The sequence below is a fragment of the Anomaloglossus baeobatrachus genome, chromosome 5 (genome assembly GCF_048569485.1).
Source record: "Anomaloglossus baeobatrachus isolate aAnoBae1 chromosome 5, aAnoBae1.hap1, whole genome shotgun sequence".
Lineage (NCBI taxonomy): Eukaryota > Metazoa > Chordata > Amphibia > Anura > Aromobatidae > Anomaloglossus > Anomaloglossus baeobatrachus.
Genome location: NC_134357.1, coordinates 329,174,613 through 329,246,701, shown reverse-complemented (window position 1 = coordinate 329,246,701; position 72,089 = coordinate 329,174,613).

Here is a 72,089-nt window from a genome sequence, read left to right as displayed (position 1 = left end):
CTGTTAGAGGAACCTATCATCTGACATCATAGTTCAGTTGTATTGTACAGAATAGATCCGGGTCGGTAAGATAAGAAGCCCACTGCGCCAGTGGGTAGCTGTGCACACACCTCACAACAGTTTGGTGACAATACTTGAGATTGAGGCAGGCGCTGCAGTTTGTTTAGGTAGGCATAACTACTGCGTCAGGTTGCAATTACTGCTATGATCACCACTTGGGAGTCACCATTTCCTCTGCTATGTCACCTATCTCTTTGCCATTGAGGATTCTGTGTTAACCGCAAAGATTGTACTTACACATAGGTGTGGCCAAGGTCTGTCAAAGACTTTAGGCCATATTTGAGCTCATTCTGGAGGGAGCTTGTGAAGAACAATATAAGTACGTGCTATTTGCTCAACTTTTTATATTCTGCTTCTGGCTAAACAGCTGTTGCATATAATAATTTTTTTGGTTATTCCAGGTGAATCTGAGGAAAGACCCTCTATCAAGGTTCACAATAGTTATACTGGGACAGGGGAACATTCAGTTGGGGATTAGGGTGAATTTATTGTAAGTTTGTAAAATGTTGTGCTGTACCAAAGACAGCTCGTATTACACACTTATCGAATTGCTTCAGGTTCAAGGATATTACAAGGCAGTTGACAGTTGGATTATCCAGGCAAGTCTGTAGGTAACACATAGTGAATATACTGTAGTTGACACATATTTTAGGGTGCCACGCTGTATATCACAAAGCTCCCAGTCTCTTAGCTGAGTTTCTGTGAATTTTCCTTGAGTCTTCTCCTTTCTTCTGATACAAGTAAAATATATCTTTGTACCGTGTTAGCCAGTAGAGATAAAAAAATTGTTTAAAAGAACTGAGAGAAGTGTCTTTAGTTCCATAAAGATGCGGTACATTCTGGTATCCTCCATTTTGATACAAGTAAAATATATCTAGAAGTGTCTTTAGTTCCATAAAGATGCGGTACATTCTGGTATCCTCCATTTTGATACAAGTAAAATATATCTAGAAGTGTCTTTAGTTCCATAAAGATGCGGTACATTCTGGTATCCTCCATTTTGATACAAGTAAAATATATCTAGAAGTGTCTTTAGTTCCATAAAGATGCGGTACATTCTGGTATCCTCCATTTTGATACAAGTAAAATATATCTAGAAGTGTCTTTAGTTCCATAAAGATGCGGTACATTCTGGTATCCTCCATTTTTATACAAGTAAAATATATCTAGAAGTGTCTTTAGTTCCATAAAGATGTGGTACATTCTGGTATCCTCCATTTTGATACAAGTAAAATATATCTAGAAGTTCTTATATATCTCAGTTCTTTTAAACAATCTCCTTTCTTCTGGTTTTGTTCTTACACATATTAAAGTTAAATACATTCTTTGGTTGATCTAGTGTTGGAGCTGTTTACTTCTCATTAGTGACTTAGCTGTATCCTGGGGAACCCACTGTGGTACATGGCTTACACTACCCTGGGTTCCTTACAGATACAGTCATATGTAAACGTTTGGGCACCCCTATTAATGTTAACCTTTTTTCTTCATAACAATTTGGGTTTTTGCAACAGCTATTTCATTTTCATATATCTAATAACTGATGGACTCAGTAATATTTCTGAATTGAAATGAGGTTTATTGTACTCACAGAAAATGTGCAATCTGCATTTAAACTAAATTTGACAGGTGCATAAGTATAGGCACCCTTATCAATTTCTTGATTTGAACACTCCTAACTACTTTTTACTGACTTACTGAATCACTAAATTGGTTTTGTAACCTCATTGAGCTTTGAACTTCATAGGCAGGTGTATCCAATCATGAGAAAAGGTATTTAAGGTGGCCACTTGCAAGTAGTTCTCCTATTTGAATCTCCTATGAAGAGTGGCATCATGGCCTCTCAAAACAACTCTCAAATGATCTGAAAACAAAGATTATTCAACATAGTTGTTCAGGGGAAGGATACAAAAAGTTGTCTCAGAGATTTAAACTGTCAGTTTCCACTGTGAGGAAAATAGTAAGGAAATGGAAGAACACAGGTACAGTTCTTGTTAAGCGCAGAAGTGGCAGGCCAAGAAAAATATCAGAAAGGCAGAGAAGAAGAATGGTGAGAACAGTCAAGGACAATCCACAGACCACCTCCAAAGACCTGCAGCATCATCTTGCTGCAGATGGTGTCACTACATCGGTCAACAATACAGCGCACTTTGCACAAGGAGAAGCTGTATGGGAGAGTGATGCGAAAGAAGCCATTTCTGCAAGCACGCCACAAACAGAGTCACCTGAGGTATGCAAAAGCACATTTGGACAAGCCAGTAACATTTTGGACGAAGGTCCTGTGGACTGATGAAACAAAGATGGAAGTTGTATGGAGGCAAAAAAACACGGCATTCCAAGAAAAGCACTTGCTACCCACAGTAAAATTTGGTGGAGGTTCCATCATGCTTTGGGGCTGTGTGGCCAATGCCGGCACTGGGAATCTTGTTAAAGTTGAGGGTCGCATGGATTCAACTCAGTATCAGCAGATTCTTGACAATAATGTGCAAGAATCAGTGATGAAATTGAAGTTACGCAGGGGATGGATATTTCAGCAAGACAATGATCCAAAAAACCGCTCCAAATCTACTCAGGCATTCATGCAGAGGAACAATTACAATGTTCTGGAATGGCTATCCCAGTCCACAGACCTGAATATCATTGAACATCTCTAGGATGATTTGAAGCGGGCTGTCCATGCTCGGCGACCATCAAACTTAACTGAACTGGAATTGTTTTGTAAACAGGAATGGTCAAAAATACCTTCATCCAGGATCCAGGAACTCATTAAAAGCCACAGAAAGCGACTAGAGGATTTTTGCAAAAGGAGGATCTACAAAATATTAATGTCACTTTTATGTTGAGGTGCCCATACTTATACACCTGTCAAATTTTGTTTAAATGCGGATTGCACATTTTCTGTTAGTACAATAAACCTCATTTCAATTCAGAAATATTACTCAGTCCATCAGTTATTAGATATATGAAACTGAAATAGCTGTTGCAAAAACCCAAATTGTTATAAAGAAAAAGGTTAACATTAATAGGGGTGCCCAAACTTTTTCATATGACTGTATACAGTACAGACCACATTTTTGGACACACCTTCTCATTCAAAGAGTTTTCTTTATTTTCATGACTCTGAAAATTGTAGATTGACATTGAAGGCATCAAAACTATGAATTGACACATGTGAAATGAAATACTTAACAAAAAAGTCCGAAACAACTGAAAATATGTGTTATATACTAGGTTCTTCAAAGTAGCCACCTTTTGCTTTGTATACTTTATTAAATTTTAAGGGGTTTACAATAACAGGGGAGGTGGTAATTGAAGTATTTAAAATGCATTCTTAAAAATATTGTTGAAAGAACAAAAAAGGGAAAGAGGAAGGGAAGAAAGGGTAGGCTAAAAGTGGATGGGGAAGGGGTATTGGAGGTGGGAATGGATAGAGTTAGGAAATATAAAGGGGGAGGAGAAAGGAAGGAGGAAGACGTTGAGATAATTTGTTACGTTTCAAAGTCAAGCAAGATTATAAACTCTTATATTCATTTAGCATAGTAAATAAACACATTCGGAAATAACATACAGTTAGGTCCAGAAATATTTGGACAGTGACACAAGTTTTGTTATTTTAGCTGTTTACAAAAACATGTTCAGAAATACAATTATATATATAATATGGGCTGAAAGTGCACACTCCCAGCTGCAATATGAGAGTTTTCACATCCAAATCGGAGAAAGGGTTTAGGAATCATAGCTCTGTAATGCATAGCCTCCTCTTTTTCAAGGGACCAAAAGTAATTGGACAAGGGACTCTAAGGGCTGCAATTAACTCTGAAGGCGTCTCCCTCGTTAACCTGTAATCAATGAAGTAGTTAAAAGGTCTGGGGTTGATTACAGGTGTGTGGTTTTGCATTTGGAAGTTGTTGCTGTGACCAGACAACATGCGGTCTAAGGAACTCTCAATTGAGGTGAAGCAGAACATCCTGAGGCTGAAAAAAAAGAAAAAATCCATCAGAGAGATAGCAGACATGCTTGGAGTAGCAAAATCAACAGTCGGGTACATTCTGAGAAAAAAGGAATTGACTGGTGAGCTTGGGAACTCAAAAAGGCCTGGGCGTCCACGGATGACAACAGTGGTGGATGATCGCCGCATACTTTCTTTGGTGAAGAAGAACCCGTTCACAACATCAACTGAAGTCCAGAACACTCTCAGTGAAGTAGGTGTATCTGTCTCTAAGTCAACAGTAAAGAGAAGACTCCATGAAAGTAAATACAAAGGGTTCACATCTAGATGCAAACCATTCATCAATTCCAAAAATAGACAGGCCAGAGTTAAATTTGCTGAAAAACACCTCATGAAGCCAGCTCAGTTCTGGAAAAGTATTCTATGGACAGATGAGACAAAGATCAACCTGTACCAGAATGATGGGAAGAAAAAAGTTTGGAGAAGAAAGGGAACGGCACATGATCCAAGGCACACCACATCCTCTGTAAAACATGGTGGAGGCAATGTGATGGCATGGGCATGCATGGCTTTCAATGGCACTGGGTCACTTGTGTTTATTGATGACATAACAGCAGACAAGAGTAGCCGGATAAATTCTGAAGTGTACCGGGATATACTTTCAGCCCAGATTCAGCCAAATGCCGCAAAGTTGATCGGACGGCGCTTCATAGTACAGATGGACAATGACCCCAAGCATACAGCCAAAGCTACCCAGGAGTTCATGAGTGCAAAAAAGTGGAACATTCTGCAATGGCCAAGTCAATCACCAGATCTTAACCCAATTGAGCATGCATTTCACTTGCTCAAATCCAGACTTAAGACGGAAAGACCCACAAACAAACAAGACCTGAAGGCTGCGGCTGTAAAGGCCTGGCAAAGCATTAAGAAGGAGGAAACCCAGCGTTTGGTGATGTCCATGGGTTCCAGACTTAAGGCAGTGATTGCCTCCAAAGGATTCGCAACAAAATATTGAAAATAAAAATATTTTGTTTGGGTTTGGTTTATTTGTCCAATTACTTTTGACCTCCTAAAATGTGGAGTGTTTGTAAAGAAATGTGTACAATTCCTACAATTTCTATCAGATATTTTTGTTCAAACCTTCAAATTAAACGTTACAATCTGCACTTGAATTCTGTTGTAGAGATTTCATTTCAAATCCAATGTGGTGGCATGCAGAGCCCAACTCACGAAAATTGTGTCACTGTCCAAATATTTCTGGACCTAACTGTATTACATTTATAATAATATAGAGAATGTCAAGGAACTAGGTCAAAACAAGGTTTGGCATGTATTTCTGGGACCAAATAAACCATCTTATTTTATATCTTTGATAGTTTTTTTCTTTTAACGCAATATTATACTCATATAAATTATGAGCTGAAACCCTGTCCGTAACTTCTGAAATAGATGGTATTCTTTCTTCTCTCAAGTTGGCTGCTAAAAAATTCTCAATAACTAAGAAAATGTGACAAACAATGTATCTATATTTTTTCTCGTATTCTTCTAACCCTATGGAAAGCATAACCAATTCTGGTGTAAGAATTATATCTTTTGTAGTTAATTGCTTTAGGAGGTCTCTGACTTCCTTCCATAAGGGTTTAAGTAAAGGACATCCCCAGAAAATGTGGATAAAGGATCCATTTTTCCCGCAACCTCTCCAACATAGTGGTGAGTTTTTAGCAGAAAACTTGCACAACTTTAGAGGGGTATAGTACCATCTGGAATACACTTTATAATATGTCTCCTAAAGAGAAGCACAGGTTGCAGTGTTCCGGTGACAACTAGAGATGAGCCATCACCCTAATGTTCGAATTCGGTTCGGTTCGTCGAGCGGCAGCCAAGTTCAGTGAACGTTCGACGAATGCTCGATGAACCCCTTCGAACCCCATTGAAAACAATGGCAGGCAAACACAAACACAAACAAACACATAGAAAACATCTTCTAATGTTTCCAAAAGGTGACAAACAACTCACAAGACACCACAAAAACATAGAAAAGTGACAAGGACATATACTTATGCTTGAACAAAAGAGCTGGACGAGTAAAAAAAGGAGGAGACACAGATATAGGCATGTGATGCCCTACTAAAATCATGGAAAACACAGCAAGGGGACTCCAAGCAGAGACTCCCTTTTTCCAAAAATTGGGCCACACACACCACTTCAGTGGCATCACTTGTGCCCCAGTTACAAACTTCACATGTTGATTTGCATCAAGCACATTAAAAAATACGCCAGCCTTAACTGTCCCCAGGATGACACCGGGGTAGCAAAGTCCTTGCTGAACCATGACTTGTTCATCTTGGATCATTTTTAAAAACACAGCAAGGGGACTCCAAGCAGAGTCTCCCTTTTTTCCAAAAATTGGGCCACACACACCACTTCCGTGGCATCACTTGTGCCCCAGTTGCAAACTTCACATGTTGATTTGCATCAAGCACATTCAAAAATACGCCAGCCTTAACTGTCCCCAGGATGACAACGGGGTAGCAAAGTCCTTGCTGAACCATGACTTGTTCATCTTGGATCATATTTAGAAACACAGCAAGGGAACTCCAAGCAGTCTCCCTATTTTCCAAAAATTGGGCCACACACACCACTTCAGAGCCATCACTTGAGACCCAGTTGCAAACGTCACATGTTGACTTGCATCAAGCACATTCAAAAATACGCTAGCCTTTACTCTCCCCAGGATGACATAGGAGTAGAAAAGTCCCTACGGATCCATGACTTGTGCATCTTGATGAACGTTAGTCTGTCCACATTGTCACTGGACAGACGCGTGAGCTTATCTGTCAGCACAACCCAACAGCACTGAAGACACGTTCCGAGACAACGCTTGCTGCGGGACACGACAAGATCTCCAAGGCGTAAGTGGCGAGCTCAGGCCATTTTTAAAGATTGGAAGCCCAAAATGAGCAAGGCTCCAGTTGGACAGTCATGGCATCGATGCTCATTTGGAGATACTCCTGTATCATCCTCTCCAGCCGATGACCATGTGTCAGACTTCTTGTCTCTTGTGGCCTTGTAAAGGATGGTTTAAAAAAATTATGAAACGATTCCATAAAATTGCTGTTACCACCAGATACGGTGTTGCTGGTATGGTTTGACTGATAATGACTCCACAGTCCAATGCTTGGCAAGTTACAACTGGGTGATTCACTCTGTGCACCACTGGTGTTTGGTGGAAAAGTCGAGCTAAGATTGCGTAACTGCTTCAGCTGATACTCCTGCATACGTGCGTCCCTTTCTATGGCTGGAATTATTTCGCCAAATTTGGACTTGTAACGGGGATCTAAGAGTGTGACAACCCAGTAGTCAGCATTACTTCTAATTCGGACAATCCGAGGGTCATGTTGTTGGTAGTTCAGCAAGAAGGTGCTCATGTGTCTTGCGCATGCATGCAGACCAAGTCCTTGCTGTGTTTGTGGCAGCGAGGTGGTAACCGTGCTTCCTTCATCTGACATCTCCCCCCAACCTCGAACAACAGGAATTTGACCAGGGTCTCCCTCATCTGCTGAGTCGTCCATGCCCATCGACAGTTCGTCCTCCATTTTTTCCTGGTCTCCTGCACCTTCCGCACCAGTTTGGCTGCTACAATGCGCCCTTGTTAATCCCTCTCCCCAATGTCCCATGCCTGCCGCTTTGGTGATACTGAACGTCTGGACCTTGTAGATCTTGGTATCCCTTCCGCATATGAATCCTCCAGTAGTTCCTCCCCTTCCTCTTGTGCCACCACCTGACTCCGAATAGTGTTTAGAGTGTGCTCCAGGATGTAAATGACTGGAATTGTCATGCTGATAATGGCATTGTCAGCGCTAAACATATTCGTCGCCATGTCGAAACTGTACAGAAGGGTGCATAGGTCCTTGATCTGAGACCACTCCATCAGCGTGATCTGCCCCACCTCTGCATCTCGTTGGCCCAGGCTATACGTCATAACGTTTTGCACCAGGGCTCGGCAGTGCTGCCACAGTCACTGCAACATGTGGAGAGTCGAATTCCAGCGTGTCGCCACATCGCATTTCAGGCCGTGAACCGGTAGGCCGAAAGACTTCTGGAGCAATGCAAGTCGGTCAGCTGCGCTAGTTGAACGTCGGAAGTGAGCAGAGAACAACAAGGTTCAACACGTGAGCTATACAAGGCCCCGGCGAAGGGCTGCACCCAGGTTTGCAGCATTGTCGCACATGGCCTTCCCTGGTTGCAGGTTGAGTGGAGACAACCATTTACTAAACTCGGTCTCCAGAGCTGACTACAACTCCTCAGCTGTGTGACTCTTATTTCCCAGACATTTCAACGTTAAAACCGCCTGATGCCGGTGAGTTCTGCTGCCAGGAGGTGTGCGGGATTCCTTATGCACAGTTACAACGTGGGTGGCCTGAACACACAGGCTTTGGGCGGAGGTGGCGGACCCAGACAAGGTTTAGGAGGCAGAAGCAGTGGAGGAACTTCGACATACAGAGGACTGACGCACAACTCGTGGGGACGGCAATACTTGTACAGCAGACCCTTCTCCATCTCTCACCATAGTTACCCAGTACCCAGTCAGCGACATGTAATGCCCCTGTCCATGCTTACTGGTCCAAGTATCTGTGGTGAAATGCACCCTGTCGCACACAGAGTTTCTCAAGGAAGCGGTGATGTTGTGTGTGACATGCTGGTGTAGCGCAGGCACGCCTTTCTTGGAGAAGTAGTGGCGACTGGGCATCTGGTACTGGGGCACAGCGACAAACATAAGGACTCAGAGGTCTGGATTTTTTGGGATGTTGAAGTTGAGGTGGAGGAGAGGCCACTTCTTGGAGCACTTGAGATCCATTCAAGCATGTTCTTTTTTTGTGCATCATCATCCATTGTTACAGTTGTTCGGTTCCAAAAAAAGGGATCACATCAGATTGTCCACGGAAAGTAGTAGACATCTTACTTTTGCTGGAAGATGGCCTTTCTTCAGTAGATGTTACTGTAGCTTTACCACCTACCCCACGGGCACAAACTTTTTTCCCCTTTCCAACACACCTGTTCCCCTATCCACCAGCATCTGTCCTTTTGCCACTCATTTTGTTTGCGACCAAATTGGACACTTAAAATTTTTCAGCAAAAATGGAGAGGTGGTGTAGATTGCAGAGGAGGTCTAGCTTTATTGACAGCTGAAGAACCAACACTGACTATCCCAGACAATTTTTAATATGCCCCTAAAAGTGTCAGCGCTGTTTGCAATTAAAATTATGTAGCAAAAATGGACAGGTGTGTAGAATGCAGAGATGGTGTACTTTGCTTGGTAGCAAAGAAACCCAAAGGTAGTATCCCAGACAATTTTAGTATGCCCCTAAAAGTGTCACCACTGTTTGCAATTAAAATTGCGTAGCAAAAATGGACAGGTGTGTAGAATGCAGAGATGGTGTACCTTGCTTGGCAGCAAAGGAAAACTAAGGGCGGCTTTGCACGTTGCAACATCGCACGTGCGATGTCGGTGGGGTCAAATCGAAAGTGACGCACATCCGGCGTCACTTTCGACATCGTAGTGTGTAAATCCTAGATGATACGATGAACGAGCGCAAAAGCGTCGTTATCGTATTATCGGTGTATTCTCCGACATTTTCATAATGCCGGTGCCGCGACAGGTACGATGTAGTTCTTCGTTCCTGAGGCAGCACACATCGCTGTGTGTGAAGCCGCAGGAGCGAGGAACATCTCCTACCTGCCTCCTGCGGCTCACGCCGGCTATGCGGAAGGAAGGAGGTGGGCGGGATGTTTACATCCTGCCCATCTCCGCCCCTACGCCGCTATTGGCCGCCTGCCGTGTGACGTCGCTATGACGCCGCGCGACCCGCCCCCTTAAGAAGGAGGCAGGTCGCTGGCCAGAGCGACAGTCGCAGGGCAGGTGAGTGCATGTGAAGCTGGCATAGCGATAATGTTTGCTACGCCAGCTATCACAAGATATCGTTATATATTAAAATTGCAAAGCAAAAATGTTGAGGTGTGTAGAATGCACAGGTGCTGTAGCTAGCTGGTCATCAAAGGAAGCCTCACTTTCTATCCCTGCCAATGAAACAATGCCCCAAGGAAATACCTGAGCTGATGTAGCCAGACGCTGTTATATAAACCCCTGCACAGCGTTGGCACAGATCTGCTTAGCAACTATGGCTATGAACGGCTGTAAGGCAGCCCTGAAAAGGGCTGAAATTACAAGTAGTCCCTAATCCCTAAAGCGCTGTGCAGCAGAAGCGGGAGCGGTGACTGTCACCCACCCACAGCAGACAGATAATGGCGGAGACGGGGAAAATGGCTGGGTCTTATAAGGCAAGGACATTTGACATGCACAGCCTATGACATATGCCCTTGCTTGTCTGGCAAAAATCCACTTTGCTGTGTGTGTCTGTGATTGGCTGACAGCCTGGCCCGCCCCACTGTACGCAAGGTTAGGAAAAAAAAATGGCGATCGCCATTCTTTCAGCACTGAGCAGCAATACTGATCTAAACCCCGCTCCCCCCGCACACTATACGCTGAATTTTGATAATATCATGATTCACAATGACTCACAAAGCCAGCTAGTAACTAGTAGAGTTATGCGATGTTCGAGGTTCGAGGTTTCGCCAATTTCATGTTCGAGTGATTTTGGGGGGTGTTCGAGCTCGAACTCGAGCTTTTTGCTAAAAGCTCGACAGTTCGAGTTACGTTCGAGAACGTTTCGATCACCAAAAGCGTGGCTTTTTACAGCTACAGTGTGCAGGGAGCCATCGCTGGCAGCCTGCGGTAAGCTGGTAACCAAGGTAAATATCGGGTATCCAAGCAAAGCGCTTTGCTTAGTAACCCGATGTTTACCCTGGCTACGTGTGCAAAAATCCCCAAAAGCCACACAGAAGCACTTCCGTGTGACTTCCGTCGGATGCCGCTGCAGTCTGTGTTCCACTCCAGTCCCAGCCCCGCGGCTGCCCGCTCAGCAGTGTCTGTAGCTGCCCGCGGCTGCTGTCACTGCAGTGTCAGCATATGCCCGCACTGTATAGTGTCCGCGGCTGCTGTCACTGCAGTGTCAGCATATGCCCGCACTGAACGGTGTCCGCGGCTGCTGTCACTGCAGTGTCAGCATATGCACGCACTGTACGGTATCCGCGGCTGCTGTCACTGCAGTGTCAGCATATGCCTTCACTGTACGGTGCTCGCGGCTCCTGTCACTGCAGTGTCAGCATAAGCCCACACTGTACGGTGTCCGCGGCTGCTGTCACTGCAGTGTCAGCATATGCCCACACTCTACGATGTCCGTGGCTGCAATCACTGCAGTGTCAACAGCTGCCCGCACTGTACGGTGTCTGCACCTGTCCACACTGCAGTGAAAGCAGGCGCGGGCATGACAAGCGCTGCTGTCAGGAGGTTAGTGAAGTTCCTAACCTGCGGTGATGAAGTCCTGCCCTCCCGACGTCAGCACTGTTACTGTCCTCCATGGCCGCCGCTTGTCACATCTCCTCTCGCTGCCGAGCCGAGACTGTCACTAGCAGTGACGTCACAGGCTCCCGCGATACTTGGTTTGTGAAGGCGGCGGTCTTTGAACTCAGTGACAGCTCTGCTATCAGGAGTGCAGCAATCACCGCAGGTAATGTACCTCGCTATCCTCCTGACAGCAGCACTTGTCATGCCCTGCAGTGACAGTTTTGGTATCAGGAATGCAGCGATCACTGCAGGTAATGTACCTCGCTATCCTCCTGACAGCAGCACTTGTCATACCCTGCAGTGAGCTGGGCTGATCTATTGATGTTAGCTGAGGTCACTGCATTGCTCTCCCAGCCAATATGGAACATTCTGTTCTTCATTGACTGGAACATTGACTATGGTATGGATCGTCATGGGAACCCCTTGGATTACACCAGACCTCGATTTGTTTTTCTTTCTAATAAATTGGTGAAAGAGGGAATGTTTTGGGGAGTGTTTTTTCAAATAAAAATGTGTTTGTCGTCTATTTTTTTTTATTACTGACTGGGTTGGTGATGTCGGGTATCTGATAGATGCCTGATATCACGAACCCCAGGGCTTGATGCCAGGTGAAATTACACATCTAGTATAAACCCCAAATATTACCCCATTTGCCACTGCACTAGGGCAACGGGATGAGCTGGAGCGAAGCACTAGGATTGGTGCATCTAATAGATGCGCCACGTCTGAGTCGGCTGTGGCCTGCTATTTTTAGGCTGAAGAGAGTCCAATAACCATGGACCTCCCTAGTCTGAGAATATCAGACCCCAGCTGTCCGCTTTACCTTGGCTAGTGATCCAATTTTGGGAGGACCCCCACGTGTTTTTTTTTTTTAAATTATTTATTTAATTTAAAATAACAGCGTGGGGTGCCCTCAGTTTGTATTATCAGCCAAGGTAAAGCTGCCAGCTATGGTCTGCAGGGTGCAGCTGTCTGCTTTACCCTAGCTGGCTATCAAAAATAGGGGGAACTCCATTGCATTTTTTTTTTTAATTTTATTTTTTTGGCTAAATTCAAGGCTAAGCACCCCTTAGTGCCACATGAAAGGCACCAAAGGTTGCAAGATAACAAAATGCAGGAGAGTGGGACATTATGTGTCTTTCTGCCATTATAATGACAGAAAAGACTGATATGAAGTGCACAAGCACAGGAAAATCACCAGAGCGCTCTACGCTGTGAAAAGCAGTAGAAAATAGCACTGGAGTGAACATGTGACCGCCCCATGTAGGTTGAAGCTAGGATCCTGGGTAAATTTCTGTATTTTCCTTCCTTCAGTTTTTTTGCAGCACGCAAAAAAACGGAAGGCACAAGGATGACAAATGGATGACATACGGACCGTATACGGAACGGAAACAGATGCCACATGGATGCACCCGTGAAAAAAATGGACCGTTTTTTGCGGACCGCAAAAACGAATCGGTCGTGTGAATGTAGCCTTATTCTGATCTGCCGTTTATAAACAGCAGAAATATAAAAAAACTGACCCGCACATCCAACAAATGTGAACAGGTGCTAACTGAAAAAACATAGTAACTATAAATGCAAACAGTTGCACACTGAAAAAGCCAAAAATGTACTAGGGAAAATATGGCACTGCATTACTGCAAAAGAGAGATATTTAGTTTATGTATTGGCCAATGCATGTAAGCCCGGAAATCAAACGGCAAGGTGTATCTCTGTATTCCGGGAACCTAACTTAAATGCCACTATCTAGGTTAAAAACATCCATATCTGGGAAAAATTCCACTATTTGGACTGCAAACCTCCATGTATGGGCAGCTAGGCTCCTGCTATAATGGTTATGAACAGCCAGGTCTTAGGGCGAAGTGCCCAGTCAGAAAGAGACTCACTAGAAATATAAAAAAACTGATTTTTGATATTTCTAGTGAGTCTTTTTCTGACTTGGCACTCCGCGCTAAGACCTGGCTGTTCATAACCATTATAGCAGGAGCCTAGCTGCCCATACATGGAGGTTTGTAGTCCAAATAGTGGAATTTTTCCCAGATACAGAGGTTTTTAACCTAGATAGTGGCATTTAAGTTAGGTTCCCGGAATACAGAGATACACCTTGCCGTTTGATTTCCGGGCTTACATGCATTGGCCAATACATAAACTAAATATCTCTCTTTTGCAGTAATGCAGTGCCATATTTTCCCTAGTACATTTTTTGGCTTTTTCAGTGTGCAACTGTTTGCATTTATAGTTTATAAACAGCAGGCAGAAATAAGTGAATAGCGCCCCCCAGCGTTAGAAAATCTCCGGGGTTTCAGGGGGTAGCTGAGACCCTGGAGATAATGATTCAGGCCGGTTTTTCCGGTCCCTGCTCATGTGATCACCGGTTTACACCGTATACCGATGATCACGCTACAGTAAATGACAGCGCCGATAAAAAATTATTTATCTCCCATCTGGCATGAACAAACATGTCAGATGGGAGATAAATCTCCTCCCCAGTCCCCTCCGGTCCCCCAGTGTCACCGAACTGCCCCCCCTGACTTCCTCCCGGAAATCCAAGATGGCAGCACGCACAGCAGCGCACCGGCCGCATTCACCCTGCTCCTCTGATTTCTGTCGCATGTGCCATGACACATGCAACAGAAAACTCCTCCTCAGGCCCTGCTAGGTCACCCCCTATAACCCGGTGTTTCCCGGTGTCCCACGGTACCTGTGCAGCATTGATCCCCCGCGGCCCCCTCCTTAACAATAGACGCTGCCGCGTGCACAGAGCGGCTGTCAGTTCAGCTTCCTGTGTTCAGTCACAGTGAGTGGCGGTAACCATGCATCTGTAAGCTACTGCAATGCCCTGCTCATGAGGTAAATAACATAGTTGATAAGGAGAGCTATACTATATTTCCAAATGGAGGTATTTGCTTTTATAGTTGCCCTGTTGAACGACTACCAAACATGAGAGTCCGTTATACGCCACAAGAAAACACATCTAAATAGCGAGCTCTGTTGTTTAGTATTCATTCAGCTGGATAACTGGACTTAAAGGGGTATTCCATCTCCAAGATCCTATCCCCAATATATAGTAGGTGGAATAGCAATAATATCAGCAAATACCAATATTTGGAAATGTAGAATAGTTCTCCTGATTAGGCATGCCCTTACCTCATGAGCAGGGCATTGCAGCTTTGGTAAAAACAGTTACGACATGGACTCTGCTGCTGTGGACCTGGGGAGAGTGGGTGCAGATTTATTGCACCCACACTCCTCACATGGAGGGTCTGTACTCCTAGAAAATGGGGGATATGTTCCCTGAGTGTCTTCCCCCATATTCTAGACGGTCGAGAGTCGTCGTGGGACCCCCTTATTTTTTTTTCCTTACAATAAGTGTAAGTGGGGAGTGTTTTTTCAAATACAATTTTTTTGTCTATTTTTTTGTTAGTACTGACAGTTTGTGATGTCGGGTATCTGATAGACGCCATGACATCACAAACTGCTGGGCTTGATGTCAGGTGACCTTACAGCTAGTATCAACCCTATGTATTACCCCGTTACGCACTGCACCAGGGCACAGGATGAGCTGGGGTGAAGCGCCTAGATTGGCGCATCTAGTGGATGCGCCACTTCTGGGGCGCCTGCGGCTTGCTATTTTTAGACAGTGAAGGGCCAATACTATGGACCTTCCCAACCTGAGAATACCAGACCACAGCTGTCCACTTTACCTTGGCTGGTGATCCAATTTGGGGGGGACCCTACTTTTTTTTTGTAATTATTAATATTTATAAAATAATTATAAAAAATTAGCCTGGTTTGACCTCCACATTGGATCACCAACCTCGGTAAAGCTGCCAGCTGTGGTTTTCAGGCTACAGCCGTCTGCTTTACCCTTGCTGGCTATCAAAAATGGGGGGACCCCATGTCATTTTTTTAAAAACTATTTTTTTAAATAAAAATAATTAATGGGCTTCCCTGTATTTTGATTGCCAGCCAAGGTAACGCCAGGCAGATGGGGGTGGCAACTCGTAGCTGTCTGCTTTATCTGCGCTGAGAATCAAAATACCGCTACGTCATTTTTTTTTAATGATATATTTTTACAGTAGTGTGATATCAGGCAATCAAAATACAGGGAAGCACATTTTTTTTTTTTAGTTATTTAAATAAATAATTAAAAAAAAATATATATGGGCTCCCGCTGCATTTTTTGTATTGCTAGCTAAGGGTAATCCAAGCAGCTACTGGCTGCCAACCCCCACTTCTTGGTGTTACCTTCACTGGCAATGGAAAATCCAGGGAAGCATTTTTTATTTTTTTTGCCAAAAAACTAAAAAAAAGAAAATAACGTGGGCTTCGCCATATTTTTGTATGCTAGCCAGGTACAGCAGGCAGGTGTGGGCTGCCCCCAACCCCTAGCTGCCTATTTGTACCCGGCTGGTAACTAAAAATATAGGGAAGCCCTTTTTTTAATTATTTCATGAATTTCATGAAATAATTTAAAAAAAACAAACAAAATGGGCTTCGCCCCATTTTTGTGTCCAGCCGGGTACAACTAGGCAGCTGGGGATTGGAATCCGCATCACAGGTTAGCTCGAGCTTTTTGGGTACCTCTGCTGCGAATTGCATTCCGCAGCCACCCCAGAAAATGGCACTTTCATAGAAGCGCCATCGTCTGGCGCTGTATCCAACTCTTCCAGCAGCCCTGAAGCTGGGTGGCTTGCTGGGTAATGATGAGTTAATACTAGCTTTGTTTTACTAGCTAGTATTAAGCCAGAGATTCTTAATGTCAGGCAAGTTTGACCCGGCCATTAAGAATCTCCAATAAAGGGTTAAAAAAAAGACACCATACAGAGAAGAAATACTTTAATTGAAATAAATACACAGACACACTTAGAGACTCCATGTTTATTACTCCCTGTCAGCCCTCCACGATCCTGTTCTTCTGTCTTTTTTCTCCTTCATCCCATGCAGCTCTGCTACATCAGACAGCACTGCATGGGAAGAAGATGCTTCTGCTCCGTGCAGTAGTCACTCAGTGTGTGACCAGAGGCTGCCACCTGTGAGCGGTGACGTCACTGCTGACAGACGGGTTATCATAGCAACGGTGCTCTGATCACGTGATTCCCGGTGCTGCTATTTACCGGCTGTGACAGCTAGTCACTGCATGTGGGCTGACTCTGTAAAGAGCCCCGTCATGTATGGACAGGGAAGCCCATCATGTGCCAGAGCATCTCGCTGGTAAAAGGACATGCTCAAACGAGAACCGCTTACCGGAGAGATGCATTGACAGGCCCTAGCATGACGTCATAGTCATGGGTCCAGTCTGTAGCCAATGAGATAATAGATACGTGACTGGTCACATGGCTATTTTGACATCACGGAAGGTCCTATCATCAGTGCTGGTTACCGGGAGGACACAGCGATTATTGGAAGGAAAAGCGGCGGGAGACAGAGTCTGCAGGATGCGTCGCGGAGACCTGTAAGTGTTATGGCAATGTTTATTAACTGTATGTGTACATGTATAATGTGTTTTTATGTTTTTGTGTTTGCCTCCCATTGTTTTCAATGGGGCTCGAGAGGTTCGTCGAACGGCTCGCCGAACCGAACTCGAACGCAGCCTCCATTCGACAAACTGAACTCGAACCTCTAGAGGCTCGCTCATCTCTAGTAACTAGCTAGGCTTTTTGGTGATCAAACTGTTCTCGAACGAAACTCGAACTGCCAAGCTTAAAGCAAATCGTTCGAGTTCGTCGAACGACTCGAACACTACCCAAAATCACTTGAATTTGAAATTGGCGAACCGTTCGACTCGAACATCGCTCAACTCTAGTGACAACCTCTTGAAGCTCATCAAGAGACTGCCAAGAGTGTGCAAAGCAGTAATCAAAGCAAAAGGTGACTACTTTGAAGAACCTCCGAATGTGTTTATTTACTATACTAAATGAATATAAGAGTTTATAATCTTGCTTGACTTTGAAACTTAACAAATTGTCTCAACATATTCCTCCTTCCCTTTCTCCTCCCCCTTTATATTCCCTAACTCCTTCCATTCCCACCTCCCCTCCAATACCCCTTCCCCATCCACTTTTATCCTATCCTTTCTTCCCTTCCTCTTCCCCTTCTTTGTTCTTTCAACAATATTTTTAAGAATGCATTTAAAAATACTTCAATAACCCCCTCCCCTGTTATTGTAAACCCCTTAAAATTTAATAAAGTATACAAAGCAAAAGGTGGCTACTTTGCAGAACCTAGAATACAAGACATATTTTCAGTTGTTTCACACATTTTTGTTAAGTATTTCATTCCACATGTGTTAATTCATAGTTTTGATGCATTCAATGTGAATCTACAATTTTCTGAGTTATGGAAATAAGGAAAACTCTTTGAATGAGAAGGTGTGTCCAAACGTTTGGTCTGTACTGTATATCTCTTTATTCTGGGCCCCTACATGATATATATAGTCCTCATTCTGCATTTAAAAAAATCTAATATAAAACAAAAAAAAAAATCTACTCAACTTCCCCGGCTTCCATGTCGAGCATCCGTCTCTGTAGCCAGCATAGTGGTCAGCAACTGACATTGGTGTGCCTGCTATGGCAATGCATAATGTCACTGCCATGCACCCTCAGTCATGGGCACGCTGACGTTACCTGCCTGCCATTGTTTGCCCATCAGCATGTATTACACTGTAGCTTAATGTGTATCCTTGAAATAGATGCTAGAGTTGTTGGACCTCCTGTACCCCATGCCACGTCACAATTGCAACCTCTGCAACCTTGATTGTTAAGCCCCTGGGCTGTTATTATTTTATATGAGAGGAACGTAGTGATTGAGAATGGGTTGTCTGAGTAGTGGACAACTTTAAATATTTTGTTTTTTATCTAAAACAGCTCTCAAGATGATGAAAATCATAGTTATTGGACTCTTATGTAATGTGCTCCTACAAGCATCTGGTGAACACATGGTAAAGATCCAGCTTTGCAGTGATATCATTATCAAAGGTAAATGTTCTACTTGTTCTAATATATATATCTTTAATGTTACCTCTTAAGGGGGGAGCCGTGTGATGGCCGGCAATGCTCCACTCCCTTTTGTCATGCCAATGATGTACATGTGTTCTGTCCTAGTTAGGAGTGCGACACTTAGGGGTACTTTGCACGCTGTGACATCGCTAGCCGATGCTAGTGATGCCGAGCGGGATAGTACCCGCCCCCGTCGCACATGCGATATGTAGTGCGAGCTGCCGTAGTGAACATTATCGCTACGGCAGCTTCACACTTCACATGCATACCTGGTCGGCGGCGTCGCTGTGACTGCCGAACAATCCCTCCTTCAAGGGGGAGGTGCATTCGGTGTCACCGCGACGTCACTAAGTGGCCGGCCAATAGCAGCGGAGGGGCAGAGATGAGCAGGATGTAAACATCCTGCCCACCTTCTCCCATCCGCATTGCCTGTGGACGCCTGGCACAGGTAAGGAGATGTTTGTCGCTCCTGTGGCTTCACACACAGCGATGTGTGGAGCTTCAGGAACGACAAACAACATCGTACCTGGGGTCGCACCGACATTATGAAAATGAACGACGTGACACAGATCACCGATATTGGACTCTTTCACGCTCGTTTATCTTCTCTCCTAGGCTTTACACGTTGCGACATTGTTACCGGCGCCGGATGTGCATCACTTTCGATGTGACCCCGATGATATCGCAGGTGCGATGTCGCAACGTGCAAGGTACCCCTTACTTGCTCGTCCGCCACCCCGTCACTGGTCTCTGTCAGAAACATCGTACTTGGGCAACACATCACAGAAACGATTTTCTTTTAACTCAAACTTTAACTTCTTTATTCAGCATACAAGCTTTCTGTGAGACATCTTCATGACACACGTTTCTCTGACGCCCTGGACTAGCCAGGTAGACACAAGTAGGCCCTTGCACAACACCCATCCCCTAATAAGGTGACACCAGCCAACCTACAAAACCCTAGTCACCTCCCTCTGGGTTTGATGTTCACACCAGGGGGGGGGGCAGAGCCAGGCGGTTGGCTACGCCCACCTAAGAGTTCACAGGCCCAGAGGCAGGAAAACCCAAGCAGATGAGATGAGATTAGTTTGAGGAGAGGAGGAGAGCAGTTCAGGAGTTGAAAGTGAGAGGAGTAAATCTGTCCAGTGTCCTGGGTCGGAGCCCGGGCACTTTGGCTAGGAGGCAGACGGTGGTGGCCATCTGCAGGAGCCGGGAAGACAGCCCGGTGGAACCGTAGGTAACCGGGACAGGGTAGTGGCCCACCGGTACCGAACCAGGGAACCGACTGGAAACTGGAGTACACGTGGGGGTACTCAGACCCTGAAACGCGGTCCCGAAACTACCGGACCCCGTTAATTAACTGAATGAGGTCTGGACTTTAGGTCCTTTCCCACCCAAGTCCCGACTGAAGACAACAGCCCACTGATTCCGGATAATGGCCACCGCTCAGGCCAAGAGATCCAAAGGGCCAGCGTCTGCGGGCAAACGGGCTCTCCCGACACATAACGCCGGGGAGCGGACTCCCGTTGCTGAAGCACGGGCTGTCCACAGCTACAGAAGGTTCAGGAGAAAGGCAGACACCACCAATCCGTTTGGGGGATCAGAAGCAGCCGGCTGCGGGCACCGACCACCGTCTTTTTGGTTTACCAGAGACTCCCGTGTATCTGTCAGAGTGTGCCCTCGGGCCACGCACCGCCCTGCCCCGCCGAGCACCGACATTGCATTCACCAAATCGGGTCCCGGGGCCACCAACCCTGTCCACGGAGGAGTTAACACCAGAAGCTGCACCAACATCTTCCCCGGGGTGCCAAATAAACAGCAGCGGTGGTGCTCACCTTCACCACAACCCGTGGGTGGCGTTACGAACTCTATCAAACAAATCACGGCCTCGGCCGTGACCCACAATTCTTCCACCCTTCAAGGCGCCAGCCCCCTTGCAGAGCGAAGTGACCCCCGGTCCGGAGACACTCGAGCCACCGACAAACGAGCCCAGATCCGAGCGGCTCGGCTGCAGCCGAGCGCGGGGTGGTACATATCAATTTTCATAACAACCTTCCTAGGACAGATATGCCACTTTCTCCTGTGTTACTGTGCCGCCCCCGTGCCAGCAGCTGCCGCTGCTCGGATCCGGGCCTTCAGGGGTGGTGGCTCAAGGGCCTCCGGACCCGGGGGTCTCGCAGACACGCCGAATAAATGGGGGGACCGTAGGGGTATGGGCTAGGCCATAACGAGTTTGTGACGCCACCCACGGTGTGTGGTGAAGTGGGACACCACCGCTGCTGTTGCGGGCACCCGGGGGAGATGTTGTGCATCAAGTTGTTAACCCCTCTGTGGGCAGGGATGGTGGCCCCGGGACCCGGTGTGATGGTGCAGGGTCTGGCGACCGCAGGGGGTGTTGGTGTACTTACTCTGAAGGAAACACGCAAGTCTCTAGTAAACCAAGATGGTGGTGGCTGGTGCCGCGGCCGGTTGCGTTCGGGATCCCCCACCTGGCTGGTGGTCTCTATCTCTTCCTGTTCCTTTTTGTGTCAAATGGATCTTCCCGGTGTGAAACTCAGGAGTTCGCTCCCGGCCCAAGGAGCCGTGCCCGCAGACGCTGACCCATGGGATCTCTGGTGACGTCTTATCCCTAATCGGTGGGCTGTTGTCTTCTATGAGGGATTTTGGGTGGAACAGGACCTCTAGTCCTGGCCTCAATCGGTTAATTAATCAGTTCCAGTAGGTTCTGATCCTGGCTTCAGGGTCTGAATACCCCCCTTTGTGCACGGTTTCCGGTCGGGTCCCCGGTGTAGGTACCGGCGGGCTACATCCCTGTCCCGGTCCACCTCGGTTCTGCCGAACCGTCTTCCCGTCTCCTGCTGACGGAGACCACCGTCTGCCTCCTAGCCAGTGGCACCAGGGCTCCTACCCTCGTACCGTTCAAAGTATAGACTTCACTGCTGGAGCTACACCAAGCTCCAGCCCACACTCCTCTCCACACTTGAACTCCCAACTGAACTGACTTGAACTAGACTTGAATAGTCTGTTTTCCTGCCCCCGGGCTGTCTAGACTCCTAGGTGGGCGTCTTCCAACCGCCTGGTTCCGTCCCTTGGTGTGTCTATCAGTCCCTAAGGGGGATGACTAGGGTTTACTGGTCAGCTGTGTGTTTCCTAATCAGGGAAGGTGTTATGCGGGGCCCTATTTGTGACTACCTGGTTTTGCCAGGGCGTCACATTATCATTCTCCTGCCACTGCTCAGCGGACTAACCCTCTGTCCAGCACTTGCCCTGGGCACTATTCCTCCAGCAGCCAAACCTGACTTCTATGGTCCCCGTCTCTTGCAGCCGTGCTTATAGGACACTATGGAGGATTCCTCCTGAGGCCTGGGCAAACCCTAATCCAGAGCTGGTGATCCCAGGAGCTTCTGTGCAAAATACTACTGCATCTTCACTAATCGGAACTGAACTGACTACCTTTCCTTGCTCTGTCTGCATTCACAACCTTTACTCCACCCGCTGTCCTCTGTCTCACAGGTTACCATTGTATTAATATCTAGTTGGTCTGCTAACAACAGTACTTGGCTTCTAATAAGACACTATCTACCACTGACTTCCTCCTGCTCTCTTGGTCCCTACATTGCACTTACACTAAAGGCTACTTAACACACTGCGATATTGGTACCGATATCGGTACCGATATCGCCAGCGTGCGTACCCGCCCCCATCGGTTGTGCGACACGGGCAAATTGCTGCCCGTGTTGCACAACATCGCCCAGACCCGTCACACATACTTACCTTCCCTGCGACGTCGCTGTGACCGGCGAACCGCCTCCTTTCTAAGGAGGTGGTTCGTTCAGCGTCACAGCGATGTCATAGCAGCGTCACTGAACCGCCGCCCAATAGAAGCGGAGGGGCGGAGATGAGCAGGACGTAACATCCCGCCCACCTCCTTCCTTCCGCATAGCGGCCGGGAGGCAGGTAAGGAGAGGTTCCTCGTTCCTGCGGCGTCACACGGAGCGATGTGTGCTGCCGCAGGAACAAGGAACAACTTCGTTACTGCTGCAGTAATGATATTTGAGAATGGACCCCCATGTCACCGATGAGCGATTTTGCACGTTCTTGCGACGATGCAAAATCGCTCATCGGTGTCACACGCAACAACATCGCTAATGCGGCCGGATGTGCGTCACCAATTCCGTGTCCCCAACGACTCCGCATTAGCGATGTCGTAGTGTGTAAATCCCCCTTAAAAGATTCTATCTTAATATTCCTATGCCTGTTACTTACTATAGTTCACTCCATATTATCTTCCTTAACATTTCTATACTTTACACATCATTAATATCATATGTCCTGTAATAAAATATCTTATTTAAAACATGTTATACTCCTATACATTACATTCTATATACGAAAAGACCTGTCAGGATAGGGTTTAGAGAAGAGCACTACAATGCAATAACTTAAAGGTACAGTTACATTTATAAGAACACTATAACTTATCGGCCACTAGATGGCACCGATTGCTGTGCTGCTCCGACTCTGCTACATCGCAGCACCAATATACATTTAACATGAAGCCCAATTATATCACAGGAGGGAGAGCAAATCAGATAGTCCTACACCTCTGTCACATATACCCAAATGTAAAACAAACATCTATACTTAGACGTAAAATGTTACTAAATGTTAGATACTAGCCAATCTTCTTTGAAACCTTCCGATAAATTGTATTGTTTGGGTTACATACATGATTGCCAAGAAATCTATTTCAATTCAGAGGGTTTTCATTGAAATTTACCTTAATCAGCTTTCTTTTACTTACCTTGTAGGCAAAGGTATTTATATTTCACATCCAAATAAATGATAGATTCTGTCCACCAACTATTAATTACAATTCCATAGCTTACTATCTCACGGCACCTAAAAAATCCCCATGCACAAATTGTCTCATCAGTCTTGAATGCCACATGACTGGCAATGCCAAGCCTGGGATAAATATCACAGCTTATTAAAAGGAGCCCTTTAAACTAAACTGCCTAGATCGAAAGGAGACGCACCCTTCTCACCCAACTCAGCAATTAGACCATATTTCACATTTTAAAAAGCTGAAGGGAAAAACAAGAACTCATCCAGGTAGCTCGACATGTCACACTCTGTGACAAATACCTTTTTTATTACTGTTTTGTACTGTGATTAAAGATGAGCGAGCATGCTCAGCTCTGCTCATTACTCGAGCATGGTCGGGTACTCGTGGAGTATCGTGGGTGCTCTGATGTTGTGTCCATGAAATAACGACCACAATGCTCAGGCTCGCTTCACTGCATGATGTGTGCAGGTGTGACGCCCCTGGACTAGTCAGGTCATGACAGGGGACTGCACGCTCTTTATCTCTCAGTGCAGGACTCAACCCCTCTTGGTTCCGGGTTCCCAACTTGCATCACTGCCTCCGTCAGCATCCAAAAATCCCAATCACACCTCGCACCACACCCTGTCAGGCACACCAGTGGGCTGCTAAGCTAAAATAGGGCCGCCCACCTAGGGGTCAGGCAGGGAGGTGGGAGGTGAAAAGTCAGTTGGCTACAGGGGAGCGAAAGGAGAGTTGAGTGGTAGCCCTCAAGCAGAGAAGTGCTAGGAGGGAACTTGTGGCTCCTGGGGAGGAGATGATTGGGTTGCAGATGGTGGTGTAGACCCGGAGGAGTCGGAGACCCGGTCGCGGGATATTGGGACTGGGTACCTGGACTTAGTCTTGGAGGACAGTTGGTAGCTCAAGTACAATAGCCAGTCCGGAACCGAAAGCTCATCGGGGTACTCGACCCTAGGTCGGGGAGAGACTTCAAGCTACCCGGCAATTAACCTGCGGAGGATAGGGCCTTTATGAACTGTCCCCATGAAGCTCAGAGATTGAGGGCACTAGTGCAATGAGGTGGATAGGGCTTTAAAACCAAAGCAGCCCACTGAAATCCCAAGCGTGAGCTCCTGAGAGCACAGCTCCTTCACACCAAAAAGTGTCAGCAGTGGCATTACAAGGAAACAAAAAGTTACAAGACCTGGGAAAGAAATCAATTTCCTTACACAAAAAAGGTGAAGACTACAATAAGATCAGCAAATCTTTATTTATCAGTTAGAATATTAGAGTAAAAATTATACAAAAACTTAATAAGGATAGAACTGCAAACATCTCAGAGATGCGACTAGGCTGACAATGTATGTTTACACCTAAAAACAAGAGCATCTCCTGGTGAGAAGTGTTAAAGAAAATTGACGTGCTAGTTCAATTCAATTCCCGATAAGTCAAACTGGGGTGAGACTGGGGTGTACACTGTAGAGGAATGGCGTACATGGGTGTTGTCCAGGAAGAGAGCATTTCCAAAAGACCACACACATAACAACCTGCCTACAATGTGCCAGGGCCAATGCTGAAAAATATGAAGACTTCAGAAACTGATAATCTGGAGGGCTGAGGCCAACATAAATGTGTTTGAAACAGATGTCTTCAAAACTGTATGGCATTACAAAGGTGAGAGGTAGAAAGAATAAAGTATGGTGTCTAAAGTGAAACATGGTGGTGGCAGTATCCTTCTGTGGGGCTGCATGAATGCTGCTGGTGTCGGGGAGCTATATCTCATTCATGCTATCAAGAATTCACAAATGTTCAGCTCTATATTGAAAGTGAAGATGCTACTGTCACTCCATGCCCTTCTTCCAACATGGCAATTATTCAAACATACATCTATTGCATTTCTGAAGAAGAACTGGGTGAAATGGATTAAGTGACCAAGTATGTCTCCTGATCTCAACCCAACCAAAAATCAATGGTGAATTCAGGAGGGATAAGATGAGCATCGATTTCCATTCAGCATTCAGGCTCTAACAGACATCGTTCTTGAAGTGTGAATGTAGCACCCAGGGGGCAAGGGGTTTGGTTGTTACCTTGTACTCGTCACCGGGCCGGTAATGTCTCAGGTCTCTAGGATGTCACGGGTGGCCTGACCCAGTTTCATGCTTCGAGGTGTCCACAATAAAAGTGGCTTAAGAAGGTGGATGTTTGTCATGACGCCACCTGCGGTACGTGGCCAGGGATTAGCCGCCACTGCTGTCGCTTTCCTTCAGAGCGGATTGTAATAGCAGATGAGATGATATCGCTCCCCACAGGTGGAGCGGGCCCCAGGGAGATTAGGGAGGTGGGGACTAGATATGAGCGAACCGGTCCCGGTTCGGCTCGAGGTCGGCTCGCCGAACGGGGGTCCCGTTCGAGTTCGGTTCGTCGAACGTTCGACGAACCAAACTCGAACGTATAGGCTAGAATGGGAGGCAATCACAAACACATAAAAATGCATGATAAATGTACACAAACAGTTAATAAACATTGCCATAACACTTACCGGTCCTCGCGATCCCTTCTGCACTCTGTCTCCTGCCGCTATTCCATCCGATGATCGCTGAATCCTCCCGGTGACGGCACTGCCAGCAGAGATGCAGGACCTATCGTGACGTCAAAATAGCCATGTGACCAGTCACGTGGCTATTATCTCATTGGCTTCAGACTGATCACATGACTATGACACGTCATGTAGGACCTGCGAGTGCATCTCTCCGGTACACGGTGCACATTTGTGTATCGCCATGTACCGGCGACATGCTCTAGCACACGGTCGACTCCCCGTTCCGTTAGGGACCGGCTGACACAGCCGGTCATTAACGGAGATCACCATTGCCATAGCAACGCAGTTAGCGGTGATGTCACCGCTAACCGCGGCTCCGAGAGCACCGTTGCTATGGTAACGCGTCTGTCAGCGTTACCGCTGTTACCGCTGACAGCCAGCACTGATCACTCACGGAGTGAAGGCTGCACGCTGGTTCACGATTGTAGTGAGGATTGTAGGGAGGATGAGGTTCCCCAGCCCCAAGTGATGAGCTGGTGAATCTCATCCTTCCTCACTACAATCGTCACTACTACTACACTAGTGAGGATTGTAGTGAGGATGAGATGCCCCAGCCCATGATGGGCTGGTGAACCTCATCCTCACTACAATCGTCACTACTACTACACTAGAAAGAAAGAAGACAGAAGAGCATGATCGTGGAGGGCTGACAGGGGGTAATAAAGATGGAGTCTCTAATGTGTCTGTGTATTTATTTCTATTAAAGTATTTTTTCTCTGTGTGGTGTTTTTTTTAACCCTTTATTGGAGATTCTTAATGGCCGGGTCAAACGTGCCTGACATTAAGAATCTCTGGCTTAATACTGGCTAGTAAAACAAAGCCAGTATTAACTCATGATTACCCAACAAGCCACCCGGCTCCAGGGCTGTTGGAAGAGTTGGATACAGCGCCAGATGATGGCGCTTCTATGAGAGCGCCATTTTCTGGGACGGCTGCGGACTGAAATCCGCAGCAGAGGCACCCAGAAACCTCGGGCTAACCTGTGCTGCGGATTCCAATCCCCAGCTGCCTAGTTGTACCCAGCTGGACACAAAAATGGGGCGAAGCCCACGTCATTTGTTTTTTAATTATTTCATGAAATAAGTGAAATAATTAAAAAAAAACGGGCTTCCCTATATTTTTGGTTCCCAGCCGGGTACAAATAGGCAACTGGGGGTTGGAGGCAGCCCGTGGCTGCCTGCTGTACCTGGCTAGCATACAAAAATATGGCGAAGCTCACGTCCTTTTTTTTGTAGTTTTTTGGCAAAAAAAATAAAAAATGCTTCCCTGGATTTTCCATTGCCAGTGAAGGTAACACCAAGCAGTGGGGGTTAGCAGCCAGTAGCTGCTTGGATTACCCTTAGCTAGCAATACAAAAAATGCAGCGGGAGCCCATATATATTTTTTTTAATTATTTATTTAAATAACTAAAAATAAAATGGGCTTCCCTGTATTTTGATTGCTGGACATCACAGTGCTGTAAAAATAAATCTTTAAAAAAATGACGTAGCGCTCCGCGGTATTTTTGATTCTCAGCGCAGATAAAGCAGACAGCTATGGGTTGCCACCCCCATCTGCCTGCCGTTACCTTGGTTGGCAATCAAAATACAGGGAAGCCCATTAATTTTTTCTATTTAAAAAATAGTTAAAAAAAAAAATGACGTTGGGTCCCCCCATTTTTGATAGCCAGCTAGGGTAAAGCAGACGGCTGTAGCCTGAAAACCACAGCTGGCAGCTTTACCGTGGTTGGGGATCCAATGTGGAGGTCCCCTCAGGCTCTTTTTTATAATTATTTTATAAATATTAATAATTACACAATAAAAGTAGGGTCCCTCCCAAATTGGATCACCAGCTGTAAAGCGGACAGCTGTGGTCTGGTATTCTCAGGGTGGAAAGGTCCATAGTTATTGGGCCTTCACAGCCTAAAAATAGCAGGCCGCAGGCACCCCAGACGTGGCGCATCCACTAGATGCGCCAATCCTGGCGCTTCACCCCAGCTCATCCCGTGCCCTGGTGCAGTGGCAAACGGGGTAATAAATCGGGTTGATACTAGCTGTAAAGTCACCTGAGATCAAGCCCAGCAGTTTGTGATGTCATGGCGTCTATTAGATACCCAACATCATAAACTGTCAGTACTAACAAAAACAAAAAATCGACAAAAGAAATTTATTTGAAAAAACAGTCCCCAAAACATTTCCTCTTTCACCAATTTATTGTAAGAAAAAAAATAAAGGGGTCCCACGACGACTCTGGACCGTCTAGAATATGAGGGGGGAGACACTCAGGGAACGTATCCCCCATTTTCTAGGAGTGCGGATGTGTCGCCCTGGGCAAGCCAGGGGTCACGGGTCACAACACCACCACACCCCACACTCCAGGTAGCCACATCACAGCTAAACTACAAATCCTTGTTGCCTTCCTCCAGAGGCTGATGATTCACACCAGGGGGTGGGCCAGGCGGTTGGCTCCGCCCACCAAGGAGATCACAGCTCTGGAGGCAGGAAGTACCAGGCAGATTAGCCCGGGGAGGGCAATAGTAAACAACAGAGTTGAGTGAGGAGCAGATAAGCTAAGTGAAAGTGAAGAAAGGAAAAGTAGTAAAGGAGGAAAGCAAGAAGTGGTGACAGAGCAGAGAGTGTGCAAGCCTGAGAGCCCAGCTTTGTGTAGGGCTAGAACAGCAAGGTCAGCGACGGTGGTGACTGTCCGGAGGGGGACCGTTTGGAAGTTCCTGGAAGGACCCCGTTGGCTGTGTGCCCGGTGGTCTGGAGCAGTGTTCCGAAGGACAGTCAGCACCAGGGCAGGGGCCTCTCGGACCCCGGCAAGGCTAGGAGTCGCCAAATTTGCCGAATCCGTCAGTGAAGGGGACGTAGATTCCCCCAACAACCAAGTCCCGATTGAAGGCAACAGCCCAACCCGTACAACAGAGGCACCGCCACTGCCAGGGCACCAGTCTCTGAGGGCCAGCGCCTGCGGGCAAAGTGTAGTGCTCCTCCGGCCCAGCTTGAAGCCGGGGAGCGGGTTACCGGTGGGGACCCATCGCAACCAACCGTACATACAGGTGCAAGGAAGAGGGATATCACCGTCACCTACCGGGAAAGCAAAGCAGCCGTCTGTGGGACCGTCCTACCAGCCGTTTGGTTTACCGTACAAACTGTGTCCACGTCTCAGGCTGAGTGAGTACCACAGTGCCGCAAAGCACAGCGCTGTCCCCGCGTCCCTGCGCCCACCAAGCCCTGCACCTCCCAAGCCATCACCGGGCCCCGGGATCACCAACCCCTACCCACGGAGGGGCAACACAACACCTGGCTGCTCCCCATCACCATCCCCGGGATCCCCGCATTAAGCAGCGGTGGTGCTACACATCACCACAACCGTGGGTGGCGTCATGAACTATAACAATCCCCACACCCAACAAACCCCCTTTCACTCATGGGCGAGGAGTGTCGCTCGAGAAAACCCCGGGATCCGGCCCACAGCTCGAGCCACCACTGAGCAGCTGCCGGACCCGAGCAGAAGGGGTGAGCGCGGTGTGCTGACACCCTCCTCCCCGCCCGCGACAACTTGGCGTCACGAACAGGATCTTACCGCTCTGCCGTTTGGTAGAGGTGCGCCTTGTTACCGCCAGAGGTATCCGGCAGAAAAATTGCAGAAGCCGCCATCTTTGGCGCGAAAAGTTCCCGCTCGAGCGTCTTCTCGAGCAGTAGAGGCGCGAAGGCCAAAACCCCGCCCCGAGAGAGGAGGGGCCGGAAAGAGCTAAGGGGGACGCGATGGCGGCTGGCCGCATGTAGCTGCGGCTATAAAAGCAGGGACGCCAGGACCCTGCAAGCATACCGTTCCTGGAAGCAAAAAGAGAAGCCATCATGTGGATGCCGTCCCGTGACACCGTAGCCCCCGCGCCTGGAACCGCGGCGTGGGTGGAGATCCGAACCGCGCAGCTCTACCAAAGGCTGCAGGTCAGGATGCAGCTCCTCATGGAGGAGTGGGAGGCCGACATGGCGGACGTTGTAGCCACCGTGCGGAGACGCGAGGAGGAGGCGGAGAAAGGGAGGGTGAGTGACCCACGTCCCGATGCCCTTGAAGGGCCGGTCATCGCGGCTGTGGGGCCCGGTCCAAGCCCTCTCCCCCCGTTGCCTCCCTCGCCACCCATCCCGGAGGTCGTGACCCCGCCACTAGGCCTGCTACCACCGCAACCGGTAGCAGTACCCAGCGTCCCCGCCCAAGCGGGCCGACCTGTAACCGGAGCCCGCGGCACACCGGAGGTGTTACCGTGGAAGACGCCGAAAGTAGAACCGGAGGCATCCCGTAAAAAACTCCCCGAGCCGGAGCCGATGACCCGTTCCGAGCCGAAGGCCCGGCAGCGGAAAGCCCCTATGCCCATCCCCCACACCTCGGCTGAGGTAGCGCCGGGTTGTTGCTGCAAGGCAGCGCCCAAGGCCAAGACACCGCGGGACATGCCACCCGTAGTCCTGACAGTGGGTAATGTCCAAAATGTCCCGCGGGGCCTGACCCGTGCGCCGGCGCTGGCGGCAGCGCCGTACTGGGATAGGGAGCCGGTACCGCTGGGCCTGGAGTTCGCAGAGAGGGAGCGGAAGAAGGCCGAACTGGTGGCCAGAGCGATCCGGGAGAAGGAGCATCTCCGGCAGGCAACCTCCCGTGCTCGAGGACCGTTGTACGTGGGGCAGGTGAGGCGGTTTGATGTCCGCCGGGGCTATGGGTTCATCTATGAGCCGGGCCTGGAGGCTGAAGTTTTTGTAGCCCGGCGGGATGTGAATGCCCACCTGCCCGAGGAGCATCCTGGCCGTAATCTGATGCCGGGTGATATTGTCCAGTACACTCGGTTCTTTGGGGAGCGAGGGTGGTTTGCGCTGGACGCTAGATTGAAGGGCAGCCCAGAGGCCCCAGCAAGCGCCGCGCCCCCTCCCTTGGAAGGAGCACTGGAGCCTGGAAGTCCGGAGTAGGGCAATGGATGCCCGCAGCACCGTCCCCGTTGGGACCACCACTTTGTTGTTTAAAAGTTTGAAAATGAGAATGATAAGTGAAAATGATCCGAAATTTACCTGATTCACCGTGTGATTTGCAACCGGCTGGAGCCGGCACCGTTGTCCCCGTGGGGACCGTTTAAAATGCATGGGAACTATCCATGGACAAGCCCGTGAACTTGCAGGGCAACCACAGACGTTAGTGGCTTGTAAATATGTTGGTTACCGTTACCGTTTTCCGCAATGCCGTCTCCGGAGAGGCAGGTTGGAGGGAGGGCCCTGAGCAGAGCAGGCTGGGGCCCAGCCACCAAAGGAACCGGTGGCTACCCTCTGGAGGGAAGGACAGATCCCGCTCGGGTACCGTGTGCTGGACTGTGGGTCAAGGGGTGCTGCCTGGGTTTTAGGGGCAGCATCAGGGCCAGGTTACTTGGGTGGGAGAGAGCGGAAACCGTAACCGTCAACCGTTGCAACGTTTAAGAAATGTGCCTCCCGTCTTGGGAAGATTTATTAAAAATGTTATGCATGTTTGTTTAACCCTGTTACCCCTTTTTCAGAAAAATAAAACCGGTGTAGGACGGCAGCCCGCGGACGGTCTGCATTTTGCTAAGGGGGAATGTGTCGCCCTGGGCAACCCAGGGGTCACGGGTCACAACACCACCACACCCCACACTCCAGGTAGGCACATCACAGCTAAACTACAAATCCTTGTTGCCTTCCTCCAGAGGCTGATGATTCACACCAGTGGGTGGGCCAGGCGGTTGGCTCCGCCCACCAAGGAGATCACAGCTCTGGAGGCAGGAAGTACCAGGCAGATTAGCCCGGGGAGGGCAATAGTAAACAACAGAGTTGAGTGAGGAGCAGATAAGCTAAGTGAAAGTGAAGAAAGGAAAAGTAGTAAAGGAGGAAAGCAAGAAGTGGTGACAGAGCAGAGAGTGTGCAAGCCTGAGAGCCCAGCTTTGTGTAGGGCTAGAACAGCAAGGTCAGCAACGGCGGTGACTGTCCGGAGGGGGACCGTTTGGAAGTTCCTGGAAGGACCCCGTTGGCTGTGTGCCCGGTGGTCTGGAGCAGTGTTCCGAAGGACAGTCAGCACCAGGGCAGGGGCCTTTCGGACCCCGGCAAGGCTAGGAGTCGCCAAATTTGCCGAATCCATCAGTGAAGGGGACGTAGATTCCCCCAACAACCAAGTCCCGATTGAAGGCAACAGCCCAACCCGTACAACAGAGGCACCGCCACCGCCAGGGCACCAGTCTCTGAGGGCCAGCGCCTGCGGGCAAAGTGTAGTGCTCCTTCGGCCCAGCTTGAAGCCGGGGAGCGGGTTACCGGTGGGGACCCATCGCAACCAACCGTACATACAGGTGCAAGGAAGAGGGATATCACCGTCACCTACCGGGAAAGCAAAGCAGCCGTCTGTGGGACCGTCCTACCAGCCGTTTGGTTTACCGTACAAACTGTGTCCACGTCTCAGGCTGAGTGAGTACCACAGTGCCGCAAGGCACAGCGCTGTCCCCGCGTCCCTGCGCCCACCAAGCCCTGCACCTCCCAAGCCATCACCGGGCCCCGGGATCACCAACCCCTACCCACGGAGGGGCAACACAACACCTGGCTGCTCCCCATCACCATCCCCGGGATCCCCGCATTAAGCAGCGGTGGTGCTACACATCACCACAACCGTGGGTGGCGTCACGGACATTATCCCAACATCCCAAAACCCCCTTTCACTCACGGGCGAGGAGTGTCGCTCGAGAAACCCCGGGATCCGGCCCACCGCTCGAGCCACCACTGAGCAGCTGCCGGACCCGAGCAGAAGGGGTGAGCGCGGTGTGCTGACACCCTCCTCCCCGCCCGCGACACGGACCCTTCATGTGAGGAGTGTGGGTGCAATGAATCTGCACTCACTCTCCCCGGGTCCACAGCAGCAGAGTCCATGTCGTAATGGTTGCTACCAAAGCTGCAATGCCCTGCTCATGAGGTAAGGGCATGCCTAATCAGGAGAACTACTGTAGAGGAAGCTCTGCTCACTGGTATATAGGTGCTCAGAGGTAATAATAGATAAAATTAGTGAGTAACCTCGGCACTCTAAATCTCCCAGACTAAGTCAGTAAGTCACAACGGATAGTAATGCAAAATCACTCTTTATTGGTCCGTATTAAGAAAAAAAAATTTTTCATAAGCATATATGTTTTTGTCCAAAACAAGTTACAAATGACGTTTCGGCCTGAGCCTTCATCAGATTGGACTTATCTGCATGTAATCATGAAAAATGACAATAATCAGTATCACATAAGAGTGAGAGAACAATAACATAAACTCGAACAATGTAGAGGTACAATTGGGATGCAGCAAAAAAATTGCAACACAGCAAGAAATGAAACACATGATACAAATGTCATAATACAGTACAAGGACAATATAGAAATGACAAATATGGGGTCAGAGTAGACTTAGACAGCTCTGGTACGAAAGAGATGTCAATCATAAAGTAACATGTGCAGTAGGTGTATAGCTACAGTATGCATGGCAGAGCTAATGGGTAGACCGACCATAGAAAAAGAACGGAGAATAAGTGGAGAATAAGTGGAGAAAAAGTGGAGAATAAGTGGAGAAAAAGTGGAGAAAAAGTGGAGAAAAAGTGGAGAAAAAAAATGGAGAAAAAGAATGGAGAAAAAGTGGAGAAAAAGTGGAGAAAAAGTGGAGAAAAAGTGGAGAAAAAAATTGAGAAAAAGTGGAGAAAAAGTGGAGAAAAAAATGGAGAAAAAGTGGAGAAAAAGTGGAGAAAAAGTGGAGAAAAAGTGGAGAAAAAGTGGAGAAAAAAATGGAGAAAAAGTGGAGAAAAAGTGGAGAAAAAGTGGAGAAAAAGTGGAGAAAAAGTGGAGAATAAGTGGAGAATAAGTGGAGAATAAGTGGAGAATAAGTGGAGAAAAAGTGGAGAAAAAGTGGAAAATAAGTGGAGAAAAAGTGGAGAAAAAGTGGAGAAAAAAATGGAGAAAAAGTGGAGAAAAAGTGGAGAAAAAGTGGAGAAAAAGTGGAGAAAAAAGTGGAGAAAAAAGTGGAGAAAAAGTGGAGAAAAAGTGGAGAAAAAAAATGGAAAAAAGTGGAGAAAAAGTGGAGAAAAAGTGGAGAAAAAAATGGAGAAAAAGTGGAGAAAAAGAGGAGAAAAAGTGGAGAAAAAGTGGAGAAAAAAATGGAGAAAAAGTGGAGAAAAAGTGGAGAAAAAAATGGAGAAAAAGTGGAGAAAAAGTGGAGAAAAAAATGGAGAAAAAGTGGACAACAAGTGCAAAAAAATGTAGAGAAAAAGTGGAGAAAAAGTGGAGAAAAAGTGGAGAATAAGTGGAGAATAAGTGGAGAAAAAGTGGAGAAAAAGTGGAGAAAAAGTGGAGAAAAAGTGGAGAAAAAGTGGAGAAAAAAATGGAGAAAAAAATGGAGAAAAAGTGGAGAAAAAGTGGAGAAAAAGTGGAGAAAAAGTGGAGAAAAAAGTGGAGAAAAAAGTGGAGAAAAAGTGGAGAAAGAAATGGAAAAAAGTGGAGAAAAAGTGGAGAAAAAGTGGAGAAAAAAATGGAGAAAAAGTGGAGAAAAAGTGGAGAAAAAGTGGAGAAAAAAATGGAGAAAAAGTGGAGAAAAAGTGGACAATAAGTGGAAAAAAATGTAGAGAAAAAGTGGAGAAAAAGTGGAGAAAAAGTGGAGAAAAAAAAGGAGAAAAAGTGGAGAAAAAGTGGAGAAAAAGTGGAGAAAAAAGTGGAGAAAAAATGGAGAAAAAGTGGAGAAAAAGTGGAGAAAAAGAGGAGAAAAAGTGGAGAAAAAGTGGAGAAAAAAATGGAGAAAAAGTGGAGAAAAAGTGGAGAAAAAGTGGAGAAAAAAATGGAGAAAAAGTGGAGAAAAAGTGGACAACAAGTGCAAAAAAATGTAGAGAAAAAGTGGAGAAAAAGTGGAGAAAAAGTGGAGAAAAAAAAGGAGAAAAAGTGGAGAAAAAGTGGAGAAAAAGTGGAGAAAAAGTGGAGAAAAAAGTGGAGAAAAAATGGAGAAAAAGTGGAGAAAAAGTGGAGAAAAAAGTGGAGAAAAAGTGGAGAAAAAAAGGAGAAAAAGTGGAGAAAAAGTGGAGAAAAAGTGGAGAAAAAAATGGAGAAAAAGTGGAGAAAAAAATGGAGAAAAAGTGGAGAAAAAGTGGAGAAAAAAATGGAGAAAAAGTGGAGAAAAAGTGGAGAAAAAGTGGAGAAATGTGGAGAAAAAAGTGGAGAAAAAATGGAGAAAAAGTGGAGAAAAAGTGGACAATAAGTGGAAAAAAATGTAGAGAAAAAGTGGAGAAAAAGTGGAGAAAAAGTGGAGAAAAAAAAGGAGAAAAAGTGGAGAAAAAGTGGAGAAAAAGTGGAGAAATGTGGAGAAAAAAGTGGAGAAAAAATGGAGAAAAAGTGGAGAAAAAGTGGAGAAAAAGTGGAGAAAAAGAGGAGAAAAAGTGGAGAAAAAATTGGAGAAAAAGTGGAGCACCCTTTGGTACCTTTCACGTGGCACTAAGGGGTGTTTAGCTTTGTATTTAGCCAAAAAAATGAAAAAAAAATGACGTAGGGTTCCCCCTAGTTTTGTAGCCAGCTAGGGTAAAGCAGACGGCTGCAGCCTGCAGACCACAGCTGGCAACCTCACCTTGGCTGGTAATCCAAAACTGAGGGCACCCCACGCTGTTATTTTAAATTAAATAAATAATTAAAAAAAAAACCACGTAGGGGTCCCCCAAAATTGGATCACCAGCCAAGGTAAAGCAGACAGCTGGGGCCTGATATTCTCAGACTAGGGAGGTCCATGGTTATTGGACTCTCTCCAGCCTAAAAATAGCAGGCCGCAGCCGCCCCAGAAGTGGCACATCCATTAGATGCGCCAATCCTGGTGCTTCGCCCCAGCTCATCCCGCGCCCTGGTGCGGTGGCAAACGGGGTAATATATGGGGTTAATACCAGATGTGTAATGTCACCTGGCATCAAGCCCTGGGGTTGGTGAGGTCAGGCGTCTATCAGATACCCGACATCACCAACCCAGTCAGTAATAAAAAAAAAATAGACGACAACCACATTTTTATTTGAAAAAACACTCCCCAAAACATTCCCTCTTTAACCAATTTATTAGAATGAAAAACAAATCCAGGTCTGCTGTAATCCAAGGGGTTGCCATGACGATCCACACTGTCCCAGTCAATGAAGAGCAGAATGTTCCCCATTGGCTGGGAGAGCAATGCAGTGACCTGAGCTAACATCAATGGGTCAGCCCAGGTCACTGCAGGGGATGACGAGTGCTGCTGTCAGCGAGGTACATTACCTGCGCTGATCTCCAGCACACTGACAGCCCCTGTCACTGAGGTCAATGACCGGCGCCTTCACATCAAGTATCGCGAGAGGTCCGTGACGTCACCGCTAGTCAGTCTCGGGTCGGAAGCGAGAGGTGATGTGACAAGCGGCGGCCATGGAGGACAATGACAGCGCTGAGGTCGAGATGGCGGGACTTCATCACCGCAGGTAAGCCGAGCGGGACCATGTGTGTGTGTGTGTATGTGTGTGTGTGTGTGTGTGTGTGTGTGTATGTATGTGTACATGCCGCGGGCAGGAGAGGGCGGAGCGAGCTGAGTGGGAAAGTGTGGGCTTCCTGCACGTAACTAAGATAAACATCGGGTTACTAACCAAAGCGTTTTGCTTGGATACCCGATGTTTATCTTGGTTACCAGCTTCTGGCAGGCTGCCAGCGATGGCTCCTGCACACTCTAGCTGTAAAAAGCCCTGCTTTTTGCTGCTAGAACCGTTCTCGAACGTATCTAGAACTATCGAGCTTTTGCAAAAAGCTCGAGTTCTAGTTCGATATCGAACAGCCCCCAAAATCACTCGAGCTTAGAACTGGAGAACCTCGAACCATGAACCGCGCTCAACTCTAGTGGGGACGTCCGCGGTGGCGCCAAAACGCGGGGCGATGGCACTGGCAATGACAAGGATGACACCGCGGCTGCGGTTCAAAGTTATTTTTACTCACAGTTTGTAAGATGCCCTCGTGGTGCCGCTCTCCGCCGCGATGGGCTCCAGCTGTCTGTGGAGTGTGAAACCTTCCTCCTCTGTGCTTAATTGTGGATCCATGTGGCTTGAAGCAACTTGGGGACCCCGGTGTTCTTGTAAAGTGTCTCATCCCATATGCAGGTGGCGCGGATCCTCGCCTTGGGGGCCTGGCTACAATCCCGACTCTGGATCTTATTTATCACTGTGCGCTGGGAAAATAGGTGGTGAGTGATGGGACTTGAAATCCCCATCCTTTGCAGATTCTGGTGATCCAACGTGGAGTATGTCCTACCCCAGGGCTCTGCAACCTGACTGCACTGGCACTGTGGGAAAAGTTAGGCTCACCCTCAGCTACCATGTTCTCCACTGTCTCACTAGCTCCACCGGTTGCCTCTCGCCCTTTTCTAGTCTGCCCAGTTCTAGCAGGAGACGCTTTCAAGCACTCTCTCCTGCGACTGTGTTGTTCAGAGTCTCAGACATTTCTAAACTGAAACTGTTTGTGTGTTCCTACTCCCTCAGTCAACCCCCACCTTTTTCATTAGTCATAGTGGCTGTTGCCCTGGTAACCAGGAATTCCCCAGCCTGGCTGGCTTCCTGAATTGTGTAACTAGCTAACTCACTGACTGGATGTTGTGTAAGTGAAAAGACACCAGTGATTAACCTCCTCTTACCCGGAATGAGCACTACATCTTAAAAGAGATGCAGTACCCTGTGGCAACTGAGGCCTCAGGGGCGCCCCATGAAAAAGCTAGATGTTTAAATATGTTGCCAACTTGTTCATTCCCTGCCTAGAAGATGTGGTGCTGTCCTTAAAAATCATGAAGCTCATGCAAAATGCTAGATGTAATTGTTTTTGATCTGGGGTGTATTCAATTTTGCATCAACTACTTTGAGCAAAACTGAAGCTTTTTTAATCAAAGTTATATTATTAACATTAATTTAATGGAATGGATTAAAAATGTTCCAAGAAACTGTCTTGTTAAAGTTTTGGAAATTTTTATTATGTTCAATGAGATAATGATTAAAATTAAAATTTTCAAAGGGGGTGTACTCATTTATGCTGAGCACTGTATATATGTGGCGCCCCTGAGGCTTCCGTCGCCACAGGAACATTGCACCCCAGCCAGCGATGTGATGTCCCATGCTGGGTAAGGAAAAGGGTGAACGCCGGTCCACAGGCAAATTTGCACAACACCATTGTTAGGTACACACAGGGACCAGGGACAGTGGCAGCAACCCTCCCATGCTGCATGCTGGGAGGGGCCGTAAGACCCATCCCTGCTCCCATAGGGTGGTAGCTTAGCAACTGGGGGGTGGGAGGAGCCACCCGAGAGAAGAGTTGTAAGGAAGGTCAGAGTTTAGTCAGAAGTCTGTGGGAGGCAGAGGAGTGAGATTGAGAGTTGAGAAGAGAGTTTGGAGTGGAAGGAGGGAGTGTGAAGGAAGTCTGCGGGAGGCAGAAGATAGAGCTGAAAGTGACGTGCTCTAGTCAGTCAGGAGCAAGAAGAAGAAAGAGATGCTTCCTGGTGAAGACCCTGGGACCCAGTAGGTCCAGGTGACACCAAGTAGAACAGAAGGGATTCCAGGGCCACAGACAGCTTTCAGGCTAGTGGCCTGTTCCACAGAAACATTGGTGGAGGGATCAGGCCGCATATAGGGGACGGTCCCTAGAAGCTGGAGGATGCAAAATCAGATCCAAAGGCAAAAACCGAGGCCCATGGTAGCTGCACGCGCCCAGGGCTACAGCACACAGCAGAACCTCTGGAAAGGGGGTAGAATACCCACTAGGCTAGCCCCCAGCCCGGAGGCTGTAGTGGAGGCCAAGCCAGGTCCATCCATAAAAGGTGAAGCTTAGAAGACAGCCAAGAAAGTGACACAATAGAGGGGTGTACCGGCTTTTGCCCCCAGATCTACCCAGGATCGGCGGAAGTCCCTGACAGCGGGTCTCAGCAGTCCAGAGGCACCAGTGTGCACCTACCAGGAACTGTGAGTAAACACCTTGAAATTGCACCCTCTGGAGTTGCCTCAGTTATTCCGCCGGCACTACATCAACACTTACAAGCACCAACAGTTGCCCCGGGGCACCGCTCCACCTGTGGGGAGCATAATCATCCAAGCTGCCATTCCACCAGCTCCGGAGGCCCCATACAGCAGCGGCGGCTTAATAGCCGCAAACCACAGGTGGCATCACGAATACAAACTTTAATCACCCCCAACACTGAAGCCATATTAATTGACTCCCGCCAGGGTCACGGAGTCGGGCCCAGCCACCACTGACGACCCCCGGACTAGTCTGGCCTAGCACCGGGTGTCCCATAGCCCTGGGGTGGGCGAGTCATATACATTCACACACTGCTATGTCTTTAAGACAAAACTTTCTGCTCTGATAAGTGTTATAGAGGTACATAGTACTGATTGAAAAAAAACATTCATATCAATGTCTATGCATATACATACGCAGTAATTCACATATTAGTTATAACATAATGGAAACGAAAAATAGCTGCGAAAACGTGGGATTCATTGTTATTGAATTTTCATCAGATACTGGTTTTCTAAATTGTGGAATGTGATTATCCAATGAGAATCAATGACCAACAAATTTTATATTGCAAAGCTGTCGTTGCCACATCCGACAATGAAAACGACATAAGAGAATACATTATTTGTTTTACCTGTAATAAATGCAGCTTAAAAATAAAAATGCAATTAGGATAACACTACAAGTAGTAATAGTAATACGCTTTCACTATTGTACTGAATTAATGTAAATTCTTAATAATCATTTTCAAGCAATTACTACTGCTCTGAAGCAAATTGACCTATCTGAGCTGAAGACAAGCATCGGAGATTACAGGACTCGTTATGCTTATGGTTCCAATGCAAAATACTATATGGCTAAAGTGTAAGTAAGGCAACTACATTATGCCGAATGCTTGGATTAATTTAAGAACTGGCTTGATTTTATTTAAAAAATAATTTAAACTTTAAACATTTTTTATATACTGTAAATATGTTTTAAGCACTGTAATTGCCTATAGTTTGGTGAATAGCCAGATCTTAAGACCTCATTCAATCACTGAGAAGTTTTGGGTAGTCGTCTTCTGTCTGATTGAGCACACAGAGTGGAGTATGCATTCCATAAAGAATCATAGGGGCTGATTCATCAAGAATGGCGTAGTGCAAAATCACGCCATGCTAGTATTGCTGACATAGATGATGCCAAATTCATTAAGAGGCTCAGTCTACTTAATAAATTCAACGCTTGTTTTAAGTGGTATGCACCTCTGTACACTGTGCCAGAAATGCTACTCCAGTCAAAGACTGGAGTACAGTTTTTAGAGTACAAGGTGCCGTAAATTTTTAGTAAGCTGACAGGCGGACATCGCCATGCCTCAGTCCTGCACTGACTGTCCAAACTCCACCCAGCAGGGATAAGTCAAACTCAAACTAGCAAAAAAACACCAAAACTTGCAACATTTTGGCACAACTCACCACTGCACAAACATTTTGGTACTTTTCAAAGCTTTTACACACATTTTCTGTCATAAAAGCATTGATAAATCGGGCCCGTAGGCTTTCTATTGAATCTGTACTCCATTCTGTGCACTTGCTCAGGCAGGAGCTATGTATTCCTGCCGATGAAGGTGGTCTTTTAACACTAGAACTACAGAGGTAGTCATTTTGACTACTTTGCACTATGTATTTCTATATAGGTGTCACGAGTCCAGTAGTTCTAATGTTAAGAGATCCATGAGGGTCTCAGAACTTGTACCCTCAGCAATTTGAAGTCAATGAGAATGCCTGAAAAATCAGCAAAAATAAAAAAATATTCGAAGTTTAGTTATTTTGAAAGGTGCAGGAGAAACCATATAAAATGTACTAATATTGTCACTACAACACCTAATGTTTGTTCTTACATATAGATTAGATATTTAGGTACGCCATAGTAACTGCATATATTACTAAAAGAAAATATTTCATAAATTTTATTGCTTCTCACTCCTTTTCGCAAATGACATACATTTGCATCAGGACAATTGTGTAGCTATTGTACAATAATAGAAATGCACATCATAGTGATTGAACGAGCAATGGAGATATGTCCATTCAATCACTATGGCTCTGCAGTTACGGAAATTTGGGGTTTCACTGTAACAGCCAAAATTTGGAGCTGGCTTTAATACCAACCCTTAACCCATTAAGTGCTGTGGCCAATAGCAACCATTAGTCCATTGATGTAGGATGGCGATGTGTTCTTTGAGTAACCTCCATTTCTGTGAAACCCTAATAGACTCTGCCAGAAGCAAACACCAATTAGCCAATATGTTCTTGTGAGATCAAAGGATCAAATACTCCCACCTACTTGTAAGACCTATGCGTATAGTAAAAAACAATGTTGCGTTATACACAAAAAAGGACATTTATCAAATTAAAAAATTCTTCATTAAGGAAATAAAAAAGAACAAAACCTCTAAAATGCTTGGTATTTCCATATGCAAAACATATTATACAAGTTATTTTATGCTTCCCACTTCCTCAAAAATAGAGCAAAATTTGATGAAAAAGTAATATATCCCATATCTACCAATACAAAGCTCTAGGTAAAAGCGTGACAGCTGTAAATTCATCATAGTTCGTATTAAGACAAATTGGTCTATAGCACAAGAATACAAATAATTTGTCATAGACAAATATTTTCTTTTCCAATCAAAAGAAATTCACTTAGGGTTTCGAATCAAGTTATCACATCTTCGCAATTATAGTACAATCTAAATATTAATAATAATATTAAAATAATAAAAACAAGCTCTGGAACTGCAGAGGAATTTAGGCAAGATTATTATGACCAAAACATCTCTAAAACGTAAGCCTTCTTTGGGAATCTTGCACATATAACAAATAATTAAAAGCATATGTACAGTACATGGTAGAATCGTGTGAGTATTTGGGAAATTAACACAGTGCTGTATTGATTATGTCTAGTTGAAAATAGTAGGAACTAGTGATGAGCGAGCACTACTATGCTTGGGTGCTCGGTACTCAAAATAAGCAGGTCGGACACTTAGAAGGGCATGACTCAAGTACTCGAGTGAAAGTCAATGGGAAGGTCAAGCATTTTTCCAGAAGATGTTCCAGAAAAATGGTGGTGTTTCCCATTGACTTCCATTATACCTTTATACTCAGTGCATAAGTCGCGCCCATCTGAGCGTCCAACCTGCTCGTTTTGAGTACCGAGCACCCAAGCATGGTAGTGCTTGCTTATCACTACCATAGGAGGGACATATATTTTGTTTTTATAGCCAAGTCTATGTATAAGCAAATACCATCTAATTATTAATTTCAAGCAATGGGCTTCCTTTAAGTCTATTTTCTTAACACTGCTGTTCAGTAGCACAATACTATATACTTTAGTTTCAACTCTTCATAATTGACGGAGGCGGAGCGCTCATGTTTAACCGACAGTTTGGACCAATAGCATAGCCATGACTCTGGCCCAAACTGTGCACTCTCGGATACTGCCTTGGGCAGCCTAGCCTTTGTAGCATTGGAGAAGCACATAAGCACTGAAACTAGTCTAGGCATGGAGCTGCACTGTTTTCTAAGATATCGGCCACCGCTGGTAGGCAACAGCGTTTACATGTAACAAAAGCACCAGGCAGTAAACATTAGAATTAAAAATAACTCCATTCTTAAGAGCGTAGAGGAATTTTTGTAACAAATTTACTCATGTAAGATGTTTAAATAATTCTTTTAACACAAATATTAGTAAAATCAATGTTTTTCCATGAACAGGCCTTAGGATGCAATCTATCATTCAGAAAATATATAAAGCAACTGTAAATGCTATTTAAAGGGGTTTGGTAATCTTCAATTATGAATGGCCTCTCCTTAGGATAGACCCTAACTCCTAAACCAGTCGGGTCTGACTATAGGAACTTATGACAATCATCTGTTTGAAGGGGCTCTTTAATATTTTTTATTGGCTTGAAAGCTTTTTGTATTTTTCCTGGGCCTTACATTTACTAATGATGGTGTAAGATATTGTATCGTTGTCCCATTCCCTTGGAGGCGACATTACTGCAGTACTTAGCCTGTTTGCTATTATAAAGCCTTTGGCCATGAAACAATAATACTTGTTAATTTTGTTCTTTCCTAATTTCATTAAAATTCCCAAAAACTTTTTGAAGTAATGTTGAATTTAACGAGTGGTAGACTGTAATAGGCTGATTTATCCCAGTTAGGTTACAGCATCTTAGCATTGTCATGTTATCATGCATAATCTCTTTTTCTGATTCAGAATACCAATCACAAACATCAAGTTTGAAGATTTAGAAAAGGACAGGCCAACAAACATTAAAATCAAAATAGAATTTGGAGAAAAGACGTAAGTATAATCATTTTTTGCATTAATTCTATACAGTATATACAGAATTTATATAAGGAGAAAATGCAATGTAAAAGGGTTCTCTAGGTTAGAAATGTAATCTTTATATACAATTTTTGGTAATTTTGTGGATATTTGAATTGTAGGACTTGTTCTGACATGCATTACAGTAACTTAAATAGACACTATGGTGGCATTGCCGATAAATAAACAATGTTCCAGGTTTCCAAACAGATTCCAGATTATAGTCATCAAGTTTTCAAGCAGAGTACTGAAAAATACGAGCACTTCAAAGTTGAAATCCCTTCTAATAAAAGAAGATCCTTCTTTTCAATAAAATTACTGGTGTTCCTCTTGATTATTATAGTTCCCCTTTTTCCATCCTCATTTAAAAAGCCTTTAAGAGGTTTGGTAATTATCAACATTAGTGAAAGTTAACATCAATACTCAGTCCTCATAGTTTTGATTCCCTTAAGTTATTACCGTATTTTTCGGATTAAAAATCACACTTTTCCGCCCAAATATTTTTGAGGAAAGTGAGAGGTGCATCTTATAATCTGAATGTAGTTTACCAGGGGGGTGGAGAGAGGTCGGGGGAATGCTGCGGTGGCTGTGCAGGGGCTGCAGTGGCTGGGCTGGTGCATGTCAGCAGCTGCTGTGCGGGGTCTCCGACGGCTGCAGCAGCTGTGCGGGGTCTGTGTGTGGTCTCTGGTGGCTGGTTATGGGGCTGCTGTGCAGGGTCTCTAGTGGTTTTAATGGCGCTGCGGGTCGGGCGGTGAGGACTTCAAATAATGCACGTGCGCAGATGGAGCTCTCGGCTCAAGCTCTCATCTGTGTAGGTGCCACCTCCGACCCATTGATCTCCCTCCAGCGGACCTCAGGAAAATGACGCCCAGAGGTGGAGCATGCACAGATGAGATCTCAGCTTGCCATTGAGCCTAGAGCTCAATCTGCTCTGATTCCGGTTGCCATTACTTTGAATCCCTCACCGTCCGCAGCCATCTCAGCAGCAGCTACCACAGCCCGAGCGCAAGCACAGCTACCTCAGCCCAGTAGAACTAGCCTGTGCCACAGCCCGAGCGCCAGCCTCCGTCACAGCAGCAGCCACTGCAGCCCAAACCAAAGCACAGCTGCCCCAGCACAGCAGAGCCAGCCTCTGCTGCAGCCCGAGCACCAGCCTCCGCCACAGCAGCAGCCAACGTAGCCCGAGCCCAAGCACAGCTGCCCCAGCATGGCAGCACCAACCTCCATCACAGCCCCAGCCTTTGCCGCAGCCCCAGCCTCCGCTGCAGCCACAGCACAGCCTCCTCCACTACCACTAATGCCCCCCGGTAAGACACCATCGGCTTACAAGACGGACCCAATTTTTTTTTCCACCTTTTCTTGCTCTGAATTTGGGGTGCATCTTTTAATCCGGTGTGTCTTATAAAACGGAAAATATGGTATATCTTTATTTCTTTATGTACAGTTCGCCATTTCTTGATGCTTGAGTTCCTCATTGACCTCCTTTATACTTGGCTGTTTGAGTCACGCCAATACAAGCATCCAACTGCTTGTGATGAGTACCAATCACCTCTGCATAGTAGTGCTTGCTCATCACTACTCGTTACAAGTACCGAGAATCCGAGCATGGTAGTGCTCGATCATCAACACTTGTTATGCGTACCCAGCACCCAACACCCAAGCATGGTAGTACTCGCTCATCACTACTCAATATTACCGGGCATCCAAGAATGGTAGTGCTCACTCATCCCTACTTGTTACGAGTACCGAGCACCTGAGCATGGTAATGCTCACTCATCCCCACTCGTTACGAGTACCGAGTACTTGAGCATGGTAGTGCTCCCTCACCACTACTCGTTATAAGTACCAAGCACCTGAGTATGATAGTGGTCGCTCATCCCTACTCATTACAACTACTAAACTTCTGAGCATGGTAGTGCTCACTCATCACTAGTTAATATTAAACAAAATATAGAACCTGGAAGAATATTAACCCTTCCATATCAACCACAAGTACCAAGAACTGATTAAACACTGCAATAGTTGTTGATGGACAGGTAAATGCAGAGATTTAAGCAGGGAGCAGATGCACTGCTATTGTCAACCAATCCCACTTTCGTGTAAGCTTGAGTAACTGCAACAAAAACTAGCCAGTCAGAACAATTTTTTGTTTTCCAAAAAAAATATTTTATTCATTTTTGTTAACCTGAACAGACAAAATAAATAAGCATAGAACACCATTATTTGACAAATGTTACAATTATGAAATGTGTCATATGTCCAAGGGATAACGAAGAAAGAGACATTAGTGTACCTAATCAACAGGTCTTGACACTATTAGATTTAAAGCAAACTTAGTAAAAAAAAAAAAAAAATAGGAAAAAAAGTTTAGTAACAGAAGGATTTTTTTAATGTTTCTTTACACAAATATTCATAACTGAGCAATATATTAATTGCACTTGGTGTCAAGAACATCACTCAGCAGTGACATCACCTCCCTGAATGTCACTGCCCCTTCGATAGCAAAAGGAGCCAGAATGAAAGGTAAATTTGTTGTATATTACAATCAAAAGTTAAAAAAACTCCAACAAAAACTAAAGTAAAAAAATACACAATTAAATTTATCTGTATAACAATTTCTTTATAAAACCTGAATTAGAAGTTTTCTAGAAATTATTTATTATGATATTCCGGTAGAGAGAAACTTATTACGTAGTAGTTCTTACATAGTTGATCAGAAAGTTTGTATTTTATTCCTGTAGGTTCAATCACAACAAAATGAAAAAAACAGAAAACAGTTATCTCTTCTTGAATATAAACATATTCACAGTTCTGCGTTTACTGGTGAGAAAAGAGAAAATTATTTTTTACGTGCAGGATTGTGAAGTCTATCTAAGAGATTATGAAACTGATATGTAAGTATTATATGCAAGATTATATATAAGATGTTGCAATAAAATATAACATGCTCAAATGAGAAAATTGTCATAAACATTTGTTTTATTAACCTGCAGCACCTGTTTTTAACTACATAATGACATAGAATAATTGGAAATTAAGAGAGGTCTTACCACCCCCATCCAATGATTGCTTCTTTTTAATTGCTTTTACACAGCTGTCAATTGCTGACAGCAACATTTAAAAGGTTATATGCACAGGTTGGGGTTTCAGTGGTTAGATAAAAAGCATCTCGTAGCAGTAAATTGTTCTAAAAACAGATGTATATTACCCTGAATATATACTCAAAGTGGGAAATTCATCACTGCTTACATAATGTTTATAGTACTCAAGAAGTGGGCCGTCTGCAGAATATATCACATAAGAGACACTGAGACTGTTGTGTATACATCACATAGGATATATAATGCCGGCATCCCTGCACTACTCCAATTCTGTTTCCTGGCAGTGACGCCAAGACACTCACTGCCGCCGCTGCACACGTGCCCTTTCTGTCCCGAATCCTGCCACGGCTTCCAGCTTCCAGTGCAAGGGCACATCTCATAGGTCTCCTGGTAATATGTTTAGGGCACATGCACACTCCCACTTCTTAAAGGGGCAGCATATTTGTCGCCCCAGGGACGCTGATCCGCTTCAGGGACGCCACAGGACTTGTTAAATATCGTAACAGGTAATGTCAGTTTTTAATATCGTGACGCCACTCACGTCTTGCGGTCAGGGATGTGAATGACCGCCACTGCAGGTTTAACGAGCGTCTGGGGCTGATAGAGTCTGCAGTCAGATGATTTAGCCTCCCATGAGTGAGGCAGGCCCCAGGGGCTCGGGTGAGCAGAATAGTAGGTCCCGGAATAACACAGGCTGTGTCCAAAAGTCTTTTAACTGGTTTTTACTCACTTTTGATGTTGCTGTGAGCTGACCCGGGCATTGCTGTGATAAACCAGGTAGGACCAGGGGCTTCTTCCGGCCAGTCTGAGGGTAACAGGTTAGCTCGCCTTTCTAGCATTTCTTTATTCGGATAACTCCCTGACTTGAAGTACCATGGGGGTCTATCCAGGGAGTCGCAACTGCCTTTTCTCCACTGTGTTTGGACTGTTTGCCGGCAGCGTGGACCAGGTGAGATGGCTTCAGGCTCTGTCTCCTTATGAGCCCCTGCGTTGCTGCTGAGGCTCAGTCTCTGTAAGGTTGGTGAGTTACTCGTAGTTCCCCTCACCGGCAGGTTCAGCAGATAGTTAAACTGGAGTCTGCTCAAGGGACCTGTACCCCGTACATGCCTAGTCACCAGGAGCACCTCTTTCTCTGACTACTCGGTGACCATTCTCCCCCGCCAACTGTCACTACACCGCGCAGGGTCTGAGTAGTGTCCGCGCGGGTGTCCGCCTCGCGACCGCCGCGCTCCACTACCAGACTGGCTCGTCTCTCTACCTGACAACTTCTGCACTCTAGCTCCCAGCCCCTCCGCTACACCTCTTCAAAAGATTTGAAAGCTAGCCTCCACTGGAGACTATTCAAGGGTCCCCTCTAAAGGTGTGGGAGACCTGGTTGCTATGTGTCTGTGCACACACCTAATTCTGGCCTTTAGGATTACCTGGAAGTACTGGTGCCTGATCGGGTCAGGGGCGCCACATATACACTCTCTGGAAATGTCCTTAGCCTATGGCTGGAAGGCACTGTCTATTTAAGGCACTGTAAGGAGATGCCTGAGCAAATTTAATACCTAGTCAGTTCTTAACCTATTACTACATTGTGAAGTCTGTGATTCTGAATCCATCCAGCGTCTTTGTATCCGTACCTGTCCTGTGTCTCTGAACCACTCATGCCTGTTCTGTCTCTGAACCAGTCCTGCCTGTGAAACCAAACTCATTCTGTGACTCTGAAGCAGCCTGTGTACCAGAACCTGTTCTGTGAACCTGAACCAGGCTGTGATCCCAAACCTGTCTTGTCTGCAACTCAGCACTCATCCTGCCTGTTACTCCTAGTCCATACCTGTGTCCCTTACCCCTTCAGTCAGCTGTGCAGTATCAGGGACTGCCCTGAAGTGGTACCTGATGCCTACTGGCAGCCAAGTCCATCATCACCATCATAGGCTCTAGTGAATACTCGTTAGGCACTTTGTCACTCCCCTTCAATGTAAGCCTGACCCATTGTGCAGTGGGTCCACACCTGGGTGGATGACTCTTTTCTGAAGCCATGGATCCCACTAACCCCAATGCCATTAACTAACTTGGTCGTGTCACCTCTGCAGCATTCTCTCTTCTTAGGCTGTGCCAGGGCAATCTGACTGTGGGTTAATCTGCAATCCACTTCCACATCTGCCTTCCGAACCGGAATAGAAAAAAAGAGGCGCTGCCAGCTACCTTCTAGGAGGTCCTGTCCAGAAGAATTAAGGATGAACTGGCTGGATGAGACATCCCCGATACCCTATATGACCTATTTTCCCTGGCTATCCAGATCAATTTTAGGTTCCAGGAATGCTCCAGAGATTTGACACGCGAGAGGAAACCTATGCATCTGGCTTCATCCTTTCATGTGCTTTCTACCCTGTCACATCCACTTCTTCTGGGCCTGCCATGGCTAGGTGTACATCTTAGACTGGAGATCCAGTGAGATATTGCGTTGGAGACAATCTTGCTCCTTTATGTCCAACCTGGCTGCCACTGACCAGTAGAGTTGAGCACGGTTCGCGGTTCGAGGTTCTCCAGTTCTAAGCTCGAGTGATTTTTGGGGCTGTTCGAGATCGAACTAGAACTTGAGCTTTTTGCAAAAGCTCGGTAGTTCTAGATACGTTCGAGAACGGTTCTAGCAGCAAAAAGCAGGGCTTTTTACAGCTACAGTGTGCAGGAGCCATCGCTGGCAGCCTGCCAGAAGCTGGTAACCAAGATAAACATCGGGTATCCAAGCAAAGCGCTTTGGTTAGTAACCCGATGTTTATCTTAGTTACGTGCAGGAAGCCCACACTTCCCCGCTCAGCTCGCTCCGCCCCCTCCTGCCCGCGGCATGTACACATACATACACACACACACACACACACACACACACCCCTCCGCTCGGCTTACCTGCGGTGATGAAGTCCCGCCATCCCGACCTCAGCGCTGTCACTGTCCTCCATGGCCGCCGCTTGTCACATCACCTCTCGCTTCCGACCCGAGACTGACTAGCGGTGACGTCACGGACCTCTCGCGATACTTGGTGTGAAGGCGCCGGTCATTGAACTCAGTGACAGGGGCTGTCAGTGTGCTGGAGATCAGCGCAGGTAATGTACCTCGCTGACAGCAGCACTTGTCATGCCCTGCAGTGACCTGGGCTGACACATTGATGTTAGCTCAGGTCACTGCACTGCTCTCCCAGCCAATGGGGAACATTCTGCTCTTCATTGACTGGGACAGTGTGGATCGCCATGGCAACCCCTTGGATTACACCAGACCTGGATTTGTTTTTCATTCTAATAAATTGGTTAAAGAGGGAATGTTTTGGGGAGTGTTTTTTCAAATAAAAATGTGTTTGTCGTCTATTTTTTTTTATTACTGACTGGGTTGGTGATGTCGGGTATCTGATAGACGCCTGACCTCACCAACCCCAGCGCTTGATGCCAGGTGACATTACACATCTGGTATTAACCCCATATATTACCCCATTTTCCACCGCACCAGGGCGCGGGATGAGCTGGGGCGAAGCACCAGGATTGGAGCATCTAATGGATGCGCCACTTCTGGGGCGGCTGCGGCCTGCTATTTTTAGGCTAGGGAGAGTCCAATAACCATGGACCTCCCTAGTCTGAGAATATCAGGCCCCAGCTGTCTGCTTTACCTTGGCTGGTGATCCAATTTTGGGGGACCCCTACGTGTTTTTTTTTAATTATTTATTTAATTTAAAATAACAGCGTGGGGTGCCCTCAGTTTTGGATTACCAGCCAAGGTGAGGTTGCCAGCTGTGGTCTGCAGGCTGCAGCCGTCTGCTTTACCCTAGCTGGCTACAAAACTAGGGGGAACCCTACGTCATTTTTTTTTTCATTTTTTTGGCTAAATACAAAGCTAAGCACCCCTTAGTGCCACATGAAAGGCACCAAAGGGTGCTCCACTTTTTCTCCATTTTTTCTCCACTTTTTCTCCATTTTTTCTCCACTTTTTCTCCACTTTTTCTCCATTTTTTCTCCACTTTTTCTCCACTTTTTCTCCACTTTTTTCTCCACTTTTTCTCCATTTTTTCTCCACTTTTTCTCCATTTTTTCTCCACTTTTTCTCAATTTTTTTCTCCACTTTTTCTCCACTTTTTCTACACTTTTTCTCCACTTTTTCTCCACTTTTTCTCAATTTTTTTCTCCACTTTTTCTCCACTTTTTCTCCACTTTTTTCTCCACTTTTTTCTCCACTTTTTTCTCCACTTTTTTCTCCACTTTTTCTCCACTTTTTCTCCACTTTTTCTCCACTTTTTCTCCACTTTTTCTCCACTTTTTTCTCCACTTTTTCTCCACTTTTTCTCCACTTTTTCTCCACTTTTTCTCCATTCTTTTTCTATGGTCGGTCTACCCATTAGCTCTGCCATGCATACTGTAGCTCTACACCTACTGCACATGTTACTTTATGATTGACATCTCTTTCGTACCAGAGCTGTCTAACTCTACTCTGACCCCATATTTGTCATTACTATATTGTCCTTGTACTGTATTATGACATTTGTATCATGTGTTTCATTTCTTGCTGTGTTGCAATTTTTTTGCTGCATCCCAATTGTACCTCTACATTGTTCGAGTTTATGTTATTGTTCTCTCACTCTTATGTGATACTGATTATTGTCATTTTTCATAAATACATGCAGATAAGTCCAATCTGACGAAGGCTCAGGCCGAAACGTCATTTGTAACTTGTTTTGGACAAAAACATATATGCTTATGAAAACATTTTTTTTCTTAATACGGACCAATAAAGAGTGATTTTGCATTACTATCCGTTGTGACTTACTGACTTAGTCTGGGAGATTTAGAGTGCCGAGGTTACTCACTAATTTTATCTATTATTACCTCTGAGCACCTATATACCAGTGAGCAGAGCTTCCTCTACAGTAGTTCTCCTGATTAGGCATGCCCTTACCTCATGAGCAGGGCATTGCAGCTTTGGTAGCAACCATTACGACATGGACTCTGCTGCTGTGGACCCGAGAAGAGTGAGTGCAGATTCATTGCACCCACACTCCTCACATGAAGGGTCCGCACTCCTAGAAAATGGGGGATACGTTCCCTGAGTGTCTCCCCCCATATTCTAGACGGTCCAGAGTCGTCGTGGGACCCCTTTATTTTTTTTCTTACAATAAATTGGTGAAAGAGGAAATGTTTTGGGGACTGTTTTTTCAAATAAATTTCTTTTGTCGATTTTTTTTTTTTTGTTAGTACTGACAGTTTATGATGTTGAGTATCTAATAGACGCCATGACATCACAAACTGCTGGGCTTGATTTCAGGTTACTTTACAGCTAGTATCAACCCGATTTATTACCCCGTTTGCCACTGCACCAGGGCACGGGATGAGCTGGGGTGAAGCGCCAGGATTGGCGCATCTAGTGTATGCGCCACGTCTGGGGTGCCTGCGGCCTGCTATTTTTAGGCTGTGAAGGCCCAATAACTATGGACCTTCCCACCCTGAGAATACCAGACCACAGCTGTCCGCTTTACCTTGGCTGGTGATCCAATTTGGGGGGGACCCTACTTTTATTGTGTAATTATTAATATTTATAAAATAATTATAAAAAAGAGCCTGAGGGGACCTCCACATTGGATCCCCAACCACGGTAAAGCTGCCAGCTGTGGTTTTCAGGCTACAGCCGTCTGCTTTACCCTAGCTGGCTATCAAAAATGGGGGGACCCAACGTCATTTTTTTTTTAACTATTTTTTAAATAGAAAAAATTAATGGGCTTCCCTGTATTTTGATTGCCAACCAAGGGAACGGCAGGCAGATGGGGGTGGCAACCCATAGCTGTCTGCTTTATCTGCGCTGAGAATCAAAAATACCGCAGAGCGCTACGTCATTTTTTTTAGAGATTTATTTTTACAGCACTGTGATGTCCAGCAATCAAAATACAGGGAAGCCCATTTTATTTTTAGTTATTTAAATAAATAATTAAAAAAAATATATATGGGCTCCCGCTGCATTTTTTGTATTGCTAGCTAAGGGTAATCCAATCAGCTACTGGCTGCTAACCCCCACTGCTTGGTGTTACCTTCCCTGGCAATGGAAAATCCAGGGAAGCATTTTTTATTTTTTTTTGCCAAAAAACTACAAAAAAAGGACGTGAGCTTCGCCATATTTTTGTATGCCAGGTATAGCAGGCAGGTGCTGGAAGAGTTGGATACAGCGCCAGAAGATGGCGCTTCTATGAAAATGCTATTTTCTGAGGCGGCTGCAGACTGCAATTGGCAGCAGTGGGGCCCAGAAAGCTCAGGCCAACCTGTGCTGCGGATTCCAATCCCCAGCTGCCTAGTTGTACCTGGCTGGACACAAAAATGGGGCGAAGCCTACGTCATTTGTTTTCTAATTATTTCATGAAATTCATGAAATAATAAAAAAAGGGCTTCCCTTTATTTTTGGTTCCCAGCCGGGTACAAATAGGCAACTGGGGGTTGGGGGCAGCCGTACCTGCCTGCTGTACCTGGCTAGCATACAAAAATATGGCGAAGCCCACAATTTTTTCAGGGGGCAAAAAACTTCTGCGTACAGTCCTGGATGGAGTATGCTGAGCCTTCTAGTTCTGCAGCTGCTGTCTGTCTGTATGGAGAAGAGCAGTCAGCAGCTGCAGAACTACAAGGCTCAGCATACTCCATCCAGGACTGTATGCAGAAGTTTTTTGCCCACCAAAAAAATGACGTGGGCTTCGCCATATTTTTGTATGCTAGCCAGGTACAGCAGGCAGCCACGGGCTGCCTCCAACCCCCAGTTGCCTATTTGTACCCGGCTGGGAACCAAAAATATAGGGAAGCCCGTTTTTTTTAATTATTTCACTTATTTCATGAAATAATTAAAAAACAAATGACGTGGGCTTCGCCCCATTTTTGTGTCCAGCCAGGTACAACTAGGCAGCTGGGGATTGGAATCCGCGGCACAGGTTAGCCAGAGGTTTCTGGGCGCCTCTGCTGCGAATTTCAGTCCGCAGCCGCCCCAGAAAATGGCGCTCTCATAGAGGCGCCATCATCTGGCGCTGTATCCAACTCTTCCAACAGCCCTGGAGCCGGGTGGCTTGTTGGGTAATCATGAGTTTTTACTGGCTTTGTTTTACTAGCCAGTATTAAGCCAGAGATTCTTAATGTCAGGCACATTTGACCCGGCCATTAAGAATCTCCAATAAAGGGTTAAAAAAAACACCACACAGAGAAAAAATACTTTAATAGAAATAAATACACAGACACATTAGAGACTCCATCTTTATTACCCCCTGTCAGCCCTCCACGATCCTGCTCTTCTGTCTTCTTTCTTTCTAGTGTAGTAGTAGTGACGATTGTAGTGAGGATGAGGTTCACCAGCCCATCATGGGCTGGGGAACCTCATCCTCAGTACAATCCTCACTACAATCGTGAAGCAGCGTGCAGCCTTCACTCCGTGAGTGATCACTGCTGGCTGTCAGCGGTAACAGCGGTAACGCTGACAGACGCGTTACCATAGCAACGGTGCTCTCGGAGCCGCGGTTAGCGGTGACGTCACCGCTAACTGCGTTGCTATGGCAACGGTGATCTCCGTTAATGACCGGCTGTGTCAGCCGGTCCCTAATGGAACGGGGAGTCGACCGTGTGCTAGAGCATGTCGCCGGTACACGGCGATACACATATGTGCACCGTGTACCGGAGAGATGCACTCGCAGGTCCTACATCACGTGTCATAGTCATGTGACCAGTCTGTAGCCAATGAGATAATAGCCACGTGACTGGTCACATGGCTATTTTGACGTCACGATAGGTCCTGCATCTCTGCTGGCAGTGCAGGTCACCGGGAGGATTCAGCGATCATCGGATGGAATAGCGGCAGGAGACAGAGTGCAGAAGGGATCGCGAGGACCGGTAAGTGTTATGGCAATGTTTATTAACTGTTTGTGTACATTTATAATGCATTTTTATGTGTTTGTGATTGCCTCCCATTATAGCCTATACGTTCGAGTTTGGTTCGTCGAACGTTCGACGGACCGAACTCGAATGGGACCCCCGTTCGGCGAACCGACCTCGAGCCGAACCGGGACCGGTTTGCTCATCTCTACTGACCAGCTTACTGGTCATATGCTGATGTCTACGACAAGAATGAAGCAGAGATGTGACCTCCACATAGGCTGTATAATTGTCCCATTGATCTGCTTCTGGAATCCTCTCCTTCTTGAGGCCGTATCTACTCTCTGTTTCTGGTGGAGACACAAGCCATGTCCAATTATATCAAGGAGAATCTGGCAAGGGGATTCATCAGAAGTCTTTCTCACTGGCAGGAGCTGGATTCTTCTTTGTTAACAAAAAGTATGGAACTCTCCAGTTTTGTATTGATTATAGAAGTCTCAACCAGATCAAAATTATAAACCTATATCTGTTGCCACTAATTCTAGAATTGTTTGATCATCTTAGATGTGCCAGGATCTTCACCAAGTTCAATGTGAGAGGAGCATAGAACCTAATGTGCATACGCCAAGGAGACAAATGGAGGACCACTTTCAACACCGAGGATGGTCATTTTAAGTACTGAGTTATGCCATTTGGGCTCGGTAATGCCCCAGCTGTCTTCCAGGAGTTTGTGAATTACATTTTCTGGGATCTCCTTTACTCTTGTGTGGTGGCTTATCTTGATGATATCCAGGTCTTCTGTTCACATCTTCCTTCTCATAGGATTCAAATAAGGAGGAATGTTTGCCAGGTCTTGTAAAGACATAGGGAGAATCGCTTGTATTCCAAGTTTGAGAAATGTATTTTGGGATCAGTTGCTGCAGTATTGGGGATAGCCCTGAAGTAGTACCTAGTGTCTACTGGCAGCCAAATCCATCCTTACCATCAGAGGCTCTGGTGAATACCCGGTAGGCAATTAGTCATGCCCCTCCAGAGTAAGCCCGGCCTGTGCGCAGTGGATCCATACCCACGTGCGTGACAGGATGCACTGAGATTACTGTATACACATCACAAATGCCTATATACAAAAAAACTCCATACAAAGGTATCATAAAAGATAAATCTTTATTTAAACACTAGATGATAAAAATACAAGTACATAAATACAATATAGAGGAGAGGAAAAAAACTGAAAAAAAAAACCCTTGGTAGTAAATTTTCACAAAATAACTATATCCTATAAATAATTAATTACATATGATAAATATGTGACACATGCATAGACCTCAGAGATAACTATACAATTAATTCATACATATTGTCTGTCCAGGAAGGAAAAAGACACATACTGTGTAGTATACAATAAATAACTGGAGAGAATCAATTCACAGAAATGAACAGCAGGTGGCAGCAGCCCTGCATCCTATTCCACATGGCGTATAATACAGATAGAACAGAAGTCACACAGCCAATTACCACATAAGAAGCATAATATAAAATGAACTATGAGTCACTAATGCAGAGATCAATTCAAAGGCATATAAGGAACAAAATAGGAATAGTATCAATACCGGAGGGACCCTGTTATGAGGGCTGTCTGATTATAAAAACCAAAGGGATATCAGACAGTCAGGGTCCACCGTGGAAAGTCTCTGCTGCGGACTATGGCAGAGGATAAGGGGTATCTTGTACTACGGAAGCAGTACTGACACTGATACGTCTCAGTGACACTAGAGCCAATCACGGCGTGTACTGTTAAAGTCACAGCGACTACCTTATTTAGCATTAACGTAAAAGGGATAGGTTAATGAGTGAGGAAAAGTATATAAGTGTGCCGCTGTAAATAGTAGTAGCACAAGTGCAGAGTGCAATACCTCTGTTAAACTCACAGAGGCATATAGTTAGGAAATAAAGCAATTCCTCCCTTACTCGGAGGGTGTGTGGTATGGTCTCTGTTAATGATCACAGTGACAAAAGCAGTGAGTGTAAAAAGGCACCTACCTAGGTCTGTTCCTCTAGTGGTGCCAGGAGACGGACAGCAGCGTAAGCCGCACAAAGCTCCTACCTGCGGTTCGCTCCACTAGTGTGCGAGGACACGAACCACTAGATATGGCACCTGCCTAGGTCCGCTCCACTAGTGGGGCAAAAGAGACGGACAGCAGCACAAGCCGCACAAAGCTCCTACCTACAGTGCCTACAAGTAGTATTCAACCCCCTGCAGATTTAGCAGGTTTACACATTCGGAATTAACTTGGCATTGTGACATTTGGACTGTAGATCAGCCTGGAAGTGTGAAATGCACTGCAGCAAAAAAGAATGTTATTTCTTTTTTTTTTTTTTTTTTTTTTTTAAATGGTGAAAAGTTTATTCAGAGGGTCATTTATTATTCAACCCCTCAAACCACCAGAATTCTGTTTGGTTCCCCTAAAGAATTAAGAAGTATTTCAGGCACAAAGAACAATGAGCTTCACATGTTTGGATTAATTATCTCTTTTTCCAGCCTTTTCTGACTAATTAAGACCCTCCCCAAACTAGTGAACAGCACTCATACTTGGTCAACATGGGAAAGACAAAGGAGCATTCCAAGGCCATCAGAGACAAGATCGTGGAGGGTCACAAGGCTGGCAAGGGGTACAAAACCCTTTCCAAGGAGTTGGGCCTACCTGTCTCCACTGTTGGGAGCATCATCCGGAAGTGGAAGGCTTATGGAACTACTGTTAGCCTTCCACGGCCTGGACAGCCTTTGAAAGTTTCCACCCGTGCCGAGGCCAGGCTTGTCCGAAGAGTCAAGGCTAACCCAAGGACAAGAAGGAAGGAGCTCCGGGAAGATCTCATGGCAGTGGGGACATTGGTTTCAGTCAATACCATAAGTAACGTACTCCACCGCAATGGTCTCCATTCCAGACGAGCTCGTAAGGTACCTTTACTTTCAAAGCGTCATGTCAAGGCTCGTCTACAGTTTGCTCATGATCACTTGGAGGACTCTGAGACAGACTGGTTCAAGGTTCTTTGGTCTGATGAGACCAAGATCGAGATCTTTGGTGCCAACCACACACGTGACGTTTGGAGACTGGATGGCACTGCATACGACCCCAAGAATACCATCCCTACAGTCAAGCATGGTGGTGGCAGCATCATGCTGTGGGGCTGTTTCTCAGCCAAGGGGCCTGGCCATCTGGTCCGCATCCATGGGAAGATGGATAGCACGGCCTACCTGGAGATTTTGGCCAAGAACCTCCGCTCCTCCATCAAGGATTTTAAGATGAGTCGTCATTTCATCTTCCAACAAGACAACGACCCAAAGCACACAGCCAAGAAAACCAAGCCCTGGTTCAAGAGGGTAAAAATCAAGGTGTTGCAGTGGCCTAGTCAGTCTCCTGACCTTAACCCAAAACTTGTGGAAGGAGCTCAAGAGTAAAGTCCACATGAGACACCCAAAGAACCTAGATAACTTGGAGAAGATCTGCATGGAGGAGTGGGCCAAGATAACTCCAGAGACCTGTGCCGGCCTGATCAGGTCTTATAAAAGACGATTATTAGCTGTAATTGCAAACAAGGGTTATTCCACAAAATATTAAACCTAGGCAATGTCCACCTACGAGTAGAATCACAAGGCCCAGCTGGACCATGTGGCTCAGGCACCTGCCTATGTCCGCTCCACTAAGATGTAAGGATACGGACCGCAGCCGAAGCTGTAAGGTACAAGAACACTACCCTGCCGGTAGCGCTCACCTAGCATAGACAGAGAGATGCCTAGAGGGACGTGCACAGAGCGTCTACTCTCATGCATGAACCAAGAGGACTGAGCGCCGGGTGGCGTGTGTCAGGGTCTTATGTAGACTCTGTGACTCATCCAAGATAGAAGACACCAGAGCCAATCTGCTGCCAGAACGACAGCAATGACGTCACGCTGGCCTATCACCGAGCAAAGCGTCACAAGCACATGACCAGCGACCAATCGGCATAGAAGGTGACAGAGACATGTGACCACCTGTCACAAGCACATGACCAGCGACCAATCAGCTTAGAAGGTGTCAGAGACATGTGACCTCGTGTCAACGATGATGTCACCCGCACATGTGCAATGGCTCCAAGATAGGACTTAGTCTCCAGCGCTTGCACATGTGCAGTAGCAAGAAATCCGAACATAGTCTCCAGTGCTCACACATGTGCAGTAGCAAGAAATCCGAACATAGTCTCCAGTGCCACAGCAACCGTAACAGTACCTCCCCCTCAAGGGCCCCCCTCCTGGCGACGCAGGTAATCGGCAACTAAGTCGGGAGCATGGACAGCCTCCTCAGGCTCCCAAGAGCGATGTTCCGGGCCGTAGCCCTCCCAATCTATCAAGAAGAACCTGCGCCCTCGAACCATCTTAGAACCAACTATGGCTCTTACCTCATAGCTAGAGCGAGAGGAATCAGAGGCAGGAGAGTGCACTTCATGAGCGTGAGGTAAAATAGCCGGCTTTAACAGTGAAACATGGAATTTGTCATGGATCCTAAGATGGACAGGTAACTTCAATTGGTAGACTACAGGATTTACCTGTCAAAGAACCTCATAAGGACCCAGGAAGCGAGGAGCAAATTTGACAGAGTTCACTCTAAGTTTCACATATTTTGCAGAGAGCCACACAAAGTCCCCCGGAGAAAAGACAGGAGCCGTGCGACGAAACCGATCGGACACCGTCTTCATACGGTCCTTAGCTGCTTGGATCGACTCTTGTGTCCGATCCCAAACCTCTTTGGCATTAGTTGCTCAGTCGGCCACAAGAGGAGCAGGTGCAGCAGCGAGAAACGGTACCGGTACCCTAGGGTGTTGCCCATTATTGAGTACGAACGGTGTCTGCCCAGTGGCCTCAGCCAGCAAATTGTTAAGGGCAAATTCTGCCCAGGGTAGGAGGGAGGACCAGTTATTGTGGTTGTCAGCAACAAAGTGTCGAAGGCATATAATCATGGATTGATTGGTACGCTCAACCAAACCATTGGTCTCCGGATGCCAAAGAGAGATTCAACTCAATTTGCAGAAGGCTACAAAAATCTCACCAGAAACGGGAAGCAAATTGCGGGCCTCTATCACAAATGATACGATCTGGCATCCCGTGAAGCCTAAAGACATGCTTGAGGAATAGTTTGGCTAGTACCCTGGAAGATGGGATTGTCGATAACGGTACGAGATGAACCATCCGGGAGAAATGGTCCGTAATGACCCACACAAATCTATGTCCCTGTGAACACCGAAGATTACCCACAAAGTCCATGCCTACCATCTCCCATGGTCTATCTGGCACTGGTAAAGGATGCAAGAGCCCAGCCGGTCTCTGCCGTAACGGACGGTTGCGAGCACACGAGTAGCAGGAACCGACATATCTCTTGACGTGGCTGGTTAAGTGTGGCCACCAATACCACCTCTCGATTAACTCTCGTGTCCGTCTAATACCAAAATGCCCACCCACCTTTGAGGTGTGGGCCCACGACAGTATATCATTCTGTCGATCAGGCGGAACAAAGGTCTTGCCCGGTGGGATTTGGTCTAACGTCACAGGGGAGAGCATATGAAAAACCCTGGAGGGAAGGATAAGACGAGGTTCATCAATCTCTTCCTGGGTAGAAACCATAGAGCGAGACAGGGCGTCTGCCTTGTTATTCTTACTCCCAGACAGATAGTTGATGGAGAAGTGAAAGCAGGAGAAAAACAAGGACCAGCGGGCTTGGCGAGGATCCAGACGCTGAGCGGTTTGTAAGTACGTCAGATTCTTATGGTCTGTATAGACCTGGAAAGGATGTTTCGCTCCTTCTAGCAAGTGACGCCACTCCTCCAAGGCAAATCTCAGGGCGAGCAGTTCCCTATCCCTAATGGTATAGTTTCTCTCTGCCGGTGAAAAGGTTTTAGCAAAGAAGAAACACGGCCTTTTTCTACCTACACCATTCTTTTGATACAAGACCGCACCAGCACCCACTGAAGAGGCATCAACCTCCAAGAGGAAGGGCTTATTCTCATCGGGTCTTTGAAGAACGGGAGCAGTTGAAAAGTGTCTTTTTACTGCCTCAAAAGCCTGGGATGTCTCAGTAGACCAGACTTTTGGATTAGCACCTTTCTTAGTCAAGGCCACCAAAGGGGCCACCAAAGTGGAGAAATGGGGTATGAACTGCCGGTAATAATTTATGAATCCTAAGAAACGTTGCACCGCCTTCAAGGAATGAGGTTCGGACCATTCCAGGACAGCAGAGAGCTTCGCAGGATCCATAGCCATACCCTCTTGTGAGATAATGTAACCCAAAAAAGGCAAGGATGACTGCTCGAATACACACTTTTTGAGTTTAGCAAACAATGAGTGCTCCCTTAAACGGGAAAGGACACGAACGACATCCTGACGATGAGTCTCCAGATCAGGAGAAAAAAATCAGGATGTCGTCCAAATACACCACGACGGAGGATAACAGTAAATCCCTGAACACATCGTTTACGAAGTCCTGAAATACTGCGGGTGCATTACATAAACCAAAAGGCATGACGAGGTATTCATAGTGACCGTCTCGGGTGTTAAAAGCAGTCTTCAATTCGTTACCCTCTCGAATTCGTACCAAGTTATACGCACCTCGCAGATCCAACTTCGTAAAAACCTGAGCTCCCCTCAGTCTGTCAAAGAGCTCCGAAATTAAAGGTAATGGGTATTTGTTCTTTATTCTGATTGCGTTGAGACCCCTGTAATCTATGCAGGGACGCAAAGCACCCTCTTTCTTCCGAACAATGAAAAACCCAGCTCCCGCGGGAGAGACAGACTTACGAATGAACCCCTTCTCTAAACTCTCTCTTATATAGGTCGACATGGCCTCCAACTCAGGTATTGACAGGGGGTAAACCCTGCCCTTAGGTGGAACCGAACCTGGGATAAGGTCTATGGCGCAGTCATACGGCCTATGGGGTGGAAGAACCTCAGCACCCTGTTTGGAGAACACGTCAGCGAAATCCAAATAGGGTGTAGGTATGGGAGAGAGATCAGTTGATGCAACCGCAATGACCTTAGGTGGTAAGGGAAGACATCGGGACTGACATTTCGAACCCCAACTAATAATGCTGTCAGGCTCCTAGTCAATTAGAGGAGCATGAATCCGAAGCCATGGGAGACCCAGAAGGACGTTGTCTATACCCTCAGGCAAAACAAGAAAAGAAATCTCCTCTATGTGACCCTGAGTCAGGGAAAGGTGCAAGGGAACTGTCCTCAATGTAAGGGAGTCAGACAACATAGTCCCATTAACAACACGGACAGGAATAGGCACCTCTAATATGATAGAACCGGTTGCTGTTGCCCCTCCGCTCAGTCCGCTACTCCCAACATCGGTAGCGGAACCTAGCCCGTCCACCCTAGTTGTCCGGGAACGGCCTGTATCCCTTCCGCTACCATGGAAGACTCTGCGGGAAGTGCCCGTCCGCGACAAGGAGCCGTCAGCCCCAGAAGTGGCCGCACCCGAGACCGTCCCGGCCCCGGCAGTCCACCCGGCCATGGAAGAACCGGCCGCTGCGGGCCCAAAGGCCCAACCGGTGAGGCCAGTTATCCCTGAGTCCCACGCCTCGGCTGAGGCTGCGCCGGGCCACCACTGCAAAGCCGCAGGACAGGCCACGTCACCGCAGGACCCCCACAAGAGAGTAATAATAATAATAATAATAATAATCTTTATTTCTATAGCGCCAACATATTCCGTAGCGCTTTACAATTCAGGAGGATCATATACAAACAAGTAACAGTTATAGAAATACAATATTTAGAGGGGAAAAAAAAAATACAACCCTGCTCGTGAGAGCTTACAATCTACATTGAGATGGGGGGAGAGGCAAGGTTCAAGTGCTTATTTACAATGACAATCCAACCATCTCACGGAAATGGGGCTGGATAATGGTTTCCTGGACCAGTGGGCCCGAGCCTTGAGATGCCTTTGGGTGCCATGGAGTTTGATGTGGAGCTATGTTGTGAGAGGTTGTAGAGGGACTATGTGAATCGAATCTGATTAGGGAGTGTGATAGGCCGCCCTAAAAAGATGCGTCTTTAGGGTGCGTCTGAAGCTGAGTAAGTTGTGATTTGTCCTAACTTCTTGGGGTAGAGCGTTCCAGAGGGTTGGTGCAGCTCGGAAGAAGTCTTGGATCCGGGAGTGGGAGGTTCGAATTAGTGTGGATGTTAGTCGAAAGTCGCTTGCAGAGCGTAGAGAACGGGTGGACTGATAGACACCCGAGTACCGGTCGTGGCCGGTGTGGGTGCGGTCCACCGCCCGAACCGTGAGGGTAAACAGCTACCAACTAAGGCTAGAGACCCAAGGGCCAGCGCCTGCAGGCAAACGGACTCCTCCGGCACCCATACACCAGGGAGCGGACTACCGTTGGGGACCCATCGTAGTCAGAACAGTACACTAAGGTGCAGGGAAAGACAGCCGCCATCACCTGTCCGGGGAGAGACACAGCAGCTGGCTGCGGGACCTGTCCATCCAGCCGTTTGGTTTACCAAGGACTTTGTGCATCTCTTGCTGAGTGAGTACGCCCGTGCCATCCGGCACCGCGCCGCGCTACCCCTGCAACCCTGCACCTCACCAACCCTGCCTCCCCGTCACACCACCGGGCCCCGGGACCACCGACCCCTACCCACGGAGGGGGAAAACAACATCCCAGCTGCTCCCCACCATCGCTTCCGGGATCCCCGTCACCAGCAGCGGTGGTGCCCATCTTCACCACAACCCATGGGTGGCGTCACAGACTAAATCCCCCAAACCAACCACCCTTTTCACTCACGGGCGAGGAGCGCCACTCGAGTCCCTGGATCCGGCCCACCGCTCGAGCCACCGAGCAGCAGCCGCAGCAGCGCCGGACCCGAGCGTTAGCGAACGCATCCGGCGGCTTCCTCCCCGCCCGTGACAGAAACTGCTATATATACAGTATATAGGAGACATTGGGACTGGTGTATATATAGGACATAGGGGACACCCAGACCGATGACAGCACATATGAATTACTGGGACTGGTGTATATAAAGCACAGAGGAGACATTGGTACTGGTGTATATATAGCACATAGGGGACACCCAGATTGGTGAAAGCACAAACGAATCACTGGGACTGGTGTATATACAGCACATATGGGACACCCAGGCTGGTGTATATGTGGCGTCATGGCCTAGCCAGGTCGTCACAGATAACACACAAACACCCCACCCCGATTAGACAGGGACACCAGCCAAACACAAAACCCTTGTTGCCTCCCTCCAGGGTCTGATGTCCACACCAGGTGGGGCGGAGCTAAACAGTTGGCCCCACCCACCGAGGAGTTTACAGGCCTGGAGGCAGGAAAAGTGTCAGTTAGGAGTTGGATAAAGTCTTGGAGGTTGAAGTGAGAGGAGTAAACACTTGGGTGTCTGGGTTTGTGGCCCAGGTACTGATAGCAAGGTCGGCAGACGGTGGTGGCCGTCTGCAGGAGTGGTGAATCGACGTGGAACCGTAGGACCGGGGACGGGCGACGGCCCGCCGGTACCGACCGGGGAGCGAAGTGAAGCCAGCACACACAGGCAGGGCCATCGGACCCCGACCAGGCTTGGAGCCGCCGACAATAGTCAAATCCGAGTGCAACCGGAACCCCAGGGGTTTCCTAGCAGCTAAAGACCCAATTGAAGGCAACCACCCACACCGTGAGGGTAACAGCTACCGCCTAAAGGGTACTTTACATGCTGCGACATCGCTAGCGATCTCGTTAGCGATGTGAAATTCTAGATAACAAGGGCGATCTTTCGGGTCGCACATGAGTAAAATGACCTATGTGCGATCTCGAAAGATCGCACTTGCGATCTAGAATTTCACATCGCTAACGAGATCTCTAGCGATGTCGCAGCATGTAAAGTACCCTTATGGCTAGAGACCCAAGGGCCAGCGCCTGCGGGCAAACGGGCTCCTCCGGTACCCATACACCGGGGAGCGGACTACTGTTGGGAATCCAAAGTAGTCAACAAGAACATCAAGGTGCAGGGAAAGACAGCTGCCATCACCTGTCCGAGGAGAGACACTGCAACCAGATGCGGGACCCGTCCATCCAGCCGTTTGGTTTACGAAGGACTTTGTACCTTTCTTACTGAGTGAGTACACCCGTGCCATCCGGCACCACGCCGCGCTGTCCCTGCAACCCTGCACCTCACCGACCCTGCCTCCCAATCACATCATCGGGCCCCGGGACCACCGACCCTTACCCATGGAGGGGGAAAACAACATCCCTGCTGCCTCCGACCATCGCTTCCGGGAGCCCCGTCATCAGCAGCGGTGGTGCCCATAATCACCACGACCCGTGGGTGGCGTCACGGACTAAATCCCCCAAACCAACCACGCCTTTCACTCACGGGCGAGGAGCGCCGCTCGAGTTCCCGGATCCGGCCCACCGCTCGAGCCACCGAGCAGCAGCCGCAGCAGCGCCGGACACGAGCGTTAGTGAGCGCAGCGCAGTGGCGTCCTCCCCGCCCGTGACATATACACAGCACATAGGAGACACTAGGACTGGTGTATATACAACATATAAAAGACAATGTGACGGGTGTATATACAGTACAATGGATACTCAGGCTGCTGTTTGCATTACATAGGTGATACTGTGATTGCTGCCTTAACCATCAGGGTGGGAGCACTGAGCATGCTAACTTCCCCACCAAAAAACATTCTGACACAGGTACTGGCCAGTGTTAGAACATAATCCTTCATTATGTATGCCACAGCATTCAGTAGTGTGTGAGGGTGTGCATACTGGCAGTCTAGTGAGGAATTAAAAAGCCAAGAGCCAGCGGCCCAAGATCTATGGGCCCCGAGAATCTGCCCAGGGGCAGGGTAAGATGACATCTTGGTGTAAAACACCTTCAAATGTTGCTAAATTTTTATGCAACACAAATCTTTTGTGTGAGATCCAGCCAGCTCCATCTTAATGGGAAGTAGCTGAGGCATGACAGGTTGTGGCCATAGCCGTGCCACAACTTCAATAGTAGTTAGCTCAAAGATTAGTCCTGTCTGTGACTGGAATAAGATATCTGGCAAGGCGCTGGAGTCACACACTAGTAGTAAAATGGGCCTCATACATTAGATGGCATATGCGTCTTAATTAGTGATGAGTGAGTACTAAAAAGCTCGGGTGCTCGAGGCTCGGGCCGAGCATCCCAAGATACTCGTGTACTCGGCCCGAGCACCGAGCCCAATGTTATCCTATGGGAGACCCGAGTATTTTTATGAAATGACCCCCGGCAGCATGTAGAAACCCTAAAAATGTCACAAAAGTCTCAGAAGAGTGCTCAAATGACATGGCAACAGCATGGGGAAGATCCCTTGAAGCATTTATCACTCAAAAGTCACAGCTGTGAACAATTTTATCCGCGTTTTACGCCATTTTTACGGACTCACCAGAAAACCTTCCAAAATGACACCAAAATGAATTTTCATGGCGGAAATGTTAAGGGCACATACCCAATAGTGAGATAGAGCTAATGTATGTTACTTTTGGAGATTACATGAAAGATTTTACGTGAAAACATTGTGTGGCACTTCGATGTCCCTGAGAAGAGACGTACATGAAGGCCTCTTGAGTCTAATGTGCCCATTTTGAGGAAGTGGGTCTATTGTAGTATAGCCCTTTGGCAGGGCAGCCAAAAATTGGGAGGCTCCACGTTATCCCTGGATAGAGACCTGTTAGGTTCTTAGTGTGTCCGTGCTTGCATTTAAAAACCGCACGTGTGTGCCTGTTGGTGGCAGCGTTCAGGTGCACTTGTGTGCGCTTTGCACAAACTTGGATATAACGCACAAGTCTAGTGAATACACATCAGCACAGCATTGCAAAATGCGCAAGGGCGTTGGCAACGAACAAGGAAGTGGACGTGATGGTGGTGCAGGCAGAGACCGAGGTCGTGTGCAAGCTCTAATTTCGCCACAACAAAGGGCCACATCTACTCGCTCGCACGTCCTGTCCCAAATTCTTGGGGACCGCAGCAGTACACCGCTCTTGAACCAAGACCAGTGTCAACAGGTTGTTAGTTGGATAGCGGATAATGCTTCCAGTCAGATTGGCACCACCACAAACACTCTATCTTCCACACGGTCAAGTGTCAGTAGCCGTGATACTGCACCGCACATTTCAGAACCTGATCCTCCTTCCTACCACCAGGCCGAGTACACGTCCACGGACATTACTGATCCCACACTTGGACATTCGGAAGAGCTGTTCACGTTTCCATTCACACATTCTGGCCTCTCGCCAGCTCCTGTTGAAGTGGGCCATGACGAGATTGTATGTACAGATGCCCAAATATTTGAGCAGCCACGTTCTCACGAAGTTGGCAACGTGTCTCAACAAGGGGTGGACGATGATGAGACACAATTGTCAGGAAGTCAGGAGGAGGAGCAGGGTGCGGAAGAGGAAGACGTACATGAAGGCCTCTTGAGTCTAATGTGCCCATTTTGAGGAAGTGGGTCTATTGTAGCATAGCCCTTTGGCAGGGCAGCCAAAAATTGGGAGACTCCACGTTGTCCCTGGATAGAGACGTGCATGAGGGCCTGTAAACCTGAAGTGCCCATTGTAAGGAAGTGGGTCTATTGTAGTATAGCCCTTTGGCAGGGCAGCCAAAAATTGGGAGGCTCCACATTGTCCCTGGATAGAGACGTGCATGAGGGCCTGTAAACCTGAAGTGCCCATTGTAAGGAAGTGGGTCTATTGTAGTATAGCCCTTTGGCAGGGCAGCCAAAAATTGGGAGGCTCCACGTTGTCCCTGGATAGAGACGTGCATGAGGGCCTGTAAACCTGAAGTGCCCATTGTAAGGAAGTGGGTCTATTGTAGTATAGCCCTTTGGCAGGGCAGCCAAAAATTGGGAGGCTCCACATTGTCCCTGGATAGAGACGTGCATGAGGGCCTGTAAACCTGAAGTGCCCATTGTAAGGAAGTGGGTCTATTGTAGTATAGCCCTTTGGCAGGGCAGCCAAAAATTGGGAGGCTCCACGTTGTCCCTGGATAGAGACGTGCATGAGGGCCTGTAAAACTGAAGTGCCCATTGTAAGGAAGTGGGTTTATTGTAGTATAGCCCTTTGGCAGGGCAGCCAAAAATTGGGAGGCTCCACGTTGTCCCTGGATAGAGACGTGCATGAGGGCCTGTAAACCTGAAGTGCCCATTGTAAGGAAGTGGGTCTATTGTAGTATAGCCCTTTGGCAGGGCAGCCAAAAATTGGGAGGCTCCACGTTGTCCCTGGATAGAGACGTGCATGAAGGCCTGTAAACCTGAAGTGCCCATTGTAAGGAAGTGGGTCTATTGTAGTATAGCCCTTTGGCAGGGCAGCCAAACATTGGGAGGCTCCACATTGTCCCTGGATAGAGACGTGCATGAGGGCCTGTAAACCTGAAGTGCCCATTGTAAGGAAGTGGGTCTATTGTAGTATAGCCCTTTGGCAGGGCAGCCAAAAATTGGGAGGCTCCACGTTGTCCCTGGATAGAGACGTGCATGAGGGCCTGTAAACCTGAAGTGCCCTTGTAAGAAAGTGGGTCTATTGTAGTATAGCCCTTTGGCAGGGCAGCCAAAAATTGGGAGGCTACACATTGTCCCTGGATAGAGACGTGCATGAGGGCCTGTAAACCTGAAGTGCCCATTGTAAGGAAGTGGGTCTATTGTAGTATAGCCCTTTGGCAGGGCAGCCAAAAAGTGGGAGGCTCCACGTTGTCCCTGGATAGAGACGTGCATGAGGGCCTGTAAACCTGAAGTGCCCATTGTAAGGAAGTGGGTCTATTGTAGTATAGCCCTTTGGCAGGGCAGCCAAAAATTGGGAGGCTCCACATTGTCCCTGGATAGAGACGTGCATGAGGGCCTGTAAACCTGAAGTGCCCATTGTAAGGAAGTGGGTCTATTGTAGTATAGCCCTTTGGCAGGGCAGCCAAAAATTGGGAGGCTCCACGTTGTCCCTGGATAGAGACGTGCATGAGGGCCTGTAAACCTGAAGTGCCCATTGTAAGGAAGTGGGTCTATTGTAGTATAGCCCTTTGGCAGGGCAGCCAAAAATTGGGAGGCTCCACATTGTCCCTGGATAGAGACGTGCATGAGGGCCTGTAAACCTGAAGTTCCCATTGTAAGGAAGTGGGTCTATTGTAGTATAGCCCTTTGGCAGGGCAGCCAAAAATTGGGAGGCTCCACGTTGTCCCTGGATAGAGACGTGCATGAGGGCCTGTAAAACTGAAGTGCCCATTGTAAGGAAGTGGGTTTATTGTAGTATAGCCCTTTGGCAGGGCAGCCAAAAATTGGGAGGCTCCACGTTGTCCCTGGATAGAGACGTGCATGAGGGCCTGTAAACCTGAAGTGCCCATTGTAAGGAAGTGGGTCTATTGTAGTATAGCCCTTTGGCAGGGCAGCCAAAAATTGGGAGGCTCCACGTTGTCCCTGGATAGAGACGTGCATGAAGGCCTGTAAACCTGAAGTGCCCATTGTAAGGAAGTGGGTCTATTGTAGTATAGCCCTTTGGCAGGGCAGCCAAAAATTGGGAGGCTCAACATTGTCCCTGGATAGAGACGTGCATGAGGGCCTGTAAACCTGAAGTGCCCATTGTAAGGAAGTGGGTCTATTGTAGTATAGCCCTTTGGCAGGGCAGCCAAAAATTGGGAGGCTCCACGTTGTCCCTGGATAGAGACGTGCATGAGGGCCTGTAAACCTGAAGTGCCCTTGTAAGAAAGTGGGTCTATTGTAGTATAGCCCTTTGGCAGGGCAGCCAAAAATTGGGAGGCTACACATTGTCCCTGGATAGAGACGTGCATGAGGGCCTGTAAACCTGAAGTGCCCATTGTAAGGAAGTGGGTCTATTGTAGTATAGCCCTTTGGCAGGGCAGCCAAAAATTGGGAGGCTCCACGTTGTCCCTGGATAGAGACGTGCATGAGGGCCTGTAAACCTGAAGTGCCCATTGTAAGGAAGTGGGTCTATTGTAGTATAGCCCTTTGGCAGGGCAGCCAAAAATTGGGAGGCTCCACATTGTCCCTGGATAGAGACGTGCATGAGGGCCTGTAAACCTGAAGTGCCCATTGTAAGGAAGTGGGTCTATTGTAGTATAGCCCTTTGGCAGGGCAGCCAAAAATTGGGAGGCTCCACGTTGTCCCTGGATAGAGACGTGCATGAGGGCCTGTAAACCTGAAGTGCCCATTGTAAGGAAGTGGGTCTATTGTAGTATAGCCCTTTGGCAGGGCAGCCAAAAATTGGGAGGCTCCACATTGTCCCTGGATAGAGACGTGCATGAGGGCCTGTAAACCTGAAGTTCCCATTGTAAGGAAGTGGGTCTATTGTAGTATAGCCCTTTGGCAGGGCAGCCAAAAATTGGGAGGCTCCACGTTGTCCCTGGATAGAGACGTGCATGAGGGCCTGTAAAACTGAAGTGCCCATTGTAAGGAAGTGGGTTTATTGTAGTATAGCCCTTTGGCAGGGCAGCCAAAAATTGGGAGGCTCCACGTTGTCCCTGGATAGAGACGTGCATGAGGGCCTGTAAACCTGAAGTGCCCATTGTAAGGAAGTGGGTCTATTGTAGTATAGCCCTTTGGCAGGGCAGCCAAAAATTGGGAGGCTCCACGTTGTCCCTGGATAGAGACGTGCATGAAGGCCTGTAAACCTGAAGTGCCCATTGTAAGGAAGTGGGTCTATTGTAGTATAGCCCTTTGGCAGGGCAGCCAAAAATTGGGAGGCTCCACATTGTCCCTGGATAGAGACGTGCATGAGGGCCTGTAAACCTGAAGTGCCCATTGTAAGGAAGTGGGTCTATTGTAGTATAGCCCTTTGGCAGGGCAGCCAAAAATTGGGAGGCTCCACGTTGTCCCTGGATAGAGACGTGCATGAGGGCCTGTAAACCTGAAGTGCCCTTGTAAGAAAGTGGGTCTATTGTAGTATAGCCCTTTGGCAGGGCAGCCAAAAATTGGGAGGCTACACATTGTCCCTGGATAGAGACGTGCATGAGGGCCTGTAAACCTGAAGTGCCCATTGTAAGGAAGTGGGTCTATTGTAGTATAGCCCTTTGGCAGGGCAGCCAAAAATTGGGAGGCTCCACGTTGTCCCTGGATAGAGACGTGCATGAGGGCCTGTAAACCTGAAGTGCCCATTGTAAGGAAGTGGGTCTATTGTAGTATAGCCCTTTGGCAGGGCAGCCAAAAATCGGGAGGCTCCACATTGTCCTTGGATAGAGACCTGTTAGGTTCTTAGTGCGTCCGTGCTTGCATTTAAAAACCGCACGTGTGTGCCTGTTGGTGGCAGCGTTCAGGTGCACTTGTGTGCGTTTTGCACAAACTTGGATATAACGCACAAGTCTAGTGAATACACATCAGCACAGCATTGCAAAATGCGCAAGGGCGTTGGCAACGAACAAGGAAGTGGACGTGATGGTGGTGCAGGCAGAGACCGAGGTCATGTGCAAGCTCTAATTTCGCCACAACAAAGGGCCACATCTACTCGCTCGCACGTCCTGTCCCAAATTCTTGGGGACCGCAGCAGTACACTGCTCTTGAACCAAGACCAGTGTCAACAGGTTGTTAGTTGGATAGCGGATAATGCTTCCAGTCAGATTGGCACCACCACAAACACTCTGTCTTCCACACGGTCAAGTGTCAGTAGCCGTGATACTGCACCGCACATTTCAGAACCTGATCCTCCTTCCTACCACCAGGCCGAGTACACGTCCACGGACATTACTGATCCCACACTTGGACACTCGGAAGAGCTGTTTACGTTTCCATTCACACATTCTGGCCTCTCGCCAGCTCCTGTTGAAGTGGGCCATGACGAGATTGTATGTATGTATGATTGATTGTATGTACAGATGCCCAAATATTTGAGCAGCCACGTTCTCACGAAGTTGGCAACGTGTCTCAACAAGGAGTGGACGATGATGAGATACAATTGTCAAGAAGTCAGGAGGAGGAGCAGGGTGCGGAAGAGGAAGACGACGTGGTGGATGATCCAGTAACTGACCCAACCTGGCAGGAGGATATGCAGAGCGAGGACAGCAGTGCACAGGGGGAGGGAGGCGTAGCATCCCAACAGGCAGTAAGAAGCAGGGTGGTGGCCCCAGGCAGACAACAGGCAACCGTTCCCCGGAACAACAACACGACACAAGGTGCCTGTACAAATGTTAGGTCTTCCCGAGTCTGGCAGTTTTTTAAGTTGGCTCCAGATGATTCTAAAAAGGCCATTTGCAACACCTGCCATGCCAGCATCAGCAGGGGTACCAAAACTAGCAGCCTGACCACCACCAGCATGATCAGGCACATGTCAGCCAAGCACCCGACTTTGTGGGATGTACAACAGAGTCGAGGAGCAGTGCTTGCTGATGTCACTGCTACGTCTTCGCTTGTTGTGCATGCGAGCCAATCCCCTGTCCATGCTGCCCGCGAACAAGCCTCCTCCGGCCCTGCACCTGCAGTTGCCCACGCAGAAATAACACCATCATCAAGCACGTCCTTGTCCCAGCACAGCTGTTACGTCCGGGTGGTGGAAGCACTGGACCGTACACCGATGTCCCCTGAGAAGGCAGCCAAGCTGGTCACCCCGCCAGAGGGTCTTGATGCACGGCAGCCGGAGCACTATAGGTAGCTGGACAGTCCGTAGAGAAGCAGGAAAGGTGGATGATGCTGAACCCACGAAGTTCGGGATGGTAGTCCGGGTGACGAGGCTCAGGGTCTGAGGCCGGGTGATAGGGTCAGGCGGGATCCGGAACCTGCTGAGCAATGGAACGGGTCACCAAGGGGAGCCAGAGAGTGGAGACTGGCGGAGCTGCAGAGGTGGTGGAACATCCGCCGAAGTCACCGTCAG